At 42.0% G+C, this 72089-nt stretch overlaps 1 protein-coding gene across 1 annotated transcript; it reads left to right on the top strand.

Moving 5' to 3' along the window:
- Window positions 1-19321: 19321 nt before the first annotated feature.
- LOC139647823 (mannosyl-oligosaccharide 1,2-alpha-mannosidase IA-like) lies at window positions 19322-67058 on the top strand. Its single transcript, XM_071523799.1, has 3 exons — window positions 19322-19418; window positions 55606-55721; window positions 66891-67058. The coding sequence occupies exons 1-3, from the start codon at window positions 19322-19324 to the stop codon at window positions 67056-67058; spliced, it is 381 nt and encodes a 126-aa protein (XP_071379900.1).
- The last annotated feature ends 5031 nt before the right edge of the window (window positions 67059-72089 follow it).

Raw genomic sequence — 72089 nt, 5'->3', positions numbered from 1 at the left:
GTCTCTGTGGAAATTGGTTCCTGTGATTGTAGTTCATTTTCCCATTTTGTTTTAATATAATGGGAATTGGTCTGTTCCATCATTAAAAACATTCTGTACATACTGGATATGGGTTTGTCCATTGAGCTATTCATTTGGAGATGAATCAAAAACCTTTCAATTGCCCGAGGGGTTTTGATCTTATCTTAGTTGTAAAAATCTATAGATAGATAGAAATCTGTTTCCTATTTCTGAGACGAGCTCAAGATTATGGGCAAAGCATTTTTGGAACTTTTCAACACTTCTGAATAGCGTTAAGGCGTCCCGGCCTTAACATCCTGTTTCCACCAGAAATACGCTGAATCACAGACACAAGACGCCATCGAAATGCTATTTTCTCGCTGACTTTAAATAGCCCCCCCCCCCCCCCCCCCGGCCCTTCCTCTCCTCCCCAACATATGGCTGATAGCTGTTTGGCCTCGTCTCCACCGGATAATGGAAGTGATCATATCGCCTAGGCTTCAGTGTTATGTGTTTCCTGTAACGTCTCTGTTGTCAATAAGGACGTGTCATTTTGCTTTAGCTCTTTGACAAAATAAGTCAGTCGGAGATATAGATTTTGTCCCTCTTCCCCCCCCCCCCCCCCCCCGCTGCAGGCGGCCGTCAGCTGATATCGATTAGTGTGTAATGTTGCGTCTCCGGGGGGGGGGGGGCTCTGTGCTCTGTTGACTATATTATCGTTAAGCACCGATCAGACTATTGGGAGCAAGGGGGGGGGGGGGGCCCGGGTGTTTTATGCCCTTTCCCCATCGGTTTCCGTGAGCGTTCGGCTTGTTAGGAACGCCCGGGACGTGTGAGATATATATAGCCCCCGGGGGCCCCCCGACGGGAACGTTCCTTTTTTCGGTTCTCGATTTATTGACGTGGGTTTTTTTTTTTTACTCCGAACGCTTAACGAGGGACAGCGGGAGGGTTCCCTTTCGCTAAATCCACAGCCGATAAAGAGACGTGGAAATGATGTCCGTAATTGTTTCTTTTATTTGTTTTTTTTTTTTATTGCATTTCCACTGCCGTTTTTTTTTTTATTATCTTTAGTCTGTGAATGTTTTATGATGGCGCGTTTTCTCTACACTTTTAAATGGACTTATGTGTTAGAGGCAGTGAGGAAGAAGTACTCTCTTTACTTAAGTAAAAGTACCAATACAGCAATGTAAAAATACTCCATTACAAGTACAAGTCCTACATGGAAAATCCTACTTAAGTAAAAGTACATAAGTATTAGCAGCAAAATGTAGTTAAAGTGTTAAAGTAAAAGTAGTGGTTTGGTCCCTCTGACTGATATTTTATTATATATGACATCATTAGATTATTAATACTGAAGCATCAGTGTGTAAGCAGCATGTTACTGTTGTAGCTGCTGGAGGTGGAGCTAGTTTGAACTACTTTATATACAGTTAGCTAGTTTAGTCCAGTGGTTCCCAACCTAGGGGTCGGGCCCCTCCAAAGGGTCACCGGATAAATCTGAGGGGTCGTGAGATGATTAATGGGAGAGGAAAGAAGAAAAAACAAAGCTCTGATACACAAATCTGTTTTCAGTTTTTGGACTTTTTCTCTAATCTTTGATTTTTGCTGAAATATTGTATCATTTGAACATTTATTGAAATGAAACCATGTGAGGTTTAGAGGGAAAAATCACTATTTGGTGGAGCTGTTAACAACTCATAGACATCTGAAATGTGACCCGACTACACACTGCTTTTTGTAAGACGTCAAAAGACAAAAAGGTTGGAAAGCACTGGTTTCATCTTTAACAATGTGTTGTATTTTAAAAGCTTGTTATATTATCCATTGTGTCAAATCTCCATCTGAAAAGTAACTAAAGCTGTCAAATAAACGTAGTGGAGTAGAAAGTACAATATTTCCCTCTGAAATGTAGTGGAGTAGAAAGTACAATATTTCCCTCTGAAATGTAGTGGAGTAGAAAGTACAATATTTCCCTCTGAAATGTAGTGGAGTAGAAAGTACAATATTTCCCTCTGAAATGTAGTGGAGTGGAAGTATAAAGTAGCATCAAATGGAAATACTCAAGTAAAGTACAAGTATCTCAAGTACAGTACTTGAGTAAATGTACTTGGTTACCTTCCACCACTGGTTAGAGGGTGGTAGGTAAAATATAGTTTAAATAAATGAGTTTGTGTTAATACTGGGCAGGCCTTTCCCTCTCCAGTCACCCCCAAGCAGTCACCCAAGTCCTGGCTAAAAAACAAAACCTGCCGATACCATCTCTTGGCCAACGTACCTGACTGCATGCCTGATCCATGTGTCATAACCCCGGCAGTGTGGTCTCCGTTGGTCCACCTGCCTGAACTCGCCCCGGGATTTCACGCAGGTATCCGGGCCTTCTCCTCTCCGTCCATACGTACTACAGCTTAAAGGAATAGTTCAGCCAAAAAATGAAAATGTAGGTCTTTTTTGGAACTCTGAAGAACTGGTCCCCACTGACTTCAGTTGTTTTGGAGAAGGCTGCTATGGAGTCATGCTGGCAAGCCTCCCTGTGTGTTATATGGACAAACTTCACCTGTGTTTCAACTGGCATGAGGGGGAGGAGATTTTTGGGGGTGAACTATTCCTTTTAAAAGACACTTTCGCTTTCACATTCCGCACCACGAGATGAGAAATGTTCACGTATTTGAGTTTAAGGTGGAAAGTGGCAGTTTGATCGCTGCCTTTTTGTTGCTCTTTCACCGCGGCCATTGTTGTTGTTGTTCTGAGTTTTTATCACTGCTTTCTCTCATCTCCCTAAATGACCTCTTTAATTTGCATGCACCCCCACTGGCATGGAGTGTAAATAAACAAACAATGCGAAGCTGCGGAGAGCATACACACATTTGTAGTTTTGTTTAACTGTGTTTCTGTCTCAGGCAAGTTTGTAAGGATACTGCCCGCCTTAAGGCCGACAAACTTTTTTTCATACAGCCTGGGGAAAAATATGGCAAGATAATCTGTGTGACTGAGCGGTGAGAGGTGGAAAACCTTTGAACCCGGTGTTGAAACGGACTGGAAAACCTTTGGACCCAATCATTCAACATAGGGAGCGTGGTAGATGTGTCAGATTGCACAAAAGAGCCGATTGAGTCATTAGTTATTGAAAGTAGCTTCATACAGCCTGCCTTGTTTGGCGTTTATCATCAGAATGTATTAAAAAAAACACAGGAACACAACAGAAATCTATTGTTTTCCGCCCAAGAAATGTATGGTTAGTGAGAAATTGCATATAAATATCTTTCAAGCATCAAATCAGCATGGTCTAATTTATCAGAAAAGTATTAAAAATGAATTTGATCATTTCCAGGTCTTGAATAGTTTGGGAATTTGAAAAAAAAATGGAAAACGTTGCGGTTCAGGTCCGATACACACATACTTCTAGCTTTTATGTTGTTGTAGAGCCACTTTGAGTCCACAGTTTTTGTTGATGTGAAGAATAATGTTCAGATAGAGGGACGCTCTTATTACCCAGCCGCTGTCAGCATGCATTATATCAAATACAGACCAAAATCAAATCCGGTCAAGAACATAGGGTCTGGGAAAAATCTGGAATTTTAAGATGGAAAGCATGTAGGAACCCTGCCAATCATCTCACATATTCTGATAGAACAATCTTCATCTATACAGTGATATGACCTAGTTAGCAGGGGCAAGACGTCTATCTGCGTAAATCATATTGAACACCGGGCAAAATCTTCAGAACAAATCAAGGTCTGGAAAAAAGTATGGAATTTTATGAATTGAAAATGTATAGGAACCCCTGTGGCTTTTATTCTCCCGACTTTCCAGCTTATTTTATCGAAGTAGAAGCCGTGTTTATGTCTTAAAGTCCGCGGCATTAACCTTAACTTTATTAGCTAATCCTCCACTTAAGCCTTAGATAACCTTCACCCCCCCCCCCCCACCCCCCTCACACCACAACTCGCCCCAACTGTCTTTAACACTCGCCTCCGCCCCTTTTTCTGCCAAAGCCTGACCTCAGCCCTGTACCAGAAACTTCCCTTCTACTCTCTAATATCTCCTCAGCCGGAGGGGGCCTGGCACGTTCACAAATGCCATTTCTATTTCATGATGTTTAATGTGTCAAAAAAAACAAAAAAAACCTCACCAGCCCCCGTCTCCTCCATCTATCTTTTTTTTTTTTCAGATTCGGATGAAAAACGCATAGAGGGCTCACGGTTAACGGGCGAGTGTGATTTACACGACTGAAGAGGCTTAATTTTTTTTGATGCTTGTTTTTTTTTTTTTTTTACAGGCTTGATCACAGTGAATGTTTAATGCGCTGTTTCTTCCTATAAAAGACCGTGCGTGTGTGTGTGTGTGTGTGTGTGTGTGTACTAGCAGCAGTGGCTGTCTGGGCTCAGAGATAGGGATGAGAGGAGATGAATTTTTTTTTTATTTTTTATTTTCATTTTTTTACAGAGGTGCACACACTGTTTCTTAGATCCCGACACGGAGAAGAGGGGGTGGATATAGAGAGAGAGATTAAACTCGGGGAAAAGCGTAAACACAGACATGCCTGGTAAACAACCCCCCCCCCCCCAAGCAAACCGAATCAACAAATCAACCACCATGAGGAACGGGGGGGGGGGGGGGGGGGGGAAGTCGGCTTATGCATATTTCAGCGGCTCGTTAGCGCTCGCAGAAAGAAACTCGACGATCGATTTCGACTTTTTTTAACTTTTTTTTCTCTCTTTTTTTTTTTTTAAAACCCCCCGTTTGAAGATGATGCTGTTTTTTTTAGTGCCGCTGAATTATTACCGTTTGGCTTGGCTCTCTTCGCCCGTTCCCTCGCTTTCCGCACTTGATACAGGGTTAAAGGGGCGATCTCTTTTTTTTTTTATTTACTGCCCCTAGAGCTTTAAAGCTTTAAAAGAGAATTCATTGTAAAAAAAAAAAAAAAACCCCATCAAAATCGTAACATGAACTTTTGCAATTCCCAAATCGCAGAAGCTGCAATTAATTGCTTAAGAGAGAGAGAGAGGTGTCCAACATGGAATTCTAAATTGGTGAAAACCTTTCATCAGACTCAATGCTGCATACTGACATCTATTCTTTTTTTGGTAACACTTTACAATAAGGGTCACTAAGTTAAGGGTTAGTTAATGCTTAATAAGCATTAACTAACCCTTAATTAACAGTTAACTAATGTGTAATTTACTAATGGTGTTCATGTTAACTAAGGTATTAATTTATACAGTTATACATAATTTATACATTAGTTTATAAAGATGACTATTAAATAATGCATAAATGAATACCTTAGTTAACATGAACACCATTAGTAAATGATTAGCAGACACATTAGTTAACTGTTAATTAAGGGTTAGTTAATGCTTAGTAACCCTTATTGTGAAGTGTTACCTTTACAAAATCACTTTTCTTTAAACAATTTTAAAGTTCTAAAAATGTTAGGACAAGAAAAACTCGCGATGATATGAATCGCAGTTTAAATCCGTCAAATAATCGCAATTTGATTTTTTTGTCAATATCTTTCAGCCCTAACTGCCCCATAGTAGTAGCATATTATATCAATATCGTGATATGAGACTAGATATCGTCTTAGATTTTGGATATGGTAATATGGTGATATGGCATAAGTGTCTTTTCCTGGTTTTAAAGGCTGCATTACAGTAAAGTGATGTCATTTCCTGAACTTACCAGACTGTTCTAGCTGTTCTATTATTCGCCTTTACCCACTTAGTCATTATATCCACATTACTGATGATTATTCATCAAAAATCTCATTGTGTAAATATTTTGTGAAAGCACCAATAGTCATCCCTTCAATGTTGTCGCCATATCGATATCGAGGTATTTGGTCAAAAATATTGTGATATTTGATTTTGTCCATATCACCCAGCCTTACCCCATAGCACAAAGTGACCATAATAGATCTTCACTACACATTTTTAACTAGCTTATTTGTTGCTATTGTAAACATGTGACATCACTGTTTGTGTCAGTTATACTGTACACGGGACACCTAAACTCCACATTGAAACCCATACAAGTGAAATACTTTTAGGTCGGTCAGCAGCTCCTTAAAGTCATAATCCACATCATTTTCATTAGTTTTGATTGGTATAACACAACACTGATTATATTGGCCAGTTCCTGAAAGCTTTTCCACTTGCTGTTCTTAACACCGATTGTCCGGAAGCTCCTCCCTGGGAAAAGACTGCTCGGAATAACCCAGCAGCCCATAGTGTACCAATGGGTTAGTCACAGTCGTGGGCTGAAGACTCATCCGTGGTCTTACTATGCTATCTGATCCCATGTACACAGCAGGGGGTAAGCAGACAGATGGTACTTAGTGAGTCTGGTTACCGGGTAAACTATTCTCTGTGGCTACTATTGATTCTTTCTTTTTTGTTTACATGCCAATTTAGAGTCCTTGAATTTCCACCGGCTTAGACCTTGAAAGTGAACCGAAAAAGGCCCTTGAATTTCATGTTCAAGTGAGTGTGTGAACCCCGTGAGCCCGGGCATTCAGCCAATCCCTACCACACACACACACACACACACTCTGGGGGACGCTGCGTTGGCAGGCAGATGCATGTACAGTGTGAGTGTGTGTGTGTGTGTGTGTGTGCATGTGTGTGTTTTGTGGGGTCCGCTGTCTGTGGTCTACATCTCTCTCTTCCTCTTTCTTTCACACACACACACACACTCACACACTCCGCACCTGTTAGAAGGGCGTTGGTCACAGGTGTTTCCCCCCGGCCACAGACCAGATTCGGTTTCAGCTCGGCTCTCGCTCCACAAGAACACACACACACACACATTTTCTGTCGTTACACACACAATCCTTCAGTTACAGATTACTCACTAAGACGCCCTTGAGCAAACGGGGTCATTAACCCCTGGATCTTTGCACAGGAGTCAATGATTTGCCATCATCGCTGTGTGTGTGTGTGTGTGTTTGAGACGGCAGTGTGTGTGCAAAATACACACACACACACACTGTATCGACGCCTGGTTGTCAGCAGTTAGGACATTTGTTAAAAAATGGGGTTAGACTAGTTAGTCCAGTGGAGAGTTTTAGTGTCCCATGATGGTCTAAATGCTGTTTCAGAGGCTTTTCTCCCTGACAAGAATAACATTTCAGGGGGGAAATGATCAAATTTGAAGATATTGAATGTTAGCACATAATATCAGGTATCAGCAGTGTAAATACAAAATATTGACATTGGCTTTCAGCTCCGATTATTCGAACCCTAGTGTTTGTCCGTGTGTCATGCGATCATGCTATCATACAATTTCTCTGCCATTAGCTGCCCTGCCGATAGGAAACACCGGAGGTTCTGGCCGGGTGTGTGTGTGTGTGTGTGTGTGTGTGTGTGTCACTGGCGAACACACAGCACACTTGTGTTTAGTCCAGATCGATAGGCTGAGAGAGAGTAGGGATGAATAGAAGTGGGAGAGAGGAGGAGGACTTAGGGTGATTACCAACACCTCTCACACATCCTGTCTGCGGCTAATAATCTCATCCTCGCCCGTGTACGTGTGTGTGTGTGTGTGTGTGTGCGCGCCAGAGAAAGGAACAGGTGTGTATGTACTTAGGTCTTAATGCCGGTGTCCTAGAAATCCATTCCACCTTTGACCCAGAGCCTATTAGCATGGGGCTACTGCGTGTCTGAAATAGCTGCAGCCACCAGTTCAGAAATAACAGCGGTCAGCCTGGGAAATCCTGAACATTCAATCCAATAAGAGTCAACACATAGGGATGTTTAGTAGTGTTAGATATTTAGCTGCTCTTATGCAATGAAACGTTTGGTGATTTTGGGCTTGTACACCAACAATGGCTGAACTTCTTCATCACCTTCATCCCCACCAGACACTAAGAAGAAGACATTTGGTTCACTGGCGTCACCTAGCAGGATTTCTGGGTAGTGAAAAATTTAGTTATCACTATGTTGAGTGATAGTAGGCCCCATGCTAACACTTTAGCGTACACTACGTTGAGTGATAGTAGGCCCCATGCTAACACTTTAGCGTACACTACGTTGAGTGATAGTAGGCTCCATGCTAACACTTTAGCGTACACTAAGTTGAGTGATAGCAGGCTCCATGCTAACACTTTAGCGTACACTGTGTTGAGTGATAGTAGGCTCCATGCTAACACTTTAGCATACACTACGTTGAGTGATAGCAGGCTCCATGCTAACACTTTAGCGTACACTAACACTTTAGCATACACAATGTTGAGTGATAGCAGGCTCCATGCTAACACTTTAGCATACACTACGTTGAGTGATAGCAGGCTCCATGCTAACACTTTAGCGTACACTAACACTTTAGCATACACAATGTTGAGTGATAGTAGGCCCCATGCTAACACTTTAGCATACAACATATGTTGAGTGATAGTGGGCTCCATGCTAACACTTTAGCATACAACATATGTTGAGTGATAGTAGGCTCCATGCTAACACTTTAGCATACAACATATGTTGAGTGATAGTAGGCTCCATGCTAACACTTTAGCATACACTATGTTGAGTGATAGCAGGCTCCATGCTAACACTTTAGTTTACACTATGTTGAGTTTCTCAGGCTTTTTGGATGTCCAGCTCTTGTTGCTTTCCAGTGGAGATTCTCCATTATTTTCTTACTTATTTTTTCTGTCACCGTACGGAAGCCGAGAACGGCCGTGCTTGCAACTATTTTTTTTTAATGCCGTTATCTCGAGATCACAGGCTTTGTGATCTCGAGATAACGAGAAAATGTTGTTTCCTGTTATTACTTATAATGTTTATCAGAGATCAGGAGTGCCATGCCAGCATGCAGAGATGGCGTCTTGACAACTGTAGCATCTGATTTAAGCTGAAAATCATAACTGCAGCAAACAAAAAACTACACATTTATGCCTCGACTTCCTGTTCAGTTCTGAATCCTCCCCCCACAGTCATGACAGTGATCTTGAAGGCTGAAATCAGGCGTGATCAAACGAACCAGACACTCAATCACTTCGAGCTCTCCATAATTATCCCGTGATCTCGAGAAATCGGCCTTTTGTTTTCTCGAGATAACGAAATAACTCTTTTTTTTTTTTTTTCTCTCTGTCGTCTCGGTCCTCCTCGGTTCTGTTGGCAAGACCTCGACCCGTCTCCCCGTCATGTGTTACCGTGCGGAGTGCGGAGCGGAGCGAGAGTATCTGAGTAGAGCTCTTAATGCCACGTGCATGCGGGGAGCGATAATTAGCGGGCTTGCTAGCACTGATTACTGGGTTGAAATGGAGGAACGCTATCTCTAGCTGTCCTTTTGATGTGTGAGGGAGATGTAATGCAGATTAAGTGTCTCTCTCTCTCTCTTTCTCTCTCTCTCTCTCTCTGTGTTTGAAAAGAGAAGCGCCACAGTTTGGATGCAACCAGAAGCCTGTCCGTCCAATACAGTGCAAAGAAAGAAAACACTTATGCATGTGTGTGTGTGTGTGCGCATACTCTGCAGAGGGATAGGGCAGCATAATTAGCACAGTTAACTCTCATCCTCTTATTGTGTTGCGTCTGTGTTATTTCTCGCTCGCATTTTCCATTACGCCGAGCAGTCTAATAACCAGTTGTTCCATAAAAAGCATGAAATCAGAGTCTATTCATCCACGAGGCTCTTTCAGCCAGCCTGGGTGCTAATGATCTAAGCCATCTATCTATAGTCTGACATGTTATTCAGCAGCTTCAGTTCACTAAGCTATGGCAGCGTCCCTGCATATAACACCAGAACTTCCAAACCCACAATTGGTCCTGAATGCTCCACTGATGTGTGTTTTTTTTTTACACATATATATATTTATACGGCTTCCAAATACACAATTTTTGCATGTTTACTCTATTCTAAAGATCCAGTTCTCATCCATTATGTCATTTATATGTATGTCTTCCACTCCGATGCCAAAGCTGCTTATTCACGCATAAAGACAGATGAATGTTTTGCATACCAGCTCATGGGAAAATGTATTTTTTTTTTAGCTTTTCTTTTCTTATAATCTGCTGATATTTGATGTTTTGTTGCTGGTATTTGAAATATTTTAATTTGATCATATTTAGGGCTGGGCGATATGGTTGAAATCGATATCACGACAGTCATAAGGATTTTTCTCGATATCAATATATATCACGATATGGCTCATGTATGCAAAATCACGTTAAATAATCAAATTAATGTTCATCTCATTGAACCGAATGGTAATGTTAGGTGTGATGTCAAAACAAAACAGAAATATTCAAATAATATTCCTACCATACCTCATTTTATGAGAGTTTTTAAGTAAAATTTGCTTGTCATCATCAATTTAGACAGCAGAAATGTGTGTCACGATATCAAAATATCTTCATATCATCACGATATGATTCCACTGAAAGATGATAAACAATAATATTGAATTATCGCCCAGCCCTAATCATATTCATGCCAACCAAATTCCAAGTTTTCCGATTTTTGAAGGCCGCAAATGCACATATTTGGATTGAAGCTGCTGTGATATCTGATATTTAATAAAAAAAATGCCAATATTGACAAACCGGCCTTACTGTGAATGTGTTTTTAGTGCTTTCTAGTACAGACGCAGATGTGTCAGGGTGTTTCCGGAGGGTTTGTAGCGTTTTGTAACTTGATCATGTCGTGTTCTTTTTTTTTTTTATGTCAGCTGTAATACAGTACAGTCTCTCACACAGCGCGGGTATTAAAAATTCATTCATATTTTAATAGAACCTTGCTTCGGCTGCTTTACCTCTCTCCCGTCTTTGTGTGTGCGATGGCAGCTGTTTGACAGGTGTGTGTGTGTGTGTGTGTGTGTGTGTGGGTGTGGAGGGGTAGTAGTACGACACAGCAGATTTCCAGGCTGGTTTGCTGGTTGGCTGCTGGAGCTGAGCATAGTGTGCAGGGCTTAAAGGAAGATTTCAGCCAAAAATTTGAAATTTGTCATTATATACTCACAGCTTTCTCCAAAATCCAAGTGAACGGAGATTTTAGAGTTCCAAAAAAGGCAAAAAATTACCATAAAATGACTCCAAACAGTGGAATCCAAGTGTTCTGAAGCCAAACGATTGCACTGTAAGTCCAGTACTTACATCTTTATCTCCTTTTCCCTTCCAACTGAAATGAGGGTAAAATTTTCATTTTTGGGTGAACTATTCCTTTAAAGTCAGCCATAAAAGCAGCAAACGACAAGCTGCATGATGACTGACCGGCTTACTGACTGGTGTACTGGCTGACCAACTGGCTGGCTGACTGGTTTACTGGGTGACTGACTGGTTTACTGGCTGAATGATTGTTTTGCTGGCTGGTTTTCTGATTGGTTAGAGGCTGAGTGGTTTCCTGGCTTGCCGACTGGCTAAATGAATGGTTGAACTGATGAATGAAGGAACCAATTCTTGACTGACTGGTTTACTGGCTGGCTAGATGAATGGTTCAATTAAGGAATGAAGGAACCAGTGCTTAACTGGCCACCCGACTGATTGGTTTACTAACTGGTTTCCTGGCTGACTGCTTTGTTGACTGGTTTACAGACTGGCTGATTTGCTGGCTGACTGGGTTACTGTTTTACTGACTGACTGACTAGTCTACAGACTGACTGACTGACTGACAGGTCGACTGACTGACCGATTGACCTACTGACCGGCTCACTGTTTTAATTGAACACATTTAACGGCCGTTTCTGTCAGTCAGCCTTTCCCTAGTCTAGTGTGTGTGTGTGTGTGTGTGTGTGTGTGTGTGTCGCAGTGTGCTGACTAGCTGTGAGTCAGCACCAGCAGTAGTAGAAGCAGTGCTGTATCAGTCAGCAGTAAAGAAGACACACACACCCTCATGCACACACACACACACACACACACTGGCAATAACATATGGGTAGTAAGAGAGAGGAACTGTATTGTACAGGAATATGATCCTCTGGGAGAGATTGTGTAGGCTTCAACTCCACAGTCCCTTTACTGTGTGTGTGTGTGTGTGTGTGTGTGTGTGTGTGTGTGTGTGTGGTGGCACACTACAGTTCACTCCATAGAGCTGACATTGTGGTGAAAAGTGGCAGGGAGATGCTTCATATAGCACTGCAGGTTACAGCACAGGCACTATAAGAGCCACGAAGTCTGTGTGTGTGTGTGTGTGTGTGTGTGTGTGTGTGTGTGAGAGCAGATTTGAGCGTCTGAAGGTGGCGGATAAAGAGTTTTACGGGACAAGTCTATAACCTGGATTAGCGGGACGGGCGCATTCAGAGCTGGAAGAGGGGCCACACTTTAAGACTGGAACAAATGTCATGGATATTAAAACTAAAATCAGATGAAATAAGATGAGGAATTGGGGGGTCCCAGCAGCAGAAAACTGTCTTTTTCACAGGGAAATGAGTGACAGTTGAAATTCATCTTTATTAGGGATGCACCAGTCAATCAGCCACCGATCATAACTGGCAGACACTAGTTCTGTGACATCACTGTCCACTCCCGGTCTTTCCCTTCCCCAGGTCGAGCTTTTTTTGCAAACTGCTGACTGAGGAAACAGTCGTGGATTAGTCCTTTAAATCGCTGAATCATCTCAGCCCATCCTTTCTCTGTCCCCTGTCTCTCTCTCTCTCTCTCTCTCTCTCTCTTTCTCCCACTCTCTGACTCTGTGTCTTTCCCAAAACTGACGGGTCATAGGGGATCTCTTTTTCAAACACCCCAACAAACCTCCACCCCCCTCACAGAGGAAATATAACCGACTAACCTGGTCCACACTTCTCTATCCATCCAGTACACCAATACCAATATATTGCAGTTTTAGATTTTGAAGGACACCAGTCGAGCTGAGCCTGTTTACTAGTGCGTCCATTGAAGCTGCATTCAGTGTTTCTATTTAATTTGCCTAATAAAGAGAGATGGGAAAATTTAATTCAGTTTTTGCAATGGATGCCCCAGTTTAATGAGTGATCCCTCCACCCTTTCTTCCCCCTCTTCATCCCCTCTTTCCGACCCTTTAGACTCGGCGGTTCGCCACAGTACACCTGCTCTGTATTTGCGTGTGTGTGTGTGTGTTGACAAGTGTCTGCTGCATGTAAACACAGTGTCTTTTGTGCAGCCTGCTCTATTGAAAATCCAGTGATATTAAACAAGCCAACCCCAGTCCTCCCCCTTTCTCTCTGCTATGATCTCCATCACTGGCCTCTTCACACTAACGCTAATTAAACCAGGGCATATCAGATGCTTTCATGGCATGAACTGGGGCTACAACTATTGGTTATTTTTTTTAAATCAAATAATTTATTGAGTCTTACAATGAAGTGTTGAAAAAAAAAAAAATTAGATGTGACAAACTTGATTTAAAAAAGTCAAAAAAATTTTTTTTTTTAACCAATGCACAAAAGTTCCATATAGTGTATTGTGTCAACTATATACGGCAAACCAATATGCCAAAAATATTAAGCTTTTCAAAATGTGAAAAATTACTAATTAAATAAAGAAAATAGACATTTAGAATGAATTTAAAGATGCACAAAATAGGAGCTTACTAGAATTCTGGGTAGTGAAGACCTTCAAACTTTCAGAAATTCAAACATCTCAAGCTTAGCTTTAATAGTACTTAGTGGTAGAGGTTCATTGAGCTGTGCAGTCTAGACCAGTGGTTCTCAACGTGGGGTCCGGGGACCACCAAGGGTCCTTAGGGCATTCCAGGGGGTCCCCAGCAAATTGATGAATTGTTAAACTTCATTATTTTGTCATTTTAGAATGACTGTTTTGATCATAGTTTCACTGTTATCTCTCTACCTACAGTACTGATAGTCATCGAATTCTGGACAAAATCATATCTGACAATGAAAATATTCTCAGATTTGAGTCTGAGAGACAAAATCTCATCAAATCGGGGTCTGTGGCCCTAATGTGGACTAAATTAGGGGTCCTTGATATGAAAAAGGTTGAGAACCACTGGTCTAGACTACCTTTCTTACCATCAATTTCTTAACACACCCATGGAGGCCATTTCTCTTCTTACTCTCCAAGTTTACCGTGGATGGTCCATAGGGACGATAAGTGGCAATTCTGAATAGAAAGAATATTGGAAAACAGATCATTTTTTTGAATTTATCGGATATTTGTAGTAGCCCTATCCTGGTCCCCCAAATGGAAACACATTAGGCCACAAAACCGAGAAAAAGATTTAGTCCCAAGATTATAGTTGTCGTGGATTTAGTGTTGAATTGTAGAACCGATTCTAGAACCACAGATTGACCGACTGACTGATCCACCAACCCAACCACTGACCCACCAATCCACCGGCTGACTGACCCACTGACCGACCGATCCACCGACCGACCTACCAACCTATCCACTCACCCACCAACTGACCAACGGACTGACCGACTCCCCTACTGGGCAAACGATAGACCCAAAGACCAATCCATGGACCTGCGGACCTACCGACCCACCAACCCACTCGTAGACCGACCCACCCATGAACCAAACTCAGAAGTTAGGTTTCATCGTTAAAATGAACTTTGAATGTCTCAGAAATGGACCATTCCACGTCCAAGTCCACCATTCACTAAATAAATAGCATTGTACGGTGCAGCATTACAGCCTTTTCCATTGGGATTTCTATATTTGACTCTTATTTTGAAATGTGGACCCAGCATGACCCGCAATATGCTGACACATGACATGGAGTGGTCTGCTGGAGTCATTCTAAGTTGAGTTGTCAAATTTTTTCCACATCTACCTGTTTTGCATACGGTCAAGGAGGAAGCCACCGCAGCAGGTCAGGATTTCCATAGGTTTTGAATGGGTTACGTTCAGACCGACGATGCCAATGCAAATGAATTTCAGCCACATCGTGAGGCTGTTCCGGCGAACCAGCAGACACGGCGACTAGAGAGACTCCGAGAGAGACCAGACAATCGAGAGTTACACACCGGCGCGAAAGCAGAGAGACAAATAAACGGGGAGGACGAGATTAAGCAGTGGGGACCCGCGAGGCAAAGCACAGCTCATTGGCATTATCAGTCGTTCCAGTCGTCTCTATTTACCAGACCCGGAAGCTACAGGCTACTCTAGACGGCATTTTTCGCCGGGGGGGAATCTGCTGGATAATATCGATACTGACTGGGGGGGGTTTATGGGAAATGTGGTCTTCATTTTGAGAAACAGCCGCATTAACAATACCATCTTTACCATACATAAGAGACGATACCATAACATGAGATAGAGGCTGCCAGTCGTCTCCGCCAATGGTTGCATTTGTTTGTAATTGTACCAAGGTGTCACGATTAATTTGGCAATGCTATACTGATGTTTAAACCACTTCTTATACTAAGACCAGCTAGAACAGGGGTGTCAAACTCAATTTCATCCCGGGCCATCATATACACATTCACATAATTGCCTCTGCGTTCAATTATTATTGGTTTTAGTAATAACTTAATAATTAATAACTATTCCTAATAAGTATTCCTTTGGCACTGCCTCGTTACAAATAACCTATTCACAAACATGTATTCGCTTTCCCATCTCTCATTAAATTGCCTTCCCTCCGCGTCAACTAGGGCTGACCCGAATGCTTCGAAGCTTCTACCGTTGCCATGGTAATCGACGTTTTTTTAATCATTTGACGAAAAGTTACGTTTCCGTCCTGTACATCTCTGTACACGCGTACGGAAACGCACTCTATCCGGACATGTCTGGCGACATTTTCCACCTTAACGCGCGTCCAAATACGTCCGGAAAAGTCCGTTTTCCACCTTAACGCGCGTCCAAATACGTCCGGAAAAGTCCGTTTTCCACCTTAACACGCGTCCAAATACGTCCGGAAAAGTCCGTTTTCCACCTTAACACGCGTCCAAATACGTCCGGAAAAGTCAGTTTTCCACCTTAACGCGTTCAAATACGTCCGGAAAAGTCCGTTTTCCACCTTAACACGCGTCCAAATACGTCCGGAAAAGTCAGTTTTCCACCTTAACGCGTTCAAATACGTCCGGAAAAGTCCGTTTTCCACCTTAACGCGTTCAAATACGTCCGGAAAAGTCCGTTTTCCACCTTAACACGCGTTCAAATACGTCTGGAAAAGTCCGTTTTCCACCTTAACACGCGTCCAAATACGTCCGGAAAAGGCCGTTTTCCACCTTAACGCGCGTCCAAATACGTCCGGAAATGTCCGTTTTCCACCTTAACGCGCGTCCAAATACGTCCGGAAAAGGCCGATTATCTCCGCCCACATCAACGTATATTTGCCAGAAAAGTCCGCGGAACACAGGGCTTTCCTATGCCGCCCCAAAATCGGGATGCTTTCTGGGACATGTAGTTTATGGACACCGTGCTTCCTCAACGCAGCATAGAATTGTATTGCGCAAATTATATTCTTTGCAAGCTCTCGCGGGCCACATAAAATGAGGTGCCGGGCCGTGAGTGTGACACACCTGAGCTTAGAAGATTTCAGTAAAAAGATCCACCAGGGCAGCATTTGTCAGACGCCATTTTCTTTGTAGTCCTGCCTTTTCACACAGGGACAATTTCTCAGGATGACCTCATCGATCTGGCCGTACCATAGGGAATAAGGAAGTTATTATTTTCCTTCAGTCACAAAAGAGATTTAGATTCTTTTATGCTGGACGTACATGTGGATGCTGACAAATCACTCTGGCTTTCTCTCTCTCTCTCACAGTTATACCCCCACGCCGCTCTCTTTCTCCTTTCTCTCACACTGTTTTTCTTTTTTTTTTTTTGGTTTGTTTTCTTTGTCCCCATTCTTCCTACTTTCTCCACTCCCGCCCCCCCCCCCCCCCGGCGCGGGAGTCACTAAACTAATCAGATTGTTGGATTGAGCGTGCGAGGACGCTGTGTATTGGCTAGCGCCGCGCTGGGATCCACGCTGCGTCACAGATGACTTTTTCCTTCCGTGGCCCCGCGGGGGTGTCCGACACACACACACACACGCACACTGAGAGAGAGAGAGAGAGAGAGGGAGAGAGAGAATGCCCCAGGCTTGTCCAGCGTGGACACGAAGAGGATCGGTGGAGGGAGCGTTTCTATACTTTAGCGTGAGAATTTAACACATTTTCAGATCCACACCAAATCAAACAGGTGTCAGGCAGCTCCTTCCTCCTTCCTCCTTTCTCTCCCTCGGCTTATCCCTTCTTCCCCATCTGCGTTTGTTCACAAAGGAGAAGAAGAGGCCTATCTCTGCCCCGGTCTCCACTACACTCCTCTGTCTCCGCTCAGTGTGTGTGTGTGTGTGTGTGTAAATGGGGATTAGCAGTCTGTTGATGTTGGCATGATGAGAGGCAACTCTTATAGTAACCACAGTTTGTGTGTGTGTGTGTGTGTGTGTGTTTTGTCATATACAATATGACTTGGCAAAGATACATACAGCTCTGACAGAATTGGCTGTTCCTGTGTTTTCCTAACATTTCCTACTGGGATTTCATTAGATTCACACAGCCTAAATGTTTCAGATGCCTTGAACGTGGCTGTTTTCTGTTTCATTCATTTTTAACTATTCTGTGCATTCACCCTTTTTATTGTATTCAGTTTTTTCTTCTTCATTTATTGTTCATTCGCTTATTCATCATACTATAAAGCAAGGAATCTCTGTCTGTATGTGTGTCCTTCGCATATCTCAATAACCATTCGTCCGCTCTACTTCACACTTGGCGGGTGTGTTGCTGGGGACCCAAGGACGTGCGGTGTGGGATTGGCCACACGACATGTTCAATATTAATAAACTTTGAATAAACAAGCAAACAGCTCTGTGCAGCTTGTTAATACTACTGCTACTGTTAATATTACTACTGCCACTACTACTGCTGCTGCTACTACTCCTACTGCTACTACTCCTACTATTACTACTACTACTACTACTACTACTACTACTACTACTACTACTACTACTACTACTATTACTACTACTACTACTACTACTACTACTACTATTACTACTACTACTGCTACTAGTACTACTTTCATTGAGATTGGATTTACTTTGCGGGAAAATAGCAAAAAATAGGTTTTGCATAAAATTAAAAACTATCATGGCAGAAATTAAAATGCATACATGCAGTGGATGTGTCTTGACAAGTAATTGTAGGGGAAAAAGATTCTAGGCTTGGTAGCTCAGGAGATTTGAAACCTATCCACCAGATTTGGTTGCTCTAGGACTTACGGTCTCTGAGGTAGATTGTTTAACAATCAATAGGCTTTCAGCACTACAGGCTTGAACCCCTAATTGGTCTGATATGTGACAGTAAACATAAATGGAGGATGGGGGGGGCTGTTGCCATGGCTACCACTGTAGTACTGATTCAAGATGGGTGAACTGTTGCAATGGCTACTGCTGTAGTACTGATGCACGATGGGGGACTGTTTCCATGGCTACCACTGTAGTACTGATACAGGATGAGGGACGGTTGGCATGGCTACCACTGTAGTATTGATGCATGGCCTGATGGGGAACTGTTACCGTAGTTACCACTGTAGTACTGATGCAGGATGGGGAACTGTTACCATAGTTACCGCTGTAGTACTGATGCAGGATGGGGAACTGTTACCATAGTTACCGCTGTAGTACTGATGCAGGATGGGGAACTGTTACCATAGTTACCGCTGTAGTACTGATGCAGGATGGGGAACTGTTACCATAGTTACCGCTGTAGCACTGATGCAGGATGGGGAACTGTTACCATAGTTACCGCTGTAGTACTGATGCAGGATGGGGAACTGTTACCATAGTTACCGCTGTAGTACTGATGCAGGATGGGGAACTGTTACCATAGTTACCGCTGTAGTACTGATGCAGGATGGGGAACTGTTACCATAGTTACCGCTGTAGCACTGATGCAGGATGGGGAACTGTTACCATAGTTACCGCTGTAGTACTGATGCAGGATGGGGAACTGTTACCATAGTTACCGCTGTAGTACTAGTAGTAATTTCAGCAGGCACCCAGTCCTCACTTGGACCTTAAGGGTGATCCCACCCAACTACAAGAAGCACTGTGCATTATGGGTTCAAAATAAAGTCAATTATGGGTTAAGGACAAGATTTATGAGTTAAAGACTTTGAATCAAGTGAAGCAACTCGTTGTTTTAGAGAGTTTTTCTTGGAACACATTTGAGTTTGTCATTCTGTTCACATGTCACTGATTGGGAAAAAAAACAATTTTCCCAAATTTCTACTTGGACTCAGTTGCATTTCACCAAATCAAAGTACCAACTCGTCCCCTAACTCGAACAGACCCAACCTGTAGTCTCTTCAACAGCCAAAGGTGATTGTCCTGCTCTTAAACTCTTCTCATTTGTCCTCCTCCTCCTCCCTCCTCCCTCCTCTTCCTCCCCCGTCAGATGATGAAGCACGCGTGGGACAGCTACAAGCGCTACGCCTGGGGTTCCAATGAACTCAGGCCTGTCTCCAAGCAAGGCCACTCCAGCAATCTATTTGGTGAGTGGGAGACGCACACACACACACACACACACACACACTCACACACATGATTGATCCCTTGTCCCTGCCACCAGCAGCCTTGGCCTTTAGATTAGCAGCCAAATTGGCCGTCAGTTACAGCCATCCATCTATGGATGTATTGACTCGGGGGGGATGGAGTGAGTGTATGAGACAGAGGAGAGGAGGGTGTGTGTGTGTGTGTGTGTGTATGGGGAGGGGGGGGGGGGACTGCATGACATTGCTAAATCATATTACTTTTTCCCTGACTGTTACATCTGATACATCTGTACAGAGGATATTTCCATATCATTTAAAAAAAAATAAAAAAAAATGAAAAAGTGCAGCTCTTTCGCCCTGGTTATGTAACGTCACTAATGGATAAATAATAAATGTCATCTTTATTATATATTGATATGCTATTTGTGCTAGTCGCCAGTCGTTCCGTGCTGTTAATGAAGCCGGTCATGTGTATAGTAAGAGCTCTCTCTCTCTCTCTCCCTTCTCTCCATTTCACTCATGTATCACTCTTTTCTCTTAATCTTCCTTCTCCGTCTCTCTCTCTCTCTCTCTCTCTCTCTATGCTGAAGGACACTGTGTGCTGCTGCACGACTCCAGGGGCTAGTTAATAAATATAATGCACACACACACACACACACACACACACACTCACACACATCCTTTTTTCATTAGACTGGTCCCTATCTCTTTCTGTCATTCCTGACACTAGTGAGCGTCCGCTAGATTGGGGAGTGTGTGTGTGTGTGTGTGTGTGTGTGTGTGTGTCCTTTCTAAGTCCTCTCTTATCCCGCCATACTCACACACTCACACACACACACACACACACACACACACAGCCTGCTGCTCCTCACGCAGTGTCATTGTGTTTTGTCGGAGGCTCTTGACTTGAGTTTGTCGGTTTAGAAGCCAGACTCAGAGGAATGCAGAGGCTCCCATAGATCTGACACCACATCTGCTAATGTTGAACTGTGATACCAGGATCTCATTTAATCTGTAATGTATTTGTTGAGAGACCTGTGACTTCAAAGTATTGGGATTAAACCGTTGAGAGTTTGGCTAATATGGGTTTTTGAAGAGCAATGGCAGTTTTCAGTATCTTTACGTTTAATTCTCTCTAAAACTCTCCATTTTTTTTTCTACATCTACAGTTACAAGTATCCAAATTCTGCGATACAAAGATGATGTAGGCAGTTGAAATATGCTGGTGGGCAACTTCATAGCGGCTTTTACAAAGGGGTTTTGATGCCGGCGGGGTGTCCGTCTTTGTCATATTTGGCATTCTTTTTTTTCTCCTTCTTCTTCTTGGGAAACTTTGTAACCTTTCTGCCTTTCTGCTGACTCAGAGTCAGTGACTTATCCGCGGCAAAAGCCTCGCAGAAGTTCGAAGTTAATGACGTTGTTTTAATGGACTGGGACAGTGACTAAGGAGTAAAAATCACATCTTTCTCATTGCGTATCTGCTCTGTAAATGTGTTAATATGGAGGGACACATCCTGTATTTATGCTGTGACATGCTTTGTTGCTCTGTAAACATGCAAACATCTGTGGAACTGTAAATCTGTCAATAGTCAACAAGTGATGAAGTGAGAATTTTTTTTTTATTTAGTCTCCATCCTTGGTGCTAACTAACTGAACAGTAAACCACTAAAAATAACAGTAAACCTCCCACACCGATGTATGAGTTGGATTTGTGTGTGTGTTTATGCAGGTGTGTGTGTGTGTGTGTGTGTGTACACATAATGACTACTGTAATTTATTCTGATTGGATTAATAAGAGCGGGAATTGGATTTTTAATTTAAGACCCCTCTCTCCCTTTCCTGACCTAATTAAATTCTCAAACAGTGAGGATATTTGTTAAGTTCTAATAAGATGTCTTCTGCTCCAGATGATGGGTGTGTGTGTGTGTGTGTGTGTCAGTGGGGGTGTCCGTGACAGTTCAGAGAAGTGCTTTGGCAGGCCCTTGACGAGATAAGATAGCGAGTGTGTGTGTGTGTGTGTGTGTGTGTGAATGAGGTAGCTGTGTAATGACTATTTGCCTCCGCTGCTGATAAGACCAGTCACTTGACACTAAAACGCAGTGTGTGCACGAGCGCACGCACACACACACACACACACACACACATAGATACACACTTGTCTTCCTCCCTTAATGTACAGATCTTCATCAGTGAAGCCAGTAGCAGATGCTTTATATACAGTATTTCTCTTCTACTAGCCTGCTACTTGGTTTTTAGCACACAAAACACGCGTACATGCTTCTGATATTCAGAAACTGAGTCACAGAAAGACCACACGCCTCGCTAATTTTAGCATTAATATTCAAATGTCAGTCGAATTTGACTCATTTCAGTCAATTCATAGCAAAATTAGATTTTTTTTTTTTTAGGTGAAATCGACATCCGTAGTAGCTACAGTAGTGCTTCTCAACGTAGGATCTGGGGACCACCAGGGGTCCTTGAAGAGGTTCCAGGGGGTCCACAACAAATCGATGAATTGTTAAACTTCACCATTATTTCATTTACAAGAAGTGAACACAGTGAGAGAATGACTGTTTTGATAGTTTCACTGTTATCTCTCTACCTACAATACAGATAGTCATGGAATTCTGGACAAAATCATATCGAACAATAAAAATATTCTCAGATTTGGGTTTGAGAGACAACATCTCATTAAATGGGGGTCTGTGGCCCTAATGTGGACTAAATTCGAGGTCCTTGATATGAAAAAGGTTGAGAATCACTGAGCTACAATAAATTTCCATCAGGCCAATTTTAAGCAAATTTGTGAAATTCCGCAAAAAAATACATGAATTGGTCAAGTTGTTGTTCTTTCATGTCAGTCATATTGGTCATATGTCATGCTTTTTTACCTGAAGACAAAAACAAATAAATACACTTGGCAATACTCTAATGCACCTTCAAATAGTCATAGAACAGTGGACATCTTTTCCACTGAAGAGATATAAGACCGTGAGGTCATGATTGACATTTCTGAACATCCAGAGCTATTTCTTTTAGCTGTTTTGATCTGCAATGAAATTGAACTATTCGTTGGGCTGCTTAGACCGCATCATTATTTTTTCAACATCGCTTAATTTTTTTGCAATAATTTTTTTTTGTCACTTTTCTGACTCTGACTTTTTTTCTGATATTAAGGACCTTGTATCAAAATTTGCCCTGTCCATTAGGCTCGGGCGTTATCCAAAAATTTAATATAACGATAATTTCCCGCCACAATATTGCGATATATGATATTATCACATATTATGATATTATTCTTTTTTTGGGGGGGTATTTTCTTTTATTTCTTCCAGATTACCTCCAATGTCCAATCCAATATTGTGATATTCACAATATATCGCGATACTCAATAATATTGAGTAATACTGAAATATTGAATAATATTGAATATCGGCCCAAGCCTACATTCAACTTCTCTAATTCGATACATCTCAATTTACATAAATGCTCGTATGCAAAGTCGGTCAGTGCGGCTGTTTAACCCAGCCACTGTGGAAGCTGTGATGGAGATAAAGGGCTGTGAATCACTCCCCAACAGTAAAATCAACTGCCAACCACATGTAAATGTACTCAGCACTGTAGAGTCTGATAGTCTCCATGACAGCCTTGCATGGTTGACTCCTTTACCACACTCTATTCAGCAGTGTGACTGACCTCTTCACACCCAAAACTCCACGTCATAAAACAAAAAAACACTGTTACATAAGCATGCTTACATAAATCGTATCTCCCTGCCCATTCACAACCTTACATCCATGATTTGTAACTACATTTTTTTTGCAAATCATTGAACTGTGAACTGAACTATTTTTTTTGCTGAAACTGCGGAGCCTTGAATTATTTTTATTATATTGACTGTGAATAGAATTATTTTTGTTAAAACTTATTGAACTCTGGACTGTAAGTAATTCTATGGAAAAATAGGGACACAGTTTTTGTTGGACTTCTATTTTTCGGAGTTTAAGGACTGAACTTATGAACTGTTACACACATTTATTGTGATTTTTAATACAACCGATATTGCTTTCAAATCCTGTGATTTCCGATGGTTGTTCAAACTTAATAGCAACTCTTCTGCAATTTTGTAAGAGTGCATGAATTGAATTTTAGGCTTTCAAGTACATCTATCCTTTGTGGACAAAAATACTGACTTGACCAACACTCTGGCACCCAATATTTTCTACTCTTTTAAGTTAACTTTTATTAACTATTTTATTAGCTAACTCCCAATGGTTGTGTTTGTGCATGGCCCCTGTTAAATAAACTAATAAACTAAACTAAACTAAGTATACATTACAGACAGATACATTTCATATGATGCAACAAACAGGATTAACAACTGATTTGTGCTGCACCGACTTTTATATATTGTAGCTAAAATGCTAAATGAATCCACTGTTTTGGTCACCATCATTAATTTCAAAATAAAAACTGAACAAGTAAGAGTTAAGTGATCTTGTGTACCTATGTAGTTTGTGAATAAAAGTTAATTTGGTGAAAAAAAAACAAAAAACATGTTAATATCATAGTGTAAATGCAACTGTGAGCCCAATCCAAACAAAATAATAACAGGAATGGAAATAAACCTTCACACATAAATCAAAGTAGGAAGCGCACACAAAGCTAGAGCTGCAACGATTAATCGATTAGTTGTCAACTATTAAATTAATCGCCAACTGTTTTGACAATCGAGTCAAGATTCTCTGATTCCAGCTTCTTAAATGTGAATATTTCCTGGTTTCTTTCCTCCTCTATGACAGTAAACTGAATATCTTTGGGTTGTGGACAAAACAAGACATTTGAGGACGTCATCTTGGGCTTTGGGAAACACTGATCCACATCTTTCACCATTTTCTGACATTTTATAGACCAAACAACTAATCGATTAATCGAGAAAATAATCGGCAGATTAATCGACAATGAAAAAAAACGTTAGTTACAGCCCTACACAAAGCTAAAATGTTATCGTAAGTAGCTTAAAACTAGCCAGCAGAATTGAAAATGAAAGCTTTGCCAACCAACTGCGTTATCATGTATCCTGGGTGATCAGATTGTAATCAGATGTTTTTTTTGGCAAAAATGCATAGAATCCAAATGTAAACGCATTCAAGACGCATTGAAAATCCAATTGCCCAAACCTCATTAACGACAAAAGGTAAATTCAATGCCTCAATAGCCTAGAAGTAAAGAAACAGAAATAAAGTTGAATGTACGGATCCAACCAGGAAGCCCACACCAATCAAACCTGCATCAGGCAGCTTGGATTGTATCTGGATTATCAGGATATCATTGGATGGGGAACAAACTCGACGAGGCGTTAACCGTCATTTTTAGGACAATCAATTTCACGAGAGGGGAAGACGTCCGCAGCAATCTGCGTCCCGTCGAAGGAAAGACAGATCCGATTTCATCAGACAAATTCTAATGCCATGTGTGGACGTGCATAAACGCCGTTACACGATGGGAATTTTTGAGATGAAGTGTTTTCATAAGAGCCCGTAGAACGAAATGATAGGATGAGACGACCGGAGGCCGGCCCGCCACCGCTGGGAAAACCTCGCCGGGAACGTAGCCGAAGCCCTCCTGTCTGTTCCATTAAACGGTCCGGACGATTTACAGGCTCATTTCTAATGATTGCCTTCTTATGTTTAATGAGGAAATTCAATCAGCCTTGTGTAAATTCCATCCCACTGTTTCATTACCCAAATTCATCATATGCAAATGTAGGAGGAGAGAGTAAAACAAGTGAATAGCGTGAATACCAAATGTTAGATTAGCCTGTTCCCCCTCACTGTGCCAGTCTCTCTCTCTCTCTCTCTCTCTCCATTTCCTCTATCCATCCTTCATTTCCATGCCATAGAAAAAGTAAATAGGTTTTAGCTGCATGCTCCAGCAGATCCACTTCCATCAGTAAATAAGGCAGCTTGGCCCCAGGGCCTTGTCACTGCTGTTTCCAACCCCTATAGAACATGATGTACGATGATAATATTAGCCTGACCTGGAATATTACGCAATGAAGCCACTTCCCACACCTAAGGCTATTTCCCTGATATCCTGTAACCTGGACTGCTGGTTCCATGCAGTGTTTAGTTCAGGTTCTGTAGCATTACTCCCCAGATAATAGTCAATTGTAAGAGACTCTATGTTGGTATTAGGCTTGGGTGATCCAAAATTTGATATTGCGATACTGTGCAAATATCGCGATATACAATATTATTCTTTTTTTTATCTATTTATTTTTCAAGGTTTTTCTGAAAAACGGGCTGAATGTGGAAAAGGGAACACACTTGAATTAAAAAGACAAATTTGTCACTTTTTTTTTTACTATCCTATTACTATCCTATTCCATATCGCGGTATTCACAAAATATCGCGATATTCGATAATATCGAATATCGGCCCAAGCTTGGTTAGTATATAATAGGGATGGGACGATATCTTTCTCATGATACGATTCGATACTTGATATGAGGTTCACATTTCGATACAACCACGATACGATGTGATAAATAAAAGTTCATGACAAACAAACTATAACTGTGCAGAATTATGTTTATTTCTGAGCCACAGGTCTTTACAGCAATGGCACTGGCTCGCTAGAATGTAGAAAACAGTTTAAAAATGTCATTAGAAAGTGTAAATAATATAATTTGGATGGAGAGCTTGTGAAATTGTGATGGTCAAGCATCTCATTTGTGATTAGTACAGCAGAATAAAATGGAGCTAATATCGCAATTCATTTTTCTGCCCCACGATACGTATCATCACATTTCTGTATCGCGATATATCGGATTTTGATATATCGTCCCATCCCTAATATACAAAGCTGCCAACCCACTCTGCTTATCAGGGCATTTTTGGAAGGGAGCATGTTCTTCTCTTTTCATTAGGTTGTTTTAAATAAACTATGTGCCAGGATGAAAAAGAATAACATGGTTCTTGTTTCCCTACCAGTCCGCCTAGAAGGGCAAACTATTTGTTGAGCGGTTAGGTTTTTAAGTAATTATGACATTTATCGACCTCCTCCACCAGCAACCAATTGCAACAGCATCGACAACAGCAACAGCACTGACAAAACTCATCTCCTCCCACACTAAGTCTCTAGACCCCCCCCCCCCCCCCCCCCCCCCCCCCCTCCTCCCCCCCAAACCCCCTCCAGGCTGCTCGAGGTCTGGCGGCTTGTAATTAACACAACAGAGGGGATTGGTATTTTCTCGAGTCTCCAAGGGGTTTTTTTTTGTTCCAAGTTTCTGTCGCACCAGAAAGTGAGTTTTGAAAGCCAGGAATCTCAGCACCCGGCCAAGTAATCATTGAGTCATTGGTATCGATCAACAACCCTATCAACCCCCTGCTGATATATGACGGCCATTTTGGGCTATGGGGCATTAAAAACCTTACTTATTGCCCCTTGAAGAGTTAATTCTCACACTCGGAGTAATAACACCCTGGTGGGCAGCTCCTTCAGCTTAAAAAACTCTTAACCCTATCAAGACCAACACAAGTTCTGATTCATAAACCGGATAAGAGAAATTAAGAAATCAGATAGGCTTGGGTGATATCCAAAATCGAATATCACGATACTGTCCCGCCAAAATATCGCGATATACGATATTATCGCAAGCGCATTCCAATGGCCTTCCTGCCATTTCCAGAAAAATGGGCTGATTGATGGAAAAGGGAACCCACCTGAATTAAAAAGACAAATTTTCCACTTAAAGAATGATTATTTTTGTGTGAATATCGCGATATTCACGAAATTATCGCGATACTCGATAATATCAAGTATTGTCCCAAGACTAAAATCAACCTGCTGTCACATAGCCTTATTAGTATTATCAGAATATTGAAATCTAGACCTGGTCAATGCTTGCCAAAAGCCGTGACATAAAGGATTAGCAATTTCTTTTATTGTAAATATAACATTTGCTTTATATCATCGTAACCCAGACTTCTGTTTTTAAAAGTTAGTGTGTTTCACAGAATATGCAGCTGGGAGGAGAATAACAGTCAGAGCTGTCTGCTGCGTGCTCGCTTCACTCCCCCCCCCCCCCCCCCCCCACTGGGAATGGAAATAAAAAGTTGTTTCACGGCGTGCGAGAGGTGCTTGTTATTTCCGACAACAGGTGTTTTTTTTTTTCCCGGCTATGCGGCTAATGAATGAGCCGTCTCACGTAAAGCCCGGACAGCCCCCCCAAAAATTCGACTCCCCCCCCCCCCCGGCCAATCCAAGTTCACCTCAGCTGTCGGTCGGGAAATTTCGGGGATTGGCGGGCGGACCTCAATTTCTGATGTCACCTCCTAGGATATAGGTGTTGTTCTATCCACTTTCCCTTCCTTTCCTTCCTTATTTCTCTTTCTCTCTCGCTTTAACAGTGAAACAAGTGTCTTATAAAGCATTCATACAAGATGTTTTGTTTTTTTCCAACTATGGTAGACAGAGAGAAAGCGAAAGACAGAAATGCCTATTGGTAAAAGGAATAGTCCACTGGTCATCTTGTGTTAGCAGGGGTAACGTACACTCGGCGGCCCCTTTATTAGGTACATCTCCCCCATTAACGCAACCAGCTGGCTCCTCCAGACAGCGAGTCGTGTATAAATAGAGCAAAAGTATAAAAGGAGCTTTTTAGACGAGACTGGTAATCATTCGTTCTCAATGAGAGGCGAGCGGGGGGAGGCGCAGAGGAGAGCAGGCGGTCTGGCAGGCGGCTAGACTCGGATCGGGTTGAATTGTCTTGAACTTTTTTTTTTTTTTTTTTTAAGAGTTTCCCCCACACAACTGACCAAGAAGTGGACGCCGTGTTTCCCGGCCAGTGAAATGAGAACGTGGCCCTGTTGTCATAGAGATCGAAAAAATCGAGAAATAGTTCATTGATTTTCCCTGAACTTTGACTCCAGTCCAAGTAATTAACCTTAACTGGGAGTCAAACAGTTCACATGAATAATGTTCATTTACACACACACACACTCACTAACTCAGTCTGCATATCTAGACATGTCATTTTGCACACCTGTGTATATATGTTGTGAATTCATATATTTTTTATACTTTTTAACTCATATTTTGCGGCCTAATATGCTTTGTGTTATATTTACAAATTTTCTGTCCATGTTTATATTGATGCAGATGCAGTTAACTTATTAATTAATTAATAAACGTATATATACAGTACTGTGCAAAAGTCTTAGGCACCCTAGATTTTTTTATATACATTTCTTAGAAGTCTTAGATGTTTATTTGTTTTCTGCATTAGTGTGCCAGTAGACTGCTGTTTATTGTAAATTTTTGATATTCAGAAACTTTTCATTTCATTAGTTTTGAAAGCATCTTTGCTTTATGGATATCTTTGACATATACCTAAGACTTTTGCACAGTACTGTATATATATATACAGTATATATATTAATAAACCTAATTGTCAATAGAATAATAATTTATTTGTAGAACACTCTTAATAAGTAACCAAAAAAATTGATAAATGAAGGTTGAGATGATAAATGAATTGGCAATTGATTGAACAATTGAAAGGCAGAATAGATGCTGTTTTCATAGAACGTTGAGGCTTATGTGAAATAGCTTTCCATCACGATAAAACACTTCAGTCATAAATATCCCCTTTTTCAACACAGCTCTATAAATGACTTATGATCTCTATTGTAACGTAGAGGCTGACCGATAATGACACTTTGGATGCGGCGTCGATGACAGAGGGCCAAGCTGACTGATTATTGTAATAATGTGCAATGTCTGTTGTCTCTAGGTCAGTTACTGCAGCGCTGCTCTCTGGCAGGAAGTCAAATCACAGTGTTTACAGCTGAACCCACAGAGAGGACGTTAAGACGGGAATACTCGTCTCAGCTTGTCCTCCTCCTCCTCCTGTGCTGCCCTAGGCCTTTAGGATGGGGACAGTGTCAAAGTCAAAATAAAGCCTAAAGGTTGATGCTGCTAATTAGGGTTTGACCAATATGGGTTTTGAAGGCCGACGGCTAATCCGTGCTAATATTCAATATATTTAACAGCTGCACAAGGCAAGATTTTATCAGCCTAAATCTGGAAGGGGAGCTACAACAGAGAAGAGCGTTCCATCCCCACTAATTGAGATGCTGTATATTCGCCCTATTAGCTTAAATCAAATTCTGGTGTCATTATGGCCGCTGGCAGGAAATCTTCTCCATGCAGAAAGCAACAAATCAAATCTCTGTCCTAAACAGTAGAGAGCGAGCGTTCCGTCCAGAGCAAGGTTATTATCGTTAACGAAAACGAATGAAATAACGAAAACTAAGTGTGAAAAAACATTTTTGTTAACTGAAATAAAAATAAAAAACGAGGCTTTACAAAAAAAACGATAACTAACTGAAACTGTATAGTGTGTTTACAAAACTAACTAAAATAAACTAAAATTATAGATAATGAATAAATAAATAAATATAGAAAATTTATTCTATACAGAAATATAGAAAATGTCTTTAGTTTTCGTCTTTGTCCATTTATTTCATACATAAGCCTAGTATTTTGAATTTTTGAATCTCGCCCCATATTACAAAAAAAGACTAAAACTAACACTGAAACTAATAAAAACTAAACTAAAACTAAGCATTTTCAAAAAATAAAAACTAAACTAGCAAACCCGCTTTAAAAACTAATTAAAACCCAACTGAAATTGAAAAAAGTCAAAACGAAATAAAAATAAAAACGAATGAAAAATGCAAAACTATAATAACCTTGGTCCAGAGAAAACTGGACTCAACAACAATAGCTGAACCTCTTCACCTCCTCCACCCCACCACACACTAAGAAAAAGACATCTAGTTCACTGACCTCACCTGGACTTCTGGGTAATGAAGTCCTCAAAATTCAATCGGCAGTTACAAGCAATAGGTGTTTCTGGACAAGAGTTATCAGACCACCTATGAGTGTGAAGAACGGAAAGTAACTTGGGCCAAAATTGATATTGGGGTTGAGTTTGTAAGTCGATATAGTCTCTTCAGATGGGATTAAAATGAACAAATGCCGCAAGCAACAATTACAGTTACCATGGAGAAACTAATCCCATCCAAACGAGGATTTAAACCGCTTCCTAAACCAGAAACACCGGCCTCCAAATCACACTTTTATTCTCTTATAATAAAGCAGTTGCCCACAATTAAAATTCATAACCCAATTACTGTATTCAGTTGAAGGTAAAACAGTAGCTTTAAAATGAAACCAAGTGGAGGTGCAAGTCTAGACCTGTACACACACACACACACACACACAGACGGGAGGGGGGTTGAGATACAGCTACAGGCGACAGTAACATCCCTCTCTCCTCCTCTTCCTCTTCCTCCTCTCCCTCTCAGAGCACAGATCAATAGTCTATTACCAGCCTACTGCCATGGACACTCACCGCAAGAACAGATGCATCTCTCTCTCTCTCTCGCTCTCCGTCTCTCAGACATCTCTTTTACTCAGTATCTTCTTCTCCCTTCCGTATTTTCCCTCAGCCTAAAATCCTTCAAGTCTAAATGAAAGAGCAGGCCACACAGAGACACGCCGACAGTTATATATTTATATTTTAGGAATCCAGCAGGCACTTTTATCCCAGGCGATTCGATAAGTACAACAAGCTCGCAATAATAGGGAGCACGGGGGTGAAAACAGTGGGGCCAAGGTGGAAAGAAAAGAAAAAAAGAAGCGTTTCATGGTAATATTCAGGTGTCATCAGCAAAACAAGTAACCCAACAAGCAAGAAGGGCTCGGTGCAGAAGTAAGAGGCAAACAGTTTTTCCTCAGTTTTGTCAAGCCACTGTTCACTACATGGCCAAAAGTATGCAGACACCACTTCAGACATTTATGGTCGTCAAGCTAAAAACAAGGCTGCTTCTCCAAGGTATTCAACAGTGTGATTTATTATAAAAATGCCAGAGCATGTGCTGCATAACGATAATAGAGATTTAGCTGTATACATCACCATACATCACTGTATGGCAGGAGTCAATGTGAACTAATGGATGAAAAACCCGGAAGTATTTGAATTCATCTAAATTCATATACAGTATATGAGAAGATTATAAGAGTTGTATGAAAAATCACAGCTGAAATGTAAAGATTTATAGTTAGGAGTGATGTAGTTTGATAGTGTGCAGCTATAGAGGAGTGATGTTTGGTAGTGTTCAGCTATAGAGGAGTGATGTTTCATTTCATTTCAAACCTTTATTTAAACTCGAATAACCATTGAGGTTGCCCTCATTTACAATGATGTCGAGTTACAAACAAGTTCAAAGTATTAAATAAATAGGACAAGACATAGATGACAATAAAGAAAATCAATTAAAACAGTTACACATTGAGGCAGGGAGGTTTGTGATCATGGTTTTAAATTGTCCATAGGTTAGTAGAGTATTGATTTTTAGTGTGTGTTGAAGATCATTCCAGGAATTTGGAGCACTAAAATAAAAGGCTGATTGTCCAAATTTAGACCGTGCTTGGGGGACCTTAAGCATAAGCAAGTCATTTGAGCGAGTTTGATAGGGTCCAAGGTTCCAGTCCAACAACATTGGACATTGGACGATGTAGTTTGATAGTGTTCAGCTATAGAGGAGTGATGTAGTTTGATAGTGTTCAGCTATAGAGGAGTGATGTAGTTTGATAGTGTTCAGCTATAGAGGAGTGATGTTTGATAGTGTTCAGTTATAGAGGAGTGATGTTTGATAGTGTTCAGCTATAGAGGAGTGATGTTTGATAGTGTTCAGCTATAGAGGAGTGATGTAGTTTGATAGTGTTCAGCTATAGAGGAGTGATGTAGTGTGACAGTGTTCAGCTATAGAGGAGTGATGTAGTGTGACAGTGTTCAGCTATAGAGGAGTGATGTAGTGTGACAGTGTTCAGCTATAGAGGAGTGATGTAGTGTGACAGTGTTCAGCTATAGAGGAGTGATGTTTGATAGTGTTCAGCTATAGAGGAGTGATGTTTGATAGTGTTCAGCTATAGAGGAGGGATGTAGTGTGATAGTGTTCAGCTATAGAGGAGTGATGTTTGATAGTGTTCAGCTATAGAGGAGTGATGTAGTGTGACAGTGTTCAGCTATAGAGGAGTGATGTAGTTTGATAGTGTTCAGCTATAGAGGAGTGATGTAGTGTGACAGTGTTCAGCTATAGAGGAGTGATGTAGTGTGACAGTGTTCAGCTATAGAGGAGTGATGCAGTGTGACAGTGTTCAGCTATAGAGTAATGTAGTGTGATAGTGTTCAGCTATAGAGTGATGCAGTGTGATAGTGTTCAGCTATAGAAGAGGGAAGTATGTCATTCTGACTGACTGACCTGAATTTCCATCAGCTTCTCTAGGCAGACAGGCAGCTTTGCCCTGGTTTTAAGCTCCTGGCTCAGACACTGAGACCCGACTCTCTTCCTCCACGTGTTTCATGTCTAGATTTGCGATGGCTAAATCTCGCGGGTTTGAGTCCCAGCTCACCGGCGTGGCGGCTTTCCACTCAACATGCGCGCCGAGCCGCACACTCCCGCGTACTTGTGCAAGTAATGATCTCCCCGGTGGACGAGGCGGCTCGACTTGGAAACGCGCTTCCGGTTGTCTGGCAGCACACACGGCCCCCGCGGTCCACACCCATGGGCTGCGGAGGCCTGACAGGGAAAATGAAATGTTCACAACACTGAAAGGGATTATAAATCTGGGCTGAAGCTATCCTTAAATATGAAATATGCATGCATAAGCATTTCAAAATGCTCTGCAGAGTGTAATTCTCAGTTTAAATGCTCATTTTAAAAGGGAAAGGGAAGTTTCAACTTGTATTCGTCCCAGTGGGAAAGTGGTTTTGCAGCAGGTTTTAAAAGCAATATTACATTAAAATATGACACTGACAGGCAAGACAGTCAATTTCCAATGAAAGGTGTTAACACAGGGTTTCTGGCAAGCAGTAGAAGACAAATGATTTTCGATTAATCAATTAAAGTTACGATTTTATTAATTCCATTAGTCGTAACAAAAAGAAAAATGAATCAAGCAGCTCAAAATTCAAAACTTGATTGAGTTGTCATGTCTTTGAGGAGCAACTGGAGAATGGAACAAAAAAGCCATAAACGTCATTAAAATTTGGAAGGTATTATAATTGTCTGCTGTGGTAGAATAATGTTGTCTTAGGTTTTGATAGATAGTTTTGAGAGGATAGTTTTGTTTTAAATGTCGACTAACAGTAGAAGGCTGTGGTTTGCAGGGGAAACTGCTGGAAAGTTGGAACGTAATTAGATAATCTGTAAATTTGTAAATGTAAAAAGAGAACTGGACGTGTAAATGGTGATTTGTAATGCTAACATGAGGATTGTACTTGGAAAACTTTGGTTCTAATCCCTTCTTACCATTGACCATATTCAAAATGCTCAGTTCATGTACGATTTATTTTGACACAAATGCCTCTCCATACAGAGGCCGGCTGTTACCGTCCTCATTCTCATTCTCTCTCGCCCTGGATTTGGCAGTTCAGTTGTGTGTGTGTGTGTATGTGTGTGTGTGTGTGTGTTCTAGTGGCACGCTGGGTCCACCGAGCAACAGTTAGTGAAAAATTCATCAAGCATCTCCTGAGCAGAGGAGAGGTGAAGCATGGAGAAAAAATGAAAATGTCACAAAAGAAAAAAGGATTTGAAGAGAGAGACGGCGAGAGAATGGAAACAAGCAGCTTTCCCTCTGTCCCTCTCTCTCATTCTCTCCCTTTCTTTCTCTCCATGGCCATGGCACTAAAAGCCACTGGACTGAACAACAGCTTGTGGCTGCACTTGCATTAATAACCTCCCATAATCAAGTGGCGTGTGTGTGAGGGAGAAACATAGGCGTGTGGTTAGTTGGTCGAATAGGTTTGTGTTCATACATTAATTACCCAGCCAACTTAAGCATTGTAAAGTACCACATTGTGTGTGTGTGTGTGTGTGTGTGGGTGCAGTGATCCCTCTGTAATTGTACTGCAGCAGTTGTGGTTGGGAGTTATTTTAGGTTTTGGTTCCACTTTCATCTCAGTTTTGGCTGCAGTACTAAAAAGTATATAAAACCAGTTTTTCTAAACAGGGTAATTGTACTCAAATGAATACAATTGAGGTACATTTCAGTGGTTGTGTTAATTCCCTATTTGTGTGTGTGTGTGTGCACAAGCAGAAGTGATCGTCTCTAAGCATTACTCTCACCACCAACGTCTAAATACCAGAAAACCGGATTGTGGTTGGATTCCCACAGACTAAAGCTCTATTCCCACGGGACTCATATTACCAGTGATTTGTAATAATTGCGGAAGTCACTGATGATTTTAATCCTCTGTGAATCCGCCATGGCTGTAAAGCGTAAAGTAAAAATTCCGCTGCAAATGATTTACCATATTTTGGTCCCGACACTTGATAATCCCCCTAAAATTACGAATTCCGTGCGAATCCAAGTCTGTAATTTATTTTTCTGCACAATTTCGTGTTCTTTTTGTGCATAATTCTGCCGCAAATTACTTACCATAATTACTTACCATATTTTGGTCATGATACCTGATAATCCCCTGAAATTACTAATCCAGTGCAAATTAAACTCTGTAATTTAAAACGTAATTTATTTTTGTGCGCAATTTTGTTTGTGTTCTTTTTTTGTGCATAATTCCGTCGCAAATTACTTACCATAATTACTTACCATATTTTGGTCATGATACCTGATAATCCCCTGAAATTACTAATCCCGTGCAAATTAAACTCTGTAATTTAAAACGTAATTTATTTTTGTGCGCAATTTTGTGTTCTTTTTGTGCATAATTCCGTCGCAAATTACTTACCATAATTACTTACCATATTTTGGTCATGATACCTGATAATCCCCTGAAATTACTAATCCCGTGCAAATTAAGATCTGTAATTTAAAACGTAATTTATTTTTGTGCGCAATTTCGTGTTCTTTTTGAGCATAATTCTGCCGCAAATTACTTACCGTAATTACTTACCATATTTTGGTCATGATACCTGATAATCCCCTGAAATTCCTAATCCCGTGCGAATCGAACCCTGTAATTTAAAACGTAATTAATTTTTCTGCGCAATTTCGTGTTCTTCTTCTTGTCGACATGCAATTTCTATCTTCCTCCTGTCATGAAAAATGGAGTCAACAGTGGGATCCATGCATGCATTTTCACTGCAAATTTAAAGTTTTAGTGTGCTAAATCAGGAGGTGACAAATTGTAAACTCTGAAACCGGATTTCATTGAATTTCTTTATCCTGTGTGAAGGCATTTCACGAAAACGCAGAGGTTGGGGGGGGGAGGGGTAATTCATTCATTACAATGAGGTCCTCTCGTGCGAATAGAGCTTAAAACATCTTAAGCCCTATTGGAGCTGGGTTCATTTTAATGGGGGGAGCTCCTGTAATTTCTTTGTTACGCACTATGTCATTCCATGGGACCATTTACACGGGATAAAGATTCTCTGTGATTTCCCTCAAATTAATTACATTTAGCGAAGTGACATCCCTCACCTGGGGGCCAGAAGTTGAAGAAGACATGAGTGTGTCAGCCAAATTACCCTGTGTGTGTGTGTGTGTTAGTATGTGTGTGACTGAGCATTCTGATTACAATTCCACTAGGTAAGGTAAGGCTAAGAATGACGCATATCTACACTCACACACCCAAACACACAAATACAGAACATATCTCTGTATCTCTGTCTCCCCTGCAAAATCCTCTACCTAAAAATTCAGATACGATATGCCCCTTCCGGGACTCGGGATTTACCTTTCCAGACTTCTCCACAGGCTCTTCGGATTACGCGTTTGAAGCAAATCCTAAGAAAAAACCTCGACACTATCACGTTACGGGATAAAACGCCAGTGCGTGTCAAATCCTGTTGAGGCACTGTAGGTTCGCTAACGGGCACAGCCAGGCACCTCGTACCTTTCTGAACTTAAAGAGAGACCTCAACCAACTGAAGACGCGTTCTAGAAATCAGATTGACAGATATGGATTGTTATTGGACCATTCCAGAATCAGCCAACCTAATACCGATGCGTTCTCATCACAGTAGCTTTACCTTTTGAAGAATATTCCGGCTTCTTTAGACCTCTGCCTTTCAAAGGAGTTGAGTCCAGGATCCACTGTCACCACAATCCCTCAAACACTCAAAGACTTTTCCACCCGCTCTCAACGTCCGGAATCGTAAACAGGCCAAATCACCTCTTGAGGATGAAATATTAGCCGGCCTTGTTCATTTTTTTTTTCCGGATCATCAGGTAGGGCATGTGGGGCTCAGTGCCAGAGAGACGTCAGCTCAGCCTTCAGCTTTGCCCCGACTCCCTTAAGACATCGTGCCACTCGGTGCCATTATAAGCCAATGGCCCGAGATGGAATTTGTACCAAGGCTTTATTGTGGAGCAGTTCTTCTTTACAAGGACACACTGGCAGCTGAAGAAAAGATTCATAACATAGAGTTTTCTGCAGGGCCGTGCGAACATAAAAATCAGTTGCACGGATGTTTTGCCCGGTTCTTATTATCGGTGTGAACATTAGTGAGAGTTCCTCGGGCGAGTTACTCTCTTTTCCATTATCTGAAGTGAGTCATTTTGTCTTTAGGGAACCTTGTTTTGGTTTATGTGCTGCCCGGTACCTCTTGTTCAAGATAAAATGCCCAAAGCACTGCGCCCACTACATGACCTTCAGTCGGTCAGTGTGGCTCAGTTGGCAAGAAGGCAGCATTTTCACCATTAAGGGTCAGAGATCGATACCCACTGAGGGTCAGAAAACCTTGGCGATTAAATTTTTTGCTCTTGATCTTGTCTTCTTTCACCCTCCAAAGGATTCCTGAACAACAATATCTTATCATAACTATTTGTCTAACAAGGACAGGAACCTTTTCAACAACAAAAGGATTCTCCAGAGGCAAATGCTTCACGGTACGTCCTTACCCCTCTGCGAAGAACTCTTCTGGAACCCTGGTTTCTGAGCGTAGGTTTATGTTTCAAACTTTGTCCCAACGCCATCATAGGCACGATGGATTTGGGTTGCTGTAGTGCTGCCGTCTCGGCTGTCCGGTCTCCTCACTGCTCCTCCCTGACAGGCCACTGGCTTTGCATCAGAGCAGCCGAACCGAGCTAAAGGTTGAAACGCAGGCTCTCCTCGCCTTGGCTTGCCTCTCTATTTTAGCCAGGGGCGAGGATGGGAAGGCTCGCGTGTGAGTTCGCCCAGCCTTAAAAAAAAACTCCCCACGGGGTGTGTGTATGTGGTGTGTGTGTGTGTGTGTGTGTGTGTGTGTGTCCTCTGTCTAAAATAAACACACTTGACTGGGCCACAGCACATCAAAGGTCACTACTGATGTCTCCTGTTGCAGAGAGAGAGAGAGAGAGAAAGACTGAATTTTCAGCACTCGTGGCATCTAGCCCAGTTTGACCTGGACTGGGCCAAGAGAGAGCAAAGTGTGTGTGAGTGTGTGTATGTGTGTGAATCGGCTTGCCATCTGCCTGTTTGGCTCAACCCTGGGTAGCTGTGGGCCGTTTCAGATGAGGACAAATCAGAAGATACCTTTAGAACTGACTTTGCCTAAGATACATCATGAAGTCCAACAAATTGATAATGTCTCGATGGCATTGGTACAGAAACATACCGAGAACATACACAGTGGAACTATAAATACTGACACACAATATAAGACAGAAGACCTCTAACAGCATACTGACACACATAATGATGAATGAATGCAATAAAAACTGATGGAAGCTTGGCACGATCGGCCCGATAAATGCTTCAATCTCATCGCACAACAGTTGGAAAGTGACTTTGAACGTTCAGAAGTGTCTATGAAATATCCATTCCTCACAGCTTCCCACACATTCTACACATGCTGTCTCTGCCATGTACAAGTTCCATCATGGTTGTATGGATGGATTAGTTGGTGCATTAAGCTGTGATCATAGGACGTTTTTTTTTAATGTACCTGGCACAATCTAGGCAGAACTTGTGGATGACATGCATGAAGAGAAGACTTGAGACATGACTTGACTTGTACTCTGATGACTTGAAAAGGTTTCTAAAGTCTTGACTTGAGATCTTGTGTTTGTGTAAATGACTTAGATTGAAAGTGATGGGATTTGTTCCAGCAGACAACTGAATTTATATTTTCTGAATTTATATGGAATGATTGAATTTATTGAAGTTGAAACTGATTCTAGAAATCAAACTCATGATGCTCTTACCAAGTTTTTATCCTATTAAAACCATATTGCATTGAAAAGTCCTAGATATTTAGTTTTCTTTAAGATATTAAATTGATACTGGACTCTTGATTTGTTCTGACTTGACTTGCTGTTTTACATTTAGCCTTGACTTGGTAATCTACATTTAGACTTGACACTTGACATTAATGACATGGACTTGACTTGGACTTGACTTGGTAATCGACATTAGACATGGGACTCGACTTGAGACTTGTGCTTCAAGACTTGAGACTGACTTGGGACTCGAGCAAAGTGGACTTGGCCACACCTCTGTTGAAATGCCATCTTTACACAGCGCTACGTTCAGTAAGCCTATTTCGTCTCCTCACCTCAGCTGATGGAAACACACCTAATTCACATTTTATTTTTTATATTTCATAAAAGTTTGCTTAAAATTCACTTGGCAGTTGGAAGGGAAACATAGCTCCAGATACTGGCGAAGAGGAAGACAGCCAGTGAGTCTCGGGAGACAATTCGTCTTTGCTGCCGAGGTTATCTGCTTGGCCCTGCCTGCAGTGGTTTAAAAGGCCAGCGGTTGAATGGCAGCCTTTGCCACAGATGCTGCCAGTGTTTTTGTGCCGGGTTGTGTGTTTTTTTTCTTCTTTTTTTTTCTCCTTTGTGTTGTTTCTCCTCCCGTCTCCTGTGGCCTTTCCTCCCTGCCAAAGCCTCTCAATGGCTTTTCTGCCTCCAGTCCCCCGGAGTGAGACCGCAGCTCTTCATATCGCTTTACTTAAGTGACAGTAGAAATCCCCCACCCCCCCCACCCGATAGAATAGAATAGAAAAGTAGCCCGGCAGAACTAAAGCCTTCCTTCCACCCGGCATTAACATGCACTTCATACCCAGATTGTGTCTAGACATGATTTCGCGGAATTACATTTACCCCTGACATTAAAACGTGTCTCAAGTACCCACATTAAAATCAGACTTCTCTTTCCCCTCACCAAAACAGATTGCTTCCTCTTGTAATATTTATATTCTTTAAAAGGCACAGTAAATGCCTTCGTCATCCAGCAATGTCCTGATCATCTCCCAGTTGGATAGAGGCTCCATGTGTTGCCTTTTCTTCAAAGTTTTCCATTTTTAGTTCTCTTGGCTAGTTTTTAAAGTCACTCCGCTCACCACTCGTCTCCTGTGCTTCGCATGCGTTTCCCACACTGTGACCCATGTGCGAACGTTCACATGGTGTCACGTCATTGTTGCGTGTGGGTTGGACACATGGTTGCGTTTACACTTTGGTAGTAACATGGCCAAAAGCATCTCTGACCCCTTTTTATTAGAAGCAGCTGGGCGATTGAAACTTCAGTGCGTCTTGGGTGCATTTAGATAAGTTAAGCTCTTTCTTGATGCACATCTATGTACACTGTCCATCAAAAGTTTGGACCCACTTGATTGAATGTATGTTTTTCATTCTCTTAAAGCCGTTTTGATCTAAAGGCTTGTGCTTAAATGCTTGAAATGAGTTTCTTAGACAAATATAAATAGCAAAGTTGATGCCTATGTATGAATTTCTTTCCAAGGACTTTGCCTTTCCATCAAGGCAAAGGGCGGATACTTTAAAGAATCTAAAATATAAGATTTTTTGGTCACTGTATAATTCCATGTGTGTAATTTTATAGTTTTGATGTGTTTACTATTATTCTACAATGTGGAAAATAGCAAAAAATAAAGAAAAATGTGGTGTTCCCAAACTTTTGACGGGCACATTGAAATCAGATTTCTCCCTGAAATATTAGTACTGACATATTTTCTGTTCATTCTGCTGTTCTTTTTCCAAGTCAACAGCGATGGTCTACATGTGATAAATGCAGTCGAGTGAGAGTTACAGTTAATTGGAGTCAGAGTAGAAAGTTTCCTACAGCGGGTTTAATTTAAGCACCCCGCTGCGCCTAAATGCATCAAAGTATTTGGTTCCTCTCCACTCCCAGGGTTAGTGGGAGTGAGATAGAGTGGGTGGTTCGGCTGCACCAAACCTCCTGCCAGAAACCGATTCGGGTTGTTGGTTCGAATCCAGCACAGCTGTCCATTTAAACACTGTTTATTTTACCGCTAAATCTCTCCCATCTGGCTTCTCCGCTGGCTTCTCTTCCTTTCTTTTTCGAGGCGGCCTCCGTTCACAACGCAGGAGGAGAGAAAAGATCGGCCATAATGCATGTCGTCAAGGACTTCATTGGCGGATAATTCAGTGGAATAAATACAACTGTATATGCCCACAGTTTGACTATGACCTTGTGCTATAATGAGGAAATTCTGTCTATTTATCACAGTGAATACATTTCGTTTTGGAGGAGGAGCATGGATGTGGGGTAACTGTTTACTACATTATGGAAGAAACCAAAAATGATCACTCAGTAGGAATGAGACCATACGCTCACGATATGATTCGATACCCGATATGGGGTTCACGATTCGACACAACCGCGATACAGTGTGATAAATAAAAGTTCAATGAAGTCTGACTGTGCAGAATTATGTTTATTTCTGAGCCACAAATCTTTCTAGCGATGGCATTGGCTCGCTAGAATGTAAACAACAATTTAAAAATGTCATTATAAAGTGACAATAATAGAATTTGGATGGAGAGCTTGTGAAATTGTGATGGTCAAGCTGTCTCATTTGTGATTACTACAGCAGAATAACATGGAGCTGATATCACCATTCATTTTTCTGCTCCAGGATATGTATCGTCACATTTTTGTATCGCGATATATTGAATTACCATATATCGTCCCATCCCTACTCAGTAGGGTATTATGGCTTTTATAGTACTCAGAGTAAGCAAGCAGAGCTGGACAACTGATATGATGGATGTTTCTCCCTGTCAGTCCTGCAGTGGAATCTGCTTTAAGGAGCTGCTAACCAGCCTGCAAAAATTCCTTTACAATGGCTTTCAATGGAGAGTTTTAGTGTCCCATCATGGTCTAAAGGCTGTTTCAGAGGCTTTTCCACCCTGACAGGAATACAATTCTGGGGGAGACACTGAGTACTTATGAATTATTGAAATGCGTTGGCGTGAAAACGATCCAATTTAAAGAGACTGAATATTGGCACAAGGCATCAGCTATTGGCTATCGGCAACTTCAATCCAAAAATAGTCAAAAACCCATATGGGTCGTAAACTATTATCATAAAACAGTCGAGAAGGCTAATGTTTTCGGTGTCTATTTTCAGAGCAGTCAGTTAGTTGGTTATATAATTTGACATTGAGTTCCAGGCTGCAGCCTCAGCTCCCACACTACATTTTGTGTGTATGTGTGTGTGTGTGTGTGTGTGTGTGTGTGAATCAGGTATTCAATCTCTGTAATTGAAATTGATGGACTAATTCTGCTCTTGCCTTCCCTCAGGCTGCCGTGTGTGTGTGTGTGTGTGTGTGTGTGTGTGTGTGGTGGTCTCTTACGTGATGTATCCTAAATCATGCCTTGTATGGAGTTGGGTGGGACACAGATAAAGGGGGCGCTGCAGCAGCTGAAATGGGGGGGGTATCCATCACAGGAACACACACACACACACACACACACACAGCCCTGTGCTGTGCGCTCTCGTCTCCTGTCCCTTCGTTATAGAGCCTTGGGTTTGCATCCACATTAATTAATCACCTGCACACACACACACACACACACACACACACCAAACAAGCCAGCCTGCTCGCCCGGGCTTTGAACCCCCCCAAGGCCCAGAACAACACACTGCAATAGTACCGCCCATCTTTCTGATGGCTGTACGCACACACACACACACACACACACACACACACACACACTCCTCAAAGCCAGCCCTGGTCACTGAAAGTTCCCGTGCCTGAATACAGAAATGAAGAAATTACAGATTACAACGTATTTCCATATCAAAAATCTTGTATTTGGCGTATTATCAGGGCTTAGCTTTCTATCTCCCCAATGCTGAATCACTGTCAGATATTAAACCCCTACATACCACTAAGCTCGGTAACGCCTTTCACCATAACCTTGACAAAAACTGTTGACGCTTGAGTATCTGGCGGGAGAAGCCAAGAGGTTAATACACTTTGGGCGCGTGTGTGTGTGTGTGTGTGCATTTTATTTTTTATTTTTTTCTGCCTACGATAACACGATTAGCCCGAAGGCTTAGCCAACACTTTTCCCACCATCCCTCCATGACCTCTCGGAAGATACAGCGGCGAGCCAATGGCGGAGGCTAAATCGGGATGGCTCGAGATGTCGAGATCTGGATCAAATTGTAGGATTAAGGATTAGGGCCTGGAGTTTGCACCGAGTTAACATTAGGATAAGGGCAAAGATTGGGACACTTTTCCATCCGGGAGGAAACCAGAGAGAAATTCAGGATTTTTTTGTGCGGAAGCTGCCGACAGTCCGTATTTTTTTTTTTTGTGCCGATATTCAATGCTTTTAAATTGAACTATTTCCATGCTAATTCCAAAATATTCCAAGTTTTCAGTGATTTCCCCAATCATTTTAGTCTTGGGAAATCATCATGGGACACTAAAACTCTCCATTAAAAGCTATACAAATTAAATAATTTGAGGTGGGTTAGCAGCTCTTTAAGGCAGAGTGAGGCAAAAATAAAATTGTAAAAAAAAACAAAAAAAAACTAACTGCCTAAAACGTGGGATGGAAAATGGTTCATATCAAGTGAAAGCAAAATGATACATTGAAACATCCAACCTGTCTCAGTAATCGATTCCATACCAGGCAAGAAGTTTTTCACCACTACAGGGTAATACATGTACAATATTGTTAATCCCAATTCGGGGTCTTTAAACCAAGTGTGTAAATGGTGGGATGCAAAATGGTTCCAAATATTATATCAAGTGAAATGATACATTAAAATACCCCTCAAAAAAACAAAAAACTGTTGAGTAAAATCCCCCCACATCAGACTGTAATGATCTCTCTTGTCAGACATCTTATCTAAAAATAATAATTAACATATTGACTAGCGGTGGTCATATGGAGGTGGGACGACAGTGACTGGCCGATTTCCGATTCTTATTATATGGCCAATGTCAGCCCAGTATATTGGCAAACAAATATATTGATCTAACCCTCGTTTTGAGGAAGACTATCTGAATCTTCATGAAGTGAGAGCGGCCTTCAACTGCCTCTAATATCTACATAATAACATCAAAACCGCTGGTCTGAGTGTTTTTTTTCCGGATGGACTGAAAGCCAATCAGCCACCAGTGTGAGATCTGTATAGTCCAAGAAAATACTATAGCATAGCAGAACCATAAAGAAGCCTTTAAGAAACACACCAGGCTCTTTATTCTGATTTCTCAGTTATTTATTTGAGCAAATCAGAGGGTGTTTTTTAAAGAGAAGGTGAATCCAGCCTTTCCTATTCAGCATTTTCTGCCTCCGAAAGATCAAACCGGGTCTCTCCACCCGGCAGCTAAAAACACAACTACCACCATTACAGTAAGATAAGCTCGGCCCACCCCCGGGCCGAGTAATGGGATTTCTAACAATAACCCCTGATAACAGTGCAAAGGAAAATGGATTACTTCAGTTTGTTGTTGTTGAGAGAAAGTTGCAAACGGGTGCAGGGCAATATCCTTAGTACGCTCAATAATTCAATTCATTTAAACTTGCTATTTTATATCATTTCCATTGTCCGTTTATTCACCTGAATTCTTTGTCCAAGTGGGAAAGGCAAGCCTCGGTACAAAGTGTGATATTTTCAATAAGGTAGTATAATCATTTGGATTGAGCAGAGAAGTTGAATGCCTTTATATGATATTCTTGTGCTGATTTCAATGGTACAATTGCTGATTTGTATGCAGGATCTGCCCATAGAAACAGCATGGGGCAGAGGTGATAAGTCCATTAAAGGGCGTTGCAAAGCTTTCCATCAAGCGAGAAGTGAGTCATGTTTTCATCTTAGACATAGTTAATCTTATTCATTTATTCACAATCGACCAGCCCCTTGACTGCCTACATCTGATTGCTGTCATTCTCACTAATCTATGGGCTACAGTGACCCGGACGGCTGTGAACGCGTGGTCGAGCCGGTAGGATTTAGAGGCCTCTAGCACAAAACACCCTTAGGTGCATGTCTGTAGGTCACACAGCAAACATCAGCTCAGACGACCCACCAAGGAAGCACGGTACATTGAGATAAGTTGACTAGTGGATTTGCCGAAGAATTCAGATCCCGACTTATGCCGACCGCCTGTGGGTCTTCACTCGGGTTTCTGAGGCGTTGATCAAAACCTGAAGGAGCTTGGACCGTCCTCTTGGTAATTTAACATAACCAAAATAACCAATAGGTTACACAGTGGTTTTCAAGGCTAGTGGTTCTCAACGTGGGGTCCGGGGACCACCAGGGGTCCTTGAGGGGGCTCCAGGGGGTCCCCAGCAAATTGGTGAATTGTTAAACTTTACCATTTTTTAATTTACAAGACGTGAACACAATTAGAGAAGTAGAAGAATGACTTTTTTGATCATAGTTTCTCTGTTATCTCTCTACCTACAATACAGATAGTCATGGAATTCTCATCAAACGGAGGTCTGTGGCCCTAATGTGGACTAAATTAGAGTCCTTGATATGAAAAAGGTTGAGAATCACTGTTCTAGGCCATAGAGTGAAATGTAAGAGGAAACCACAAAGGGAGCCAGATGAACGGTGTGGCTTTATCCAGGCGCATTCATACCTTCAGCTTTCAGACCATTGGCCTTGTGTTCCTGTTACGAAGGGAAACTGAACCAAGATACTGTCCATCGAGGCCTCCATGTAGATCAAGGAGAGATTGAAGCGATATGCAAGTCCACCTCTTCCAGTGTCGGAAATGACTGAACCAGCGAATGAACAAATGAATGGGTGAATCCGTCAGTCAGTTACACAGAATAAAAGTGTACAAACAGACGAATGGGAGGAGCTGAACAGGAGGCAGCAGTAAGCCCCAGGGTGAAGGAAACCATCCAGAATTTGTCGACGCGACCCGGGACGTGATCCGCAGCTCAGGCCGTACAGCAGGGAACCGCCGAGCCTCACCGAGGAGCCCCGGCCCCGGCCCCGACCCCGGAAGCCCGGAGGCAGAGCCGACCTGGCGAGGTCAGGCTTTTTGTTCAAAGCTCTCCCCCTTCTTCGCTTAGCCTCACGCGGTGCGGATGATGTAACCCGCGTGACATCGTCCCTCGCCTTCGCCTCTGAAAGCTCGTTGCTTTTCGGGGGGGGGGGGGGGGCGAGGCCCTGAAGGCTAGCACCCGTCCCACATGTCTAGCCTGCTTTTATATACTCATAATATGCACATAAGACATCTTAAGGTGTATTACTGCATGATAAACATTATAATTATAAATACCAAAAAATGTCATCATATTCTCAACTGCATTTGAGAATATGATGAAAAAATATTACCATAAACATATCAATACTGTCCCAGTATTGAGGGCAGCATTCATTCAGATGCAGAACAGATCCAGAACGAATCAGTGTAGGCTTATTGCTTATTCCCCCGTTCCCCCGTTACCACGGCAAGACACACACACACACACACACACCGATAAATCATCATTCCACGTACTGTTTATAGATTCAAAATTTAATTATACTCTTCAAAAGAAGACACCTCAATAACTAGAGAGCAGGTTTTGTATTTTGACCTCCGACAGCACAATTGGTGTTTCCTGTGTGTGTGTGTGTGTGTGTGAGACGGAGAGAGAGACAGATCGCAGCTTTGTTTGTCAATCTCTCTCTCAATCGTTCATGCACACACACACACACACACACACACACACACACTCGACAGATTACAGCTCTGTCTTTGCCGCCTGGTTGCATCTAGTGAAGGTTATTTCAGTCTGAACTACCAAACAATGCATCATTCTCCTGTCTGGCACACACACACACACACACACACACACACACACACACCACAGGGCAGTGTGAGATGAGGGAATGCAGTGAATCGGTGTTGTTATTGACAGGTGATGCTTGCTAATAGAGTTCTCACTCACTTAGCACTGACACACACACACACACACACACACACACACTGGCACCAGCTAATACTCATGTTGTTAGCACTGAGCTACACCGCAATAACACACCATGCGTTACACACCACCGGACAAGGTAGGCAGGAAAGTGTGTGTGCATGTGTGTGTGTGTAGTGCAGAATAAGGACATCTGCCATCGCACGCAGGTGATGGATGAAGACTGCAAGACGCTGCTCTCTCTCTCTCTCTCTCTTTATTCATCCATCCATCACACCGTTCTGCGCTCGTTTTCTGTTCCAGAGGAAGAAGAGACGGGGGGGGAATTGGTCGGGAAAGAAGAGACGGACTAAGGGTGTGGAGGGTGGGAGGAAAGGAGGAAGAGTGGAAGGGGGAGGGATGGGTCAAGGAAGAAAGAAGGAGAGAGAGTGGAATGAAGGAAAGAGGAGAGGAGGAAAGGGGAAAGATGGAAGGAGGAAAGGGTTCGAGGAGGGGAAGAAAGACAAAAAGGGGGGGCGGAGTACGTGAAGGAAGAAGGAAAGAAAAGGGTGGAAGGAAGTGAGGAAGGGAAGAAAGGGAAGGAACAAAAGACAGGACATGAAAGAAGAAAGAAAGGGGAAGTGGATGGATGAAAAAGAAGGAGAGAAAGGAGGGAAGAAAGGAGAGAAGTGAGAGGCAATGGACGTAATATGGAAAGAAGGTATAAAGAACGGAATAATGAAAGTAAGGAATGAAGGGAGGTGGCAGAATAAAAGAAGGAAGAAAGAAAGGGAGAAGGGAGGGATGGAGAAAGAAAGGAAAGGAGGGAAGAAGCGAAGGAAGGAAGAAAGGGTTCAAGGAGGGGAAGAAAGACAAAAGGGGGGGCGGAGTACGTGAAGGCAGAAGGAAAGAAAAGGGTGGAAGGAAGTGAAGAAGGGAAGAAAGGGAAGGAACAAAAGACAGAGGGAATGAAAGAAGAAAGAAAGGGGAAGTGGATGGATGAAAAAGAGTAGAAAGGAGGGAAGGAAAGGAGAGAAGTGAGAGGAAATGGACGTAATATGGAAAGAAGGTGTAAAGAACAGAATAATGAAAGTAAGGAATGAATGGAGGTGGCAGAATAAAAGAAGGAAGAAAGAAAGGGAGAAGGGAGGGATGGAGAAAGAAAGGAAAGGAGGGAAGAAGCGAAGGAAGGAAGAAAGGGTTCAAGGAGGGGAAGAAAGACAAAAGGGGGGCGGAATACGTGAAGGCAGAAGGAAAGAAGGGCAGGAACAAAAGACAGGAAATGAAAGAAGAAAGAAAGGGGAAATGGATGGATGAAAGAGTGGAAAGGAGAGAAAGGAGGGAAGGAAGAAAGGCGAGAAGTGAGAGGAAATGGATGTAATATGGAAAGAAGGTAAAAAGAACAGAATAATGAAAGTAAGGAATGAAGGGAGGTGGGAGAATAAAAGAAGGAAGAAAGAAAGGGAGAAGGGAGGGATGGAGAAAGAAAGGAAAGGAGGGAAGAAGCGAAGGAAGGAAGAAAGGGAGCGAGAAAGGACAGAAAGATGGAGGAAGAAAACAAGGAACAAAAGAAGTGAAGGGAAAATGGATGTAATGTTGAAGAAAGGAAGGAATACAGGACAAAGGGAGGGACAAAGAAAGGAAGAAAGAGCATATGTAAGGAAGTAGGGAGAAAGATAGAAGCAGGGAGGAAGGAAAGAAGGAAGGAGAAAGGGAGCACAAATGAAAGGAGGCGGGAGGTGGAAGGAAGAAAGAAAAAGGAGCGGAGGTCGAATGACAGCAAAGTTCCCCCGAAGAGCAAAACAAGAGTAAAGAGAGAGAGAGAGCGCAAAAGGGGAGGAGAAGAAAAGATGGATGGACAGCTCATTAGAGAGCGAGCGGATGGATTGTCGTAGAGAAAGAGAGAGAGGAATGGAGGGATTGATATTCTTCCTTAACGACGTTTGGACCTTCAGAGTCTCGTTTCCCTGCGATTCCTCTTCCATCTGTCCATACTCTTCTGTTAGAGGGCAGAGAGACGGAGCGATTCTTCTCCTCCGAGAACTCTGTCGTTTTTTTTATCCCTTTATCCATCTCATCTATTCCCACGCTCCTCTGGCTGTGTGTTTTTTTTTCGGTTGGGCAATGTCAAAAAATGGGGGCAGCGTTGTCTTCGTGATCTCTTGACGCCAAATCCACTCATCCGTTCCTCATCCCTTGATCTCTCATCCATCCATCCATCCTTACTGCTCCATAGATTACCCCGGAGAACTTTCCAATCGAGAACGCGTCGTACGAGTTTGACTCGTCCGTCCGTGGGGTCCGGGGACCACCAGGGGTCCTTCAGAGGGTTCCAGGGGGTCCCCAGCAAATTGATGAATTGTCAAACTTCACCATTATGTCATTTAGAAGTGAACACAATTAAAGAATGTAGAAGAATGACTGTTTTGGTCATAGTTTCACTCTTATCTCTCTACCTACAATGCAGATAGTCATGGAATTCTGGGCAAAATCATATCTGACATTAAGCATGTTTTCAGATTTGGGAACCGAGAGACAAAATCTCATCAAATGGGGGGTCCGTGGCCCTAATGCGTACTAGATTAGGGGTCCGTGATATGAAAAAGGTTGAGAGTCATTGCTCTACTGCTCCATCTGCTCCTCAGTCACTCGCCCATCTGCCATCGTAGACTGAGAACCCTTCAAGGAGTACCTCAAGTCGCCCTCTTCCCATTGAATGATTACCTCTCTCTACTCAGCATACCTTCCCTCTAAAAAAAAAACACCCTTCCATCTCTCTCCTTAACCCCTCCTCCTTTCCCTAGCACTCACTCTTGGGTGATTGTTGCTCTGGATAAGATACCCTTGTCTCAAAGGACTTTGTCCAAGTGGACTAGGTCAGACTAATCAACAATCAATCATGAAACAAAATGATGCAACAAGTACAAACACAAGATAACCTACCCTACCTAATCTAACTGCCAACCTTAGACCCTCAGTGAAGACAAGGAAAAACTCCCAGGAGAACCTTATACGGAAAGAAAATGGAAGAAACCTTGGGTAGGCCAATTGAAAGAATAATCCCCCAGCAGAAGACAAAACAATTACATGGGCAATGACAAAGACATATGAAGAAAGCAAATAAGAAAAAGACACTAAAATGTAAAGTGACTAAAATGGAAGTAGTGATTAGGGCTGCGTATCGAGAACCAGTTCTAATATAGTCCCAGTTCCAAATTGCCTAATTCACCGGTTCCTCTTATCGAATCATTAGAAATGTCGGAACAGCTGGATGCTTCTGGATGTTTCTTTAGAGTTCCAAAACCGGCAAAAAAAAAAAATTACTCCAAACAGCTCGTGCAGCATAATCCAAGTGTTCTGAAGCCAAACGATCGCACTGCGGGTTCAAAAGTCCGATATTTACCTCCTTATCTGCTAGATTTTCTGCACTTGTTCTCACCATCGCAACAGTAGCAAGCAGATGCTGCCTTCAAATGCTGTCAGGAATATTGTAATTACGGGTAGAGCGTGCTCAAACGAACCCAATAAAGTGGTAATTACAAATGGGGAAGTCAAATTTTACATGATACCCAAGATGCCAAGATGTGACATTCTCACTTTTTTTTTCACTTTTAGGTGTCATGCATATACAACAACTTTTAGCCAATAAACTTATTAAAATATCAATTACAAAGCTGATCTTCATTCTGCCGTTGCAGCAGGTTATCTTCAGGTCATTTTGTTTTTATTCATTACTTGTTCTTGTATTTTTTTCTCTCAAGTAAGACATTATGCAAAATGTGTCTTATGTGTCTTTGCTTGTTTTGTAATTCATAGCAACTCTACACTGCAATGTCTTTCTTAAGTAAAGTTAACTCCACTAAAGCTGTATGTAGTCTTTCACCCTCGACACTTTATACAGTAAGAATCGATAAAGGGAATCAATACAGAATCGGGTCGATAAGAAAAATCGACAACGGCACCGGAATTTGTAAAATCCTAACGGTACCAAGCCCTAGTAGCGATGCACTAATGACTTGTCACTGCAGACACCGACAGTGGAGGCAGCTGGACAAAAAAAACGATTGAGATATAATTATGGTTTTGATTTTTGAAAATGCCCGCAGCAAAGTGCAGCCAACTTTTTTGGACATTTTGAATTAAATCGATTCACTCGTGTGTTTTTGTCGAAGGCATATATTTGCCTCTACAAATTAATACATGCTGAAATATTTCCACCCAACTTTTTTTTTTTTTTTTTTTTTGATCTTTTTGTATTCATATTCTGGTCACTCGTTGACTCTCCCACACACACACACACACACACACAGACAGACAAACCGACAGACACACAGGAAGAAGAGCAGTGAGGGGGAAGAAAGCGTACTGACAAGACAATGGGTGGGAGGAAAGTGTCATGTCGTCTTTCCGTGGCTCTGGAGGCTTTAATGGAGCGAGAACGAGGGATGGATGAAAAACAGGAAGGACGGAGGGAGGAGAGCGGCCAACAATAACACAGACTGAGCAAACTGGGATCGCTGACACTGCTGGTCACATGCTCTCTCTATTGCGTCATTAATACATGACTAGTAATTGGGGTCAGACAGATATCTCAGTTGGCCGATACTGGCCTTTGACTAAAAATCTGATCTGGTCCAGTCAGTGTGGTTCACCTCTGATATGATGGATATGATGCAGTTTGATTGATTACATATTTATTATAGAATTGATCAATACACTGGTTGTCTATGAGAAGCCCTTAACCTGAACTGACTCTGAGACATTTTGATCAAGCATGTATGCATGAATTTCTTCTTCTTCTTCTTCTTCTGCTTCTTCTTCTTCTTCTTCTTCTTCTTCTTCTCTATCTTGGGTTTCGGTCATTTCAGAGATTTTAACGTCTCATGTAGGCTTGGGCCGATATTCGATAACACCGGATATCGCGATATTTTGTGAATATCGCGATATTTTGTGAATATCGCGATATCGATGTTATCGAATATGTATCAAATCTCGCCCTCCAACACGGCCGCACCACCATGTGCTGCTTAGACCACAATCGCGCAAACCTTTAAACATATAATGTAAGTGATAACGTCGTATATTGCGATATTTTGTCAGGAGATTATCGCATATGTCGCGTTTTCGGATATCGCCCCAAAAGATCTAAATGCTGTTTCAGAGACTTTTCCACCGTGACAAGAATAAAATACTGGGGGGGAAACACTGAATAATTAGATTTTTTGGCATGAATATTATCAAATTTGAAAGATATTGAATATCGGATATCGGCAGCTGTAATCAAAAAAATCTCAGTATCTCTTCCAGCCTTCAAAACCCCGTATCAGTCGAACCCTAGTCAAAATCATCTTTGCAGCAATGGGTTTTTTTTGTTTTTGTTTTTTTTTTGGCTGCAGTGTGAACAGAGCATTACAGCTGATGGGAAAGTCGTGGCTCTGGGCCTAGCCGGTGTTTCAGCATTGTGTCTAATGGAAAGCTTTTAGCTGCCTTGGAATCCTCCCATCCTTTACAGAGGGATATAAACCAACGCGTTCAACAAGAACCGGCGGCTTTCCGGCTCTCACCTTGGCTCTACCCCGCCGCCACCGCATTCTCAAACTTTTTTCTGTTTCTTACTCATCTCTGTGGTTTCATATAGTTATTTATTTACTTTCAGCGTTTTTCCATCTCGCCCTTTTTTTTCTTCCCACCTCTTATTCCCTGCCCCCCACACTGATGTATTACTGTTTTTTTTTTGTTTTTTTTATCCCTGCTCTCCGTCTCACTCGCTGTCTTTTTCCTTTTTCCTCCACCTCCATCCCCTTTTTCCGCCCCCCCCCCCCCCTCCCTCGGCTCTTAGCGTTCGGAGAGCTCCGAGAGAAGATATCTCGTTTTTTTTTTTTTTTTTTTTTTTTTTAGAACCAATATGTTAGGACTAAAAGCTTTGCTGAGGGCTCTATGCTGCGTGCTTTATGATTTATTGAGCATGTACACACACACACACACACACACACACACACATAGAGGTTAAGGTGTGTGAGTGGTACCGGGTTGGTGGGATGTTAGAGAGTTTTGGGCAAAGACAAAACTGAAATGAGGGGTTTTTGTGTGTGTGTGTGTGTGTGTGTCTCCCCTCCCGCTATGAGGCTAATCGGCAGAGATGAGCAATACTCCCGACATTTCATCAGCACCGATAAACGCCGCCCTCTCTCACCATCTGCTGAACCAAAAAGAATTCAATTTCATCCTCAGAGCGTAACATCTGAACGCAGACCCAACATCTGCTGTGGAGTTCACTGCTTTTTCAGTCCCACTGCTGCCAGCACCTGTTGTCATGCGTACTACTAAATGTAGGGGTAGCAACCCTTTAAAAAAAACAAACATTTGAATCTAGTTTATTACTTTGGTAGTTTGTAGTTTCTCTAAGATCATGAGTTGGGTTCAGATATTCAACAAATTCACAAGTAACATATAACTCCCTCTAGAACTGTTGCTGAACAAGTAAGACAAGTTAAAAAAAAAAAAGTAGTGGTAACACTTTCTGTGACACCCATGTCTATACTGCATTATAAACATACTTATAATCTGCTTGTAGCACTGTATAATTATAGTTAAAAGCACTCATACATATTTATAATGCTTTAGAACAATTATCATAACACATTATAAAGCATTTTATAATGACTTATAAGGTCAGGTTTCATATTACTTCATAATTGCTGGTCACTCACGGACATTCTCATAGTTGTAATACATTATAATCATTTTATAATGATCTGTTATATACAGCTACAGGTAAAGTAGAAATTGTTTCAGGTGTTATCTATAATTTGAGTCAGTTGAGTCTTTAGAGTGAGTTTTTTTGGGGAAACATTACATTAGTGAAATGGAAATGTCCATCATTCAGTTGTTCATCAAAAAGTTGTCAAATTGGAGTTCTCAATTTCTGTTATGACCCGTTAAACAAATAAATTAATTTTATGTTTTGTGTTGTTCTTGCATAGATTTGATGATGTTTCTTTCACTTTACTTAAAGCAAACAATGACCACTTATAGTGACTTATAACCAGCTTGTAATGTATTATATCTGCCTGTACCTCAGGAATTTCATTACTTAACTTAAAGCACCCAATGACCACTTAGAGTAACTTATAATCACATTATAATGCATTATAACTATGTTTACAACTATGAGAATTATAATACACTATGACCCTTGCAAAAAAATGTCAGTGAGTGACCAGCAATGATGAAGTGTTATGATACTTGACCTTATAAGTCATTATAAAATGCTTTATAATGTGTTATGTGTGTTTGTTGTAAAGCATTATGGATATTTATGAGTGCTTATAACTATAATTGTACAGTGCTATAAGCAGATTATAACGCATTATAAGTATGTTTATAATGCATTATAGACATGGGCGTCATAGAAAGTGTTACCACTACTTTTTTTTTTTTAACTTGTCTTCAGCAACAGTTCTCGAGGGAGTTATATGTTACTTGTGAATTTGTTAGATATCTGAAACCAACTCATGATCTTAGAGAAAGTACAACCTCATTAGTTTGGACACATGCTGTCAAAAACCTCTGAAGTGTTGTTTCCAATTATTAATCCTTGACAAAGTTTCCATTTCTCAACTCCACAAACTCCCGACAGCCTCTCTTCCTCCTCTCTTCGGTGTGACGGGGACATCTGTTGCTTTTCTGTACACGTTTCTCCTCTGAAATGGCGTTTGTCTGAGAGCCTCGGTTTGAAACGAGCTCAAACCGAGGCTCCCCCCCCCCCCGCATCCAGCTGCTCTCTCCGTCCTCCCTCCCCGACTCCGGAGTTTTGGGGATGAAACGCTGTGTTTTTTGGGGTTTTTTTAGAACTGCGGTAATAGTCGGCGGTTTTCGTTTTATACCGAACGCCAACAAGCTCTAAATGTGCTCGGAAAACAGCCTCGGCTCTGAACGCAGCTCTAAAAAAATGGGTCTACAGGCATTGAATGTACACTTGAATGGGTTTTGACTCCTGTTTCAGGTCAAATTCAGCAGGTAGCAACGTGTTCACTGCAAGCTTGACCCACATATCTGTTCCCATTTGAGGCTAAAATGTGGATGGGATGGTATTTGACTAGGCAGCCAGTGCACAACAGAGTCTATTCCACTGTTCTTTTCCAGGCATTTTTGGACATACAGTGCTTATTCTTGGTGTCACAATTTGCCTCCTTACCTCTATCTCTCCTGTGTTTTTTTCCCTGACTGTAGCCAGCAAACTGTGACCAGGTTAGGGCTGAACGATTTTGAAAAAAATATCTAATTGCGATTATTTTGACTAGGACTGCAACTAACGATTATTTTCATTGTTGATTAATCTGTCGATTATTTTCTCGATTAATCGATTAGTTGTTTGGTCTATAAAATGTCAGAAAATGGTGAAAAATGTGGATCAGTGTTTCCCAAAGCCCAAGATGACGTCCTCAAATGTCTTGTTTTGTCCACAACCCAAAGATATTCAGTTTACTGTCATAGAGGAGGAAAGAAACCAGAAAATATTCACATTTAAGAAGCTGGAATCAGAGAATTTTGACTTATTTTTCTTAAAAAATGACTCAAAGCGATTAATCGATTATCAAAATAGTTGGCGATTAATTTAATAGTTGACAACTAATCGATTAATCGATTAATCGTTGGAGCTCTAATTTTGACTGATATTGCAATTGCGATATGGTTCGCGATATTAGAGGGAATGATCATTTTGACGTCATTATTCTCATTTTCATTGAAAAAAACGGATTCAAATGATTACGGTGTGATTTTTTTTTTGCGGGGATCTGTACCGAACAAAGATGTTTTCTTCAGTCTGTAGAATATGATGTGTAGGCCAGGACATCTCTGCATCATTTAAAATGGCATTTTGACACATTTCACCTTTAACAAATATTGCGCCTCCTGCGATTTGAAAATTACAGTAGGCCATATCGCGATTTCGATAAAATTTGGAGTAATTGTTCAGCCCTAGAACAGGTCTGTAATGTGTCTGTGCTGTGTGTGTGTGTGTTGCAGGCAGCATAAAGGGAGCGACGATAGTGGACGCTCTGGATACCCTCTACATCATGGAGATGTACGAAGACTTTGACGCCGCTACCGACTGGGTGGAGAAGAACCTCGACTTCAACGTGGTAAGGAAGCGTGTGTGTGTGTGTGTGTGTGTGTGTGTGCGTCCTTGTGATGAGTAAGTACATTTAAAGAAACAGCCTTGATCCCTGTGCACTAAGCCATAATTCAGTCAAGTTGATCTCAATGGGAGAGGTGGGGTAGGTTTGAAAGAGAGGCATTGACCCCCCCTTTCCTCCTGCATTAACATGCATTCTAGGTGATGGGAGTGTAATGTGATAGAGCAAAAACCCATAAAACTCAAGTGCAAACACATTGAAAATCTCATCAATCACCCCGAACCAGAGAGACATTCGGTCACATTAGCAGCAAAGTGTAAATGCAGCGCGTCTCCATAGCAACTACGGGAACGGAATCATTCATCATACAAATCATAAATCATTCAAATCAGAGCAGTAACATATTGTCAACTACAATCCTCTGCCAATGCTGAACTGTTCTCCAGCTTGCAAAGCCGCAGCTGTAATTGTTCATGTTTATTTATGGTTTTGTCTCCTGGGTTTGATTTTCTGAAATGGCATGCGAACGTAACGCTGTTGAGCGGCCGGCTCGGAAGTCCCGGATGTCGGACTTTCTCACATGCACATGAAAGCGGCCAAAAAGGCAAAAAAATAAATAAATAATAATAATAATTCTGAGGCTAAACACGCAAAACACGTCCGATGGCAGGAAATCCCTGATCCGCATCGAAACTAAAAAAAAACGGACTCAGCTGATCCTCTCGGGGGCCTCTTCTCAACTCAGCCGGGATATGAGGGATATGAGACGGGGGGGGGCGAAAGTGTCGGGGTCCCGCTAAACCCCCCCCCCCCCACCCGCTGAAACTTTGATTTCGGAGAGCTTTCGTTCCGCATCAGACCAAAAAAAAAACAAAAGAAGCACTCCGCTCATCATAACAGAGAAAAAACATTCAGACGTTTTGAAAGCTTTTTTTTTTTTTTTTTTTCAATAAACCATATTTCTGTGAACAGGACGCCCCGGGGGAGGGGGTTTAAAAGTTTATGAAATAGAGCAAAATAAGTAAAGAGTCATACAAGGTCACGTTCCAGGCTGAGTTGTATCGGGGCTTTTAAATGCTTTTAACCCTGCTACTTAAGAAAAGTCTGAGAGTGAATGACTTAAATGCATGTATACAATCAGTGTTAAAGGAACTTAATATGCAGAATTTCATATCACCACAGGTTGGTTAATACAGTGGTTCCCAACTTGGGGTCCGGGGACCACCAGGGGTCCTTGAGGGGGTTCCAGGGGGTCCCCAGCAAAGTGATGAATTGTTCAACTTCAGCATTATTTCATCTACAAGAAGTGAACACAATTAGAGAATGTAGAAGAATGACTGTTTTGATCATAGTTTCTCTCTACTTACAATACAGATAGTCATGGAATTCTGGACAAAATCATATCTAACAATAAAAAATATTCTCAGATTTGGGTCCAAGAGAGAAAATCTCATCAAATGGGGGGCCGTGGCTCTAATGTGGACTAGATTAGGGGTCCTTGATATGAAAAAGGTTGAGAATCACTGGGTTAATATAACTGGATAGCAGTGTCTTTCATTTGGCTGCCAGAGGAAGAGTGGGATGTGTGTGTGTGTGTGTGTGTGTGTGTGCTTGCGCATGATCAGCAACTGGAGGAAAAAAAACCTTGATGTCGCTGCACTTCGCCGTCAGCCTATCTAAGCAGTCAATATGGACCTGAGTCATTGACGTGTGTGTGTGTGTGTGTGTGTGTGTGTGTGTGTGTGTGTGTGTGAGAGCAAGGTAAACCATTCTCCATTTAAAAGTCAGACAAGGGAAAGAGGCACAACACGACTCAATTTTCAGTTGCTCATAAAGCATTATAAGCACATAACGATTACTATAATCAGAGAGTGATATAATAAACAATACGTAAAAATCACATAGTTGAATACTTTATGGGGCAAATGAATGGCATGATAAACTGAATGTCAGTTCAAAGTGTATCTATGCTTCTACTGGTCTTATAATCTGCTGGTAATGCATCTTAATAGGCTCGGGCCGATATTCAATAATATAGAATATTGTGATATTTTCCTCGGTATCGAATATCACCTAGAAATTTGACATATTAGAATCTTGATATCAAGGCATGAGTAGGAACTTGGCATGCTGTTTTAAAGGGGAAATCCACTAAATTTAAGAATTATACCCATGTAAGTATCCATACATGTTCATATCATTTGCCCATTTCAGATTTATTTTTGTTGGGAGAAGCACTTCATATGACCACAGGAATCAAAATGATGTGTGTGTGTGTGTGTGTTTGGGTGTGTCTGTGTGTGTGTGTGTGTGTTTGGGTGTGTCTGTGTGTGTGTGTGTGTTTGGGTGTGTCTGTGTGTGTGTGTGTGTGTGTTTGGGCTCCGCAGGAAATGACTGTATTGACTCTGATTCCTCTTCCACAGTGTTATCAATAAAACCCAGAGGCAGAGAGCCAAACACACATATAATGGATCCATACACGAGTCTATTACCGTTTACTCCTCCGTACACACACACACACACACACACACTTCAACGCTGCTGGAAGGATAAGTAGGGAGGAATCAAGCTCTCTTTCTCTCTCTCTCTGTCTCTCTGCCTTTCTTTTTCCCTCTCATTATTCTCTAGTTTTATTTTTACACTCACGGTTGCTGCGTCCTGCACTCGAATAGCATTTACTACATGTGTATGTGTGTGTGTGTGTGTGTGTGTGTGTGTGTGTAATGTAGACACTGGCAATGTCAAAGCGCTGTCACAGCACTTTCTCACATGTGACTCACTCAACTGTTACACACACACACACACACACAGTGAGCAAGGGATGTTGTAAACTGAAAGGTGCAGGTAAGCAAATAAGCAGGTGAGGCCTCCACAGTTAAGTGAGTAATGATGATTCATCAGATTGAAAGCTGTTGACAGAACCTTTTCACTCTTATTGGTCCTGTTGGAGCCAGATTAGTATTACCGGGGGAGGACTTTGTAATTATTACCAGTCATCTGTAGGTTTGATCCAGCTGGAAAGTAACAAAGTCGGCCAGGCATCCACTCGCCGGCCACTTTATTAGGTACACCTGCTCGTCTATGCAAATAGCCGACGAGATAGAGTCATGTGGCAGCAGCTCAATATGTAAAGCGGTTTAGTTTTTAGAACGGGCGAGATGGGCGATCTAAGCCGGTGGTTCTCAACGTGGGGTCCGGGGACCACCAGGGGGTCCTTGAGGGGGTTGCAGGGGGTCCCCAGCAAATTGATGAATTGTTAAACTTCACCGTTATTTCATTTACAAGAAGTTAACACAATTAGAGAATGTAGAAGAATGACTATTTTGATCATAGTTTCACTGTTATCTCTCTACCTACAATACAGATAGTCATGGAATTCTGGACAAAACCATATCTGACAATAAAAATATTCTCAGATTTGAGTCTCAAATGGGGGTCCGTGGCTCTAATATTTGCTACATTTGGGGTCCTTGATATAAAAAAAGTTGAGAATCACTGATCTAAGCGACTTTGACCGAGGTCTGACTGTTGGTTCAGCATCTCAGAGTCTCCAGAGTGAGCGAAAACACCTTGTTAATAATGAGAGAGGTCAGAGGTCAGAGGAGAACGGGCAGACTGGTTCAAGCTAACAGAAAGGGCACAGATGCTCCAATAGCAGCTCTTTACAACAGTGGTGTGCAGAAGGGCTCAGAACACACATGTTGTGGCCCTTATGATAAATGGGCTCCAGCAACAGATGGTCAGCCAGTCCTAGATAGGTGCATCTTATAAAAAAAAGTGTCCGGTGAGTGTATATTCTATTATTTCAGAATTCAAGGGCTTAAATGCAAAAGAAATGTGTTGCAATGTGATCAACTCATGTGAGTTATCTGGCTCTGTGTTTCATGAAACTCACCCGCATGGGATAATGAGATTTGCTAAAATCATACAATTGTATAAGCTCAAGATTTTACAATTCGTCACATCCTGGTTTAGCAAAGCAAAGCTTGTAGTTTCTGCTTAAAATGCAGTGAAATCCTTCCTCTATAGATCCCACTACAGCATCCATTTTTCATCACAGGAGGAAGATAGAAAAGAAGACAAATTATGCCTGAAATTAGAGTTCAATTCACACAGGATGAGTATTATGAGGAGACCAAATGTCGATTATGATGTTTTATAACCAGGCGCCTTGCAGTAATGTGAGGGACATCGGAGATCCTTTGGCCCATGTGAATACTTCTCTGGAATTACAGACATAGTGAGTAAAAATGGCACTTGTGGGCTTCCCACTGTAAAACAAATCCAGTTCCAGTGCGACCTTAAAGCTCAGCGCGTGTAGAAAAATGACAAACTGTAGGATGGATGAGGAGAGGAGATGAAAAGAAATGAAAAATGGCAGAGGGAGAGGAAGGTATAGGAGAGAGAATGGTATACAAGAAGAAGAGGAGAGGACTTCTGGGTAAGTGGAAGAAATCCACAGTATCCATAGTTTTTTTTTTTAACAATTTGTTTGATGCTGTCTTTTTCTCAAGAATTACAAAACAGATGTAAATATTGGCTAACTCAATTGGTCGCTGGAGACCAAATTGCCCATAAAAGTTTCATATTCTTCAAGTAAAGCTTATAGAAATGTATAAATGCAATAACATTGAAAGAAAACACATTCGGAACACATTCCTGTCAGTAATAGCCCACATGGGCGTCATATGGAAAATAATTCCGTAATATATTAGCTGCAGATTATATGATTTCCATTTTGACTTACTGCCATTGCCAACACATGAATCTGCATTTCATTTTTAGTCTATAATTCACCAGTCAGTAGGCTCGCATATACATCACGGGAATTATGCTAATGCGTGGAAGGAATCTACACTAGGGATTTTCAATGTTAATTTTTAAGGGACTGCTACGCTTGTGTTGACGTACAGAGTATAACGACGTGGGCTCAGGTAGGTATGACAAAGTGAAGCACACACTCTTACTAACACACACACACACACACACACACACACTTAGCCCCCTTTCCTTTGATGTTTTTTTGCCTGTTTTGTAGAACTGTCCTCATTATAATGTCCCCATTGAGAGCCCCTCATTAAGGAGAGAGAGAGAGAGAGAGAAAAACAATCTGTCTTTGTCTTTTCCTTAGTGTTGTCGAGATAGCAAAATTTGACTTTGATTACTGATACCAGGCCAAGTATCTCAGATTCTAAAACCGTAGCATAATGGAAACACCTAACCATATATACATATCAAATAGTAAGGAGTAGGGGCCACAGCAGCTTCATTCCTTGTACTACTCATCAAGTCCTGATTTGTTTGGTGGGACATTGGAGCTTTCTACTTTAGCAGTGTGCATGCCAATTCTTCTGAAATCCGTTTTTTATTCCGCAAATAGGGACTGATTTAGACCCGGGATGCCAGATGAATGCAATTAACTGGTACGATAGAAAACCAGCGGACTGGACTTGGGGAGCCAGTGGTGTATGGGATACTTATGATCTTGGAATATGGTAACATCATGAGAGAACAGCGTTTGCCCCCTGTAGGGTTCTCCTGGCTCTGTAAAATGCCCTCTTATTCCTTGGCCATGATATTACTATGCAGTGGGGTCATCATTGTGGGTTGAAGAGTAACTAAACCCCGAATCCAAATCTGTGGTGAAGCCTGATTTCACCTAATGGTGAAAAGTAGGGTACTGAACTGGCCCTCTGCTATTGGCTGGTCTTTGGGGCCAGGTGATGTCACTTTCTATAGAGTACAACAGGTGGTGACATGACCTGGCACCAAAGATCAGCCGATAGCAGAGGGCCAGCATCCGGTTTCCTTTGGCTTTCTCCAAACAGAATCTGAATGTAGGAACGACTGTAGACTAGACTTTTTCCATTGTTCAGAGCTCCAGGTTTTGTTCCCCTTACACCAGTTTATGCATCTTTGCGCACTGGCCTAAAGATACAAGCAGTTTCAGAATGTTCTTGTGTCCTCCATGACGTGCTTTACGTTAACATCTAACCGCTGAAGCACGATTCCAAAACAAAAGAACAACAGGACGGAGGACGGACAGAAAAACCCGGAAGTTTCCTCACCAACCTCAAAATATCAAGGATGCATCGGACGGTGACTTGACCGACAGGAACGAATCGAAAGCCCCCAAGATCCATTGCGACAACGGTGCGTCACGTCTCTCTCCAAGACGACTCGGGAAGGAACGTTCTCCACAAGGACACGAGTATCGACTTGGCATTCTTGGATTTGATACTCACAGAGGTGTTGGTTCCAGACTGTACTCCTTGCCACCCAAGAACCCTAACCTTCCTACCATTTGGACGCCCGACTATTTGGCCTCTTTAGAACTCTGTTAGTATTCACCCGCAGTTTGACGACGGTAGCCCGGGACGTTTCTGTCTCTGGCAGCTGCGCTAAGAAGACACGAAGTGACAGATGGAGAAGGGAGAGGAAAAACCCAGATACACTTGACGTCTTTATGCAACGTGTCTACTACTGTACGGCTCTCCCTCCGCCTCTGGGTTTGTGTCTTTATCTCTAAGCACAGTAGAAGGGTCCACAGCGGTCCTGGACTGTCAGTCGAGAAATGCACACACACGATAACATGACAGTGGTGGCCTGCATGAGCTTCTTTGATAACCTTGCTTTACTGGAACAAAAAGAGACATTTGCCCGGGGTCTCTCTCTCTCTCTCTCTCTCTCTCTCTCCCTCTCTCCCTCTCATACACACACACTGAACACACACCAGCTCATTTAATTTGCAAATGAAGAAAAATTAAGCAGGGCGAGACAAATATTATACATACTTAAGGTTAAAACGTGAGCCGCAAGAGTAGCACCAGCACTCGTGTAGAGTACATAGCTCCAGCTTCAATTCGAATCATACTTTTAAATAAGGCGTGTGGCTCCGAGTAACACCCAGTTCACCCATTTTTAAAGCATTTAATCGGAAAGGTTAATGATTTGCAATTGGCTTCTTGAAGGCATATGGAGTATAGCTTCAAAAGCAATAGACCCACTGGTCCCAAATGGCTGTGTTAGCTCATCAATGCGACAGTGGACTTGTTAGAAAATCTCTTCATCTAATCAACATTTTTGACCTGAAGGCAAATCCCTCCGAGGATTACCGAGAACACCACAAACACTCCTCTCTGACTGTTTATCAGCTCACAGTGTATACACAAGGGATTGGGCTATTCCATAGGCTATATGCTCTGTGTTTGTGTGTATGTGTGTGTGTGTGTGTGTGCTCAAATTCTGTGCTTGCTTGCACGCTGTTATGCGCATATCTGTGTTCCGTGTTTGGGTGTGACTGTTATCATAGCATTATTTATTTAGCATTGGAACATGTTTTCATCTTGAATATTATTACGCCCAACCTTCAAAACAGAAGTAGAGCGCAACTGCTCATTTGTAAGCAAATTAGTGGTCTAGTCTACATTTTGAAATATTAATACATATTCATTACACTCAGTTATCACAAATGAACGTGCAGTACCAGTGTCCATAATGTGTGTCCTTTAAAAGAGCAAAGAATACAAGGAAAAAATCTATCTGTAAACATTGCTACATTTCCTCAAAGAGACTAAAACTGAATTCACCGAAACTAGACTATAGCTTGATAGTCTGAGTATGAATCAAATTTCAGTGTCGCTGCCTGGCATTTGGGAGAATGACATTTCACAGCAATGCGTTCAAATCCCTGACCAAAGCGTATTCGAAGCACGCGCGCTCGGAAATGCACTCCACAACCTCATTTGCAGCGTAAGTACTTTTTTCCCCGTCGTCGCATGTGTCAACAAGAATATTAAATCTTTTCACACGGGCGGCAGAGTATAGCGTTGGCACATTTTCGTGCTCCTCGCCGTGTCGACCGGCCGGTTCAGGAGTGCGAGGTTCGGACAGCCGAGTTAATCTCACGGTAGTATGAGAGTCGAACATGTGGTCGGTAAGCTTTTTAACGCCACGACACACTTGCACAAGGCATGTAATCCCAAGGCATATCCGGTTACTGATTGGTTGGAAACGGCCCAAAGTCTAGGATGATCGCAGGAGAGGAGACGATCGCAAAATACAAAGAGCCACCGGCCAAGGAGCCTGTTGTGTTACCTTTGAGGCAAAAACAGTACGATCATAGGGTGGTTTCATAATGTCATTGATCTGGCACACCTGAGCTCAGTCCAATTTAAGGTGCTCCTGTCGGATAGCCTAATGCACTGGTTCCCAACCTGGGGGTCCCGACCCTCACTAGGGGTCGCCAAAGCTTCACGGGGGGTCGCAAGGCCTTCTTGGTTTTAAGGGGTGTAAGAAAACTTAAAGAAATATATATACAGTATATCTCAGCATTTCATTAATTTCTGTGAAGAAAAGAACTAAATGTAGTTGTTATTTTTTAAAGTTTAGATGTTTTTTTTAAGATATAAACGAGGATAAGGCCGCGGTGAAGACATGGACACAAGCTATATTCACTCTCTGCTAAACAGCCTCGTCCTGCATTAGAAAAGTTCACAGTTAAAACAACCAAAGAGCTAATAGAACAACGGCCGAGTGTCAGGGAGAAGAAAACACTGAATTTGTCCGAAATAAGCATAATAAATATGTATGATAGTTAAAACTAAATAATACAGAGAATTGTATAAAAAAGTTCCTAAAAATATCAGGAAAACGAATCTCTGATGCAAAATTCACATAATCTGCTCAATATTCATCCGAGTTGCTCGTTTTACACAAACTTCCTGCAGTTATTGCGTTCACTATTTGGGTTAATTGCACAGTTATCAGTTGTTCTGTGCTGTTATTGTTATGCATTGAATATATAATATGAAATATCCATAAAATATGTCACTTCATCAGGGGTCGTCTGTTTACTCCGTGATAGAATAGGGGTCCCTTAAGGAAAAAGGTTGGGAAGCACTGGCCTAATGCATGGTAGTGTCTTTTTTTGCAAACAGTCCACCTCACACCAATAATGTACCGGCAGCATTACAGGAAAAACCCCCCTTGAACACTCTTGCACTGCTATATATCATTAGTCTGTGATGTTCAATGGATTCCAGGAGTCTACCTCTACTTCTACTTCAGTTAGTGATTTCCTACGTTTCTCAGAATGCCTTTCGACGAGCCCAAGAGAAGGGCCGTGAACTTGTTGCGTCCAATCAAAGATGGGCGTACGGGCATATAAATATAGCTATGTCCTGTGGCTGCATTGCATTCTGGTCTATTGCGGCGGCTGTCAGTGGAGAGATTGGTCTCTCTCCTCTTCTACGATGGATTTCTCCCTGTGTGATTGTTGAACGTCTCTTGATACAAAATGGCTCTAGGAAGAAGCCCTCGCTCTTCGATTCCGAGGGACTGACACCAAAACCTGACTTGATGTTTTAGATCGTAGAAACATTTTTTGCTGTTGAACTCCATTGTAGCTGCTGGAAATATCTCAACATTACGTCACATTGTCTAGGTTTTGCCAGTTTTCCACGGGAATAAGAAAAATACAACACCAAACAACAAAATGGACCTAGAAGAAAGTGTTTTAGGGTGGATTTCTCCTTTTAATACGTGGCCTGGTTCCTCGCTGGTATATTTATCTATTCCAGCTATTTACTCCTTTATGAAGGCACGGGGGAGTTTGCATTCAGTAGGGGTTCATGAGTTCACGGGTTTGAGTTTCGAGCTGCAGAGGGTTTTACTTAACTAGCACAATGCATCAATCCCACACACACAAATATCCATACTGCAGGCCTCAGCATTTACATTTTTAATTGTATGAACAATATGACTCAGTCTCCCTCGCTCTCTTTCTCCAAACGGCCCCCTTCATCGCTCCAGCCTCATATCGGTCACCATTCTAGCTTATTAACACCGCACCGCTAATGGACAGCAGCCAGCAGGAAGGAATAATATTGTTCTTTTGCATTTCAGCCGCCCGCGAGTCGGGGAGGAAATCATTCCGGCTTAATTAGGATGAGTTAGCCGCTCAATCAGTCACTCCGAGTTGGGGGGAAAAAACAATGACAAGACACATTTTGTCTGTGGCATATCATTTGTGGGGTTTTTTTTTTTCCACAGGACACGGTCCATTGTGTTCTATCTCCGGTCGGCAGCGGCGGCGGCTTATGAGAGCTGTCAGTCAAAGCACAAAGACTTCATCTGACTCGGGAATCTGTACATAAAGACCTAGAGAGAGAGATGAAGCCACGCACAAATAGAGGATTTGTTTTCTTAGATGCTTTCGGTAGCACATTTCCTCTCACCCCCGCCAGTGGTTTATCAGAAGTGTAAACACTGACTTGATGAACCACACGCACACACACACAATCTTCAGTGTTAATGTTCCATCTAAGGCAGTATTTGCTACCTCGCTTGACCTCTCAGATGAGTTCAGCGGTCTAAAGATAGCTCTAAGGATCCCGTCTAGAATAGATGAGATGGTTTTGGTTGATTGGCCTCATTTTTATTTGTTGAACTGTTTTATTTGAACATGGAAAATAGGGTATTTTTACTACTTTGACAATCCATTTAAACTTAAAATGCTGTTCCGTTTTACTCCAGTGCCAACACACATTACCATTGCATAGAAGTCTTTACCTAGTGGCCTTTTATAAAAAAAAAGGTGTTGTCCACCTCTGGTATTATGGAGGTTCTCCCCCTGACCACAGCTCAACAGTATGTTTTTATTATTGTTTTCACTTCATTATTGTTTTCACTTCATTTACTGTCTTTCAGTGGAGAGTTTTAGCGTCTTATGATGGTCTAAATGCTGTTTCAGATGTTTTTCCACCCTGACAAGAATAAAATTTGCGGGGGAAAATTCTTGGTTATGAAAATGGTCAAATACAAGATATCAGCACAACACATCGGCTATCGGCAGCTTCCATCCAAACAAATTGGTATCAACCTTCAAAAACCCACATCCGTCTAACCTTATATTGAATATTGGCTATCGGCAGCTTCCAAAACATCCATATCGGCCTTCGAAAGCCCCTTTCTTCTTTTCTAACCCGACCTGAGGCTAAGTAAAAACCCGAGAACACCCCTGGTGTTGAGTTGTCTGCCGTATTCTTATTTCACTGGTAGGAGGGCAGAGTATGTGTATTAAACCACTGACTTGTACCTGTCTGTTTGCATGAGGGATTCAGCTGATGGTTTTTTTTACAACTCATGTTCTCTTCTTTGTCCTTCTGGCTGCAGAACGCGGAGGTGTCTGTGTTTGAGGTGAACATCCGGTTTGTCGGAGGCCTGCTGTCCGCCTACTACCTGTCTGGGAAAGAGGTAAGGAACACTCCGAAGACCGTGCTGTCGGTGCTGTACTGTATGGCATCGAGCCGCCGCTGTGGAATGTCGCTGCCTGTAGCCTGAATGAAGAAACCCGAAAGGGAGAGGGCAAAGGGTGGGAGGCGGAGAGCGAGTGAATGAACCAATGAGTGTGTTTATACGCCCAGAATGCCCGTTAACGTTCCTGGTAATAGCTGGTACAGATAAACACATGGTGTTTTACGAGAGCGAGGGCCAGTTTTTAGCCCGGTTATGAGTGTTTTCACAGTTTCTCCCCCTTCATTTGGGCCATATGAGAACACAGCAATCAGCCCGAGATCTTGTTGAGAGGGAGGTTTCTCGCTCAGTTGTCCAAACCAACCCTGGAGACGTTTGTTTGGTTTGATACAACCCGACCGGGGTTAAACAGGCCAAATTTAACACGCCATGAATTATGGGTTAAGGACAAGTTTTACCCTGGAAGAAAGTCCTTTCCCCACACCAAATTCCTGACCACTGAAGGAAGTGACTGCTCTTAGCTTGGAATTTAGCCGAATCACTGCACTGGTGTTACTAGTAATGTCACTGTTAGCTTTTACAATCACAATTCCTAGTCTGTTTATTCATGCTTACAGGGATTTTTTATGATGGAGAGCGTTTATCCAGCAGCAGCATCAATGCACTGAACCCCAAAATGATGGCAAAGTGTCTGCATCTAATATTATTTGAGTCCAAATTTGATCTGGTAGTTTTTATTATTTTAAAGAGTAACTAAACCCCACCCAAATTTCTGGTGAAGCCTGATATCTACTGGTGAAAAGTAGGGTACTGAACTGGCAATCTGCTATTGGCTGGTCTTTAGTGCCAGGTGATGTCACCTTCTGTAGAGTACAACAGGTGGTGACATCACCTGGCACCAAAGACCAGCCAATAGCAGATGGTCAGTGCAGTACCCTACTTTTCACCATTAGATGTCAGGCTTCACCACAGATTTGGGTTCGGGGTTCAGTTACTCTTTAATGAAGACTACAAGTTCGGACAAATTTGGGCTCACCAAACCAAACCCTGCCATGCCATATAAAGAATGAGAGTTGAGCTATTATATGAAATGGCAAATGATCTATTGAATGAATGACATCAGGATAGGAGCCACTGTTGAGGAACATGGAGAAAGGAAGACCTCAGTTCTTCTTCTTCTTCTTGACCCTCATCTTCCTGGAGGTGGCTGTGCATGGGAGAGAGGTACAAATTATTTAGAAACATAAATGCTTCCAGCTCCTTTACTTCTTTTTTGATTGCCCGTTTTGTACCTCCGACATCTCTCATCGGTTCACTGTTGCGGTTTCGGAGTCGTTCTTAGAGGGGGGGGGGGCGCTCTTCCCGGCAGCCTCGAGGGTCGCAAAGTGTCTTGAGCACTGACAAATCACTGTTCCAGAGTAGCTTTATTCAGAAAGATGAGACAGCGGAGGGCTTCCAACGGGCCTCTCACAGCACTCAAACTTGGAAGTACGAGTCCTACTGAGCGTGTGCGAGTGAGTCTGCTTTAGAGGCTGTGAAAACGGCATCAAAACTCTCAAATCTTGCTCTCGTCTGCCAATGCCGGGATTTGTACTCACTCTCTCTTTTCCTCAATATCTCTCCTCTCGTTCTCTCTTTTAATTACACGCTCCAGCCACTAACTGAACGATAAGGCCCCTACCAGAGAATGGATAACACTCCACGAATCAGCTAGAGGAGGAAGCTTTTAAAAAAGAAAAAAAAAGACGACACACAACCTGGCCCCTTCAAGGCGTTTTAAACACTCGAGATCTCAAGAGGTGATTTCCATTTCCGGACTTGACGTCACGAGGGAAGGGAGGTTTTTCACTCTATTGACACTTCCTCTACTGCTCTTTAACACACACACACACACACACACTTGTATACACACAGATAATCTACAGCGTCATCCTAGCGGTGAGCGAACCCGGGGTGGCGAGGCTAAGTGCTTCTTTATTAGGAGGGAGAGATAGTACAGGCAGGGAGTCAGACTGGGAGTTCTCCGGGTAGCAAAACCCATTTCCGAGCTCAATGAGCTTTGCGGCGCTTCAACACACACGGAAAGTCTGGAGGAAAGTTTTTTTTTTTTGTTTTTTTTTTCCTGGATTGTTGGCAGCAACTACAGCTTTAGAGCTAGCAGTATGAATGACGATAATAATAATACTAATTACAGTGATAATCTTAATTTATGGAGCGTTTATCAAAGGGAAAGCAAGTGTGGAAGTTTGGACACTTTTATCGCCAAGTTGTGTCTTTGCAGTGGGCTTCAAAGTTCTCTCTTTCTGTTAAAGACAAGGACACTTCTGCAGCGTTAAATGGAACATGAGAGAGAGAGAGAAAAAGGAGGATGGATGGGTTGAGAGAGAGAGAGAGAGAAGATAAACTGTTGAGAGGTTTTCCTCTCCTCTCTCGGCTCAGCGGGAGTCAGAGCTGTTCACTGTGATTGACTCCCCACTGAGAACATTATTGACAGAGGCTGGTGGCAACTGTGCTGGACCTCGCACTTTCTCTCTCTCTTTCTCTCTCCTTCTCTCCTCTCTTTCGCTCTCTAATTCAGTGAGGTTCTCTTCCTTTTTTTGAAGGTTTTGGAAGCATTTCGTTTTGTTTCGAAGTGTGATTTCTTTTTGCCCGGTAGTGCTAATATTCTTCTTGTGTTGTTTTTTTCTGTTTGTTTGAGTTTTGTCAATGGTGATTGCGTGGTTAAGTTTAGTTGGTATTGGTCTCTCTCTCCCTCTCTCTGTCTCTCTCTCTCTGTTTGCTGTCTCCTTAACTCTCTTTCGCACACTCTCTTTTCTAGCACATTGCAGTCAAGCCTCTGCTCTATACAATAAAGTGGAGAGTGATTGGATTGTGATTGGTTTCTCTTCTCTCTCTTTCTTTCCCCTTCTCCCTCTCTCTCTCTCTCTCTCTCCTCTCCATCTTCTTTTAAATCCGCTGTTAAACTTTGTGATAACCGGGTTAGGAACTTTGAGACGAGCCCTAAAAAACTAGGCCATGCATCATCTTGACAGAAGCTGTTTATCAGTTTAAAGGTAATTATTCCTCAACCCACTTAGCTCAATTATCAATTAGCACAGGAAATTTCCCTCCAATTACGGCCACATGGTAGAGCGAGCTTGCCTTTGGGTTGTTGATACAAGGAGAGATGGTGGAGCGGCTTCTAATATCAGCCGACCACAGTGACAAATGGCAAAGAGACAAACACGTACGCCGGTACAATTCAAACTGTTATTGTCATTCTTTTCCAATATTTCATTTCATTCCAAAATGTCTAATTTCTGCATTTTGCAGAAATTGATAAATACGATTTGCCCTGTAAATGAGAAGGAAGCCAAGCAGGGAATTGGAATACCTCCGCCAAACTAAAATTTGGCTGTAAATTTTTCTCTCCTGTGAAAGTTTAAAGTTGGAAACCTCAGTACCGTCTTTAAAAACCGCTGCACCGCTCTCCATTCACTTTGTGTGACTGAATGCAACATCATTGTCATTATTGCCCAAATTAAACATGCCTAAAAGCTGTTGTGTGGTGGGATTCACAGCCAACAAACTTAAAAACCACGAATTACAGTTTTTTGTGCTCCCGAGCAAAAGAAGGAGCCGTTAAGAAGAAAAATGTGGATCCAGGCTGTAAGGAGAGAGGAGCTGACAGTGGCTCATGGTAGAAGAGGGGGAAACTTTGGGACCCTGAGAGTAAATACACTTATAATGTGGCCAGTATTTTGTCACTGGTCAGTAACTTACCAGTAATTATCTAGTTATATTCTTGTAAGATAACCTGTATGTTAAAATGTGTTTAAAAGATACCATGCTGTCCTAACATCAGGCTGCTGCTAAGCTAACATTACTGAGCCAGTTCCTCTCTATAAAACAGATGAGTTGTGTTCATGTGGGTCTCAGGATAGTTTGCTCTGTATCGACTGTCAGTCCAGGGTGCAAAAATAATGAGAAATCTCACTGACTTGTTAGCTAACATAAGATAGTTAACAACAATCCACTTTAATAACAAATGTCACGTCAGCGTCGCTCAAACTTATAGTCTGAAAAGCACAGCTGTGTTTCAGATTTTTAAATATGAAGTGAAATTATTCGAAATGAAGCAGTGGTAACTATCGAAGTATTTCACTTCAGGCCACTGTGTGGGATCATTTATCCAGCTTTATTGAAAAAGGACATTGATGGAGGCCAATTCAGTTCATTTTGTTCAGTGTAGCTTCTCCTCTCTGTTGGAGGCAGTGTGTCGAGTCACTCTTTTGAAACCAATGAACATCTGGTTTGCCGTCTACTGCACACTGCCTCAATATGAATACAGCATTAGACTTAAGAGTTTTGCGGGGACCAGTAAGGACCCCGGTTCGCTTCCCAGTTCAGGTGATGATATCAGTTCCTTGTGGCTTCAAATGGCTCCAATTTAAATATTTAGCTGCTTGTAATGTACTTTGGTCTTTTGTCAGTAAGTTGCACAGGCCAGGCTCCTCGCTACTCCATATGAAGTTGCGGTTTCAGCCAGTGAAACCGGAAAAAAAGCTCTTGTGGACTCCAAAAAAAAACGACGGAAGAAGAAAGCAGCCGCGCAAACATATGCCGCTTCATCCGTATCTGCCAGATTTCTAGAAGAAGAAGAAGCGTTACAAGTAAGCAAAATTCTGCTCCTATCCCCGAGTTGCGTCTCCGCAGCGGGCGACACTTTAAGCCGGCAAAGACAACGGGCGAGAGAGAAAAGCAAAGGAAGGATTGGTGGGTGAAGAGAGAGAGAGAGAGGGAGAGAGAGAGAGAGAGAAGATAAACTGTTGAGAGGTTTTCCACTCCGGTTCTCTCTCGGCTCAGTGGGGAGTCAGAGCTGTTCACTGTGATTGACTCCCCACTGAGAACATTATTGACAGAGACTGAATTTCTAGCACCTAAGCAGACCTTCAATAGGCCTGTTTGCGATACGTTTGGGTTCTCGCTTACTTTCACATGATTTCACACATAACGTTGTTTAAAGAAGAGACTCCGCCATATTGGCGCGGGCCGCGAGATCCGCCGCTCTAATGAATGTAAATAGCAGCATTGTGTCTGTGTGTGATGGTAATGGCGGCGGATTTGCCCAGAAAGCTG

Source organism: Centroberyx affinis, unplaced genomic scaffold (assembly GCF_046629955.1).
Source record: "Centroberyx affinis isolate AG114_WGS23_722 - 3 ecotype Tasmania unplaced genomic scaffold, CSIRO-AGI_Caff_v1 ptg001118l_1, whole genome shotgun sequence".
Classification (NCBI taxonomy): domain Eukaryota; kingdom Metazoa; phylum Chordata; class Actinopteri; order Beryciformes; family Berycidae; genus Centroberyx; species Centroberyx affinis.
The sequence above is the reverse complement of the archived record's forward strand: the minus strand, read 5'-3'. Positions and strand labels throughout refer to the sequence as shown.

Excerpts from the sequence above, each read along its gene's own strand:
- LOC139647823 (XM_071523799.1), top strand. The coding sequence starts at position 19,322 with ATGATGAAGCACGCGTGGGACAGCTACAAGCGCTACGCCTGGGGTTCC. Across the intron at positions 19,419-55,605 it reads CCACTCCAGCAATCTATTTG|GCAGCATAAAGGGAGCGACG; the intron begins GTGAGTGGGAGA and ends TGTGTGTTGCAG. Across the intron at positions 55,722-66,890 it reads AGAACCTCGACTTCAACGTG|AACGCGGAGGTGTCTGTGTT; the intron begins GTAAGGAAGCGT and ends TTCTGGCTGCAG.